Source organism: Myotis nattereri, assembly GCF_964212035.1.
Source record: "Myotis nattereri genome assembly, chromosome: X".
NCBI classification, from domain to species: Eukaryota; Metazoa; Chordata; class Mammalia; order Chiroptera; family Vespertilionidae; genus Myotis; species Myotis nattereri.
The window spans coordinates 109277485-109349573 of NC_138078.1; the positions used below are offsets into that span (position 1 = coordinate 109277485).

General features: G+C 43.4%; 2 protein-coding genes, 1 long non-coding RNA gene and 2 pseudogenes across 5 annotated transcripts; 4 read left to right on the forward strand and 1 right to left on the reverse strand.

Annotated features, from left to right (window-relative positions):
- Positions 1-1619: 1619 nt before the first annotated feature.
- Positions 1620-2710, forward strand: LOC308511332 (hsc70-interacting protein-like; annotated as a pseudogene). Its single transcript has one exon. The product of its transcript is annotated as a hsc70-interacting protein-like (transcript).
- Positions 2711-6515: 3805 nt separating this feature from the next.
- On the reverse strand, positions 6516-12239 carry LOC308510978 (60 kDa heat shock protein, mitochondrial-like; annotated as a pseudogene). The gene is made up of 2 exons: positions 12222-12239; positions 6516-8199 (listed from the first exon to the last, which is right to left on the reverse strand). The product of its transcript is annotated as a 60 kDa heat shock protein, mitochondrial-like (transcript).
- A 134-nt stretch (positions 12240-12373) lies between these two features.
- On the forward strand, positions 12374-17678 carry CT47C1 (cancer/testis antigen family 47 member C1; the record flags this gene model as incomplete). Its single annotated transcript, XM_081081010.1, has 3 exons — positions 12374-13172; positions 14182-14302; positions 16065-17678. The coding sequence occupies 3 exons, from the start codon at positions 12374-12376 to the stop codon at positions 16075-16077; spliced, it is 933 nt and encodes a 310-aa protein (XP_080937136.1). The 3' UTR covers positions 16078-17678.
- Positions 17679-45149: 27471 nt separating this feature from the next.
- On the forward strand, positions 45150-45976 carry LOC308535977. The gene is made up of 3 exons (XR_013997322.1): positions 45150-45244; positions 45578-45635; positions 45828-45976. It is a non-coding gene; the product is annotated as an uncharacterized lncRNA (long non-coding RNA).
- Positions 45977-46383: 407 nt separating this feature from the next.
- ZCCHC12 (zinc finger CCHC-type containing 12) lies at positions 46384-48207 on the forward strand. Its single transcript, XM_081114989.1, has one exon. It carries the CDS (start codon positions 46478-46480, stop codon positions 47681-47683), a length of 1206 nt encoding a protein of 401 aa, XP_080971115.1. The 5' UTR covers positions 46384-46477; the 3' UTR covers positions 47684-48207.
- Positions 48208-72089: the final 23882 nt, after the last annotated feature.

Genomic DNA, 72089 nt, shown 5'->3' on the forward strand with positions numbered 1-72089 from the left:
GGCACCTGGCTAAGACAAGTGCAAGCACGGCCCCATTTGCCCCTCCAATAGTGACCAGTGGTGGCAGTGGGGAGGTGGGGCTGCAGCCCAGCACCAACTGATCACCCCACAGATGGCGACCAGCAGCAGCAGCAGGGGTCAGGGCCACCACCCAGCTCCCAGGTGCTGAGGGAGCTGGGCCGGGGGGGCCCGGCCCTGACCAATCATCCCGTAGACGGAGACCAGTGGCCGGCAGGCCCTGATCGCCCGATTGAGACTGGACCCTGGGCTGGGACAGGGAACTGGGGGTGGGTGGCTGGTGACCAACCTCCCACAGCTCCTGGGCAGGGGGCTGACACCTCTCGCCGGCTACCTGGGGGCAGGAATAACTGGGACAGATGTGCGGTGAGAATGTGAGATGTCCACTGAGATCACTCTCAATCTCCCTGCTACCCTCTCCCGGGAGGCCAGGGCTTGCATCAGAGAAGCCCCTGTGCTCAGGTGCTGGGTGCCTGCGAGGAGCCCACCCCACACCTGTGTGGCCTCTTCTGGGTGAGCCAGGCCACAGCTGCTGGGACCACAGGGGTTGGTCGGACTCCTGGTGGGTTTGCACAGGAGCCAGTCTGCGAGGCTGGCCAAGAGAGAGTGAGCTGCCCGCCTGGCTTCTGTGCAGAGCCGCTGGGCGGCCCAGAGGCCCACGCTGCGCCCCAGCCCACAGCGTCCAGCTGTGTTCACTGCATCTCCATGTGGGGACTTGGGTGCCAGGACTCAGGCAAAGGGGGGCACGTGGGGGCCCAGGGGCCCAGGTGCTGCCCAGGGCCTAGAGGTCAGCTGAGACCTGCCCTTCCATACCAGACGCTCACGCTTCGATCACTGGCCAGGCCTAGGGACCACACCCATGCATGAATTTCGTGCACTAGGCCTCTAGTCTATAATATAATGACATGCTAAAAGGCAAATATTGAGAGAAAAATCTAACAGAATTCTATAAATTTTTTCCAAGATATAAATATGCTCAATTAAAATCACATGCTTGTGTTAAGTGAGATAAGTCAGTCAGCGAAAGATAAATATATGATTTCATTTACATGTTGAATCTAAAGTACAAAACAAACAAACAAACAAACAGAACAGAAATAAACTCATAAATACAGAGAACAGACTCATAGTTGCCAGAAGGGGACTGGGTGAAATAGGAAAAGGGATTAAGAAGTGGAGATTGATAGTTACAAAATAGTCATGAGAATATAAAACACAGCATAGGGAATAGAGTCAAAATATTGTAATAACTATGTATGGTGTCAGGTGGGTAGTGGAAATATCAGGAGGAACACTTTGTAAAATATATTTTACATGATCTAACCACTATGCTGTGCACTTTAAACTAATAACAAATAATATTGAATGTAAACTGTAATTGAGAAATAAAATTTAAAAAAACATATGCTTGGAAATACCTAGCTCCTGGATTGATATCAATATTTGCCAACATCTGTGTGAAAAAGATATTTGCAAGATAAAGTATGTAAACCCCTTCTACATGGTCACATTGAGCTAGTGCTGCAGCCTGGAAATAGGCTGAAGCCTCAGCCTCACCTGTGGCCTTCCTCAGCTTCATGACCATAGGCCTGTGCAAAGTGACGGAGCTTTGGGCCTGGGTGTAAATGTGTAAGCAGGATCCAAGCATTCTGCATACTGAGGAAATGCCTTCTTGGGGGAGTGGATGCGCAGCATGGGGAGGTGTAAAGTACTACCTGTTACTCATAAAACTAAATCAGAGGAAAATATTAAGAAGGAAAAAACAGATAGTAAGAAGGTAGCAGAAAATGTAAAATCAGAGGAAACATTAAGTGAGAAAAATGATCTCGGAAATGACCATGAAGGTGTGATTGAACCCAATTCTGATGCCTCTCAAGAAATGAGAGATGGAAGTGTAGAGATAACTGAAGGCCATGATGGATCAGGCAAATGATAAAAGTGTGGCTGCCATTGATGCCCTAAGTAATGGTGAACTACAGAAAGCCATTGACTTGTTCACAGATGCCATCAAGCTGAATCCTCACTTGGCCATTCTGTATGCCAAGACAGCCAGTGTCTTCATCAAATTACAGAAGCCAGCTGCTGCCGTTGGAGACTGACAGAGTTATTGAAATAAATCGTTATTTAGCTCAGCCTTGCAAATGGCGAGGCAGAGCACACAGACTTCTGGACCACTGGGAAGAAGCAGTCCATTATATTGACCTTGTGTGTAAATTGGATTATGAAGATGCTAGTGCAATGATGAAAGAAGTTCAACCAAGGGTCCAGAAAATTGCAGAACATTGGAGGAAATATGAGTGGAAACCTGAAGAGTGAGAGGTCAAAGAAAGAATGGAAAGGGTTAAGAAGACTCCTAACAAAATGAGAGAGCCAAGAGGGAGGAAGAAGCCAGAGGACAATCAGGAGCTCTGTATGGCTCATTTCCAGCTAGCTTTCCTTGAAGAATGCCTGGTAATTTTTTTTCTGGAGGAATGCCTGGATTGGGAAGAGGCATGCCTGAATAGTAGGAATGCCTGGGCTCAATGAAATTATTTGTGATCCAGAGGTTATTGAATCCATGCAGGATCCAGAAGTTATAGTGGCCTTTCAGGATGTGGCCCAGAACCTGGCGAATATGTCAAAATATCAGAGCAACCCAGAGGTTGTTAATCTCATCAGTAACTTGTCAGCCAAATTCGGCGGTCAAGTGTAATGCCCTTCTTACAAATAAGATCCTTGCTGGAGGAAAAGCAACCTAAATCTCCCAAATGGATGTTGCAAAATACAAACCAGTGTACCTCTGAACTTCTCATGAAGAAAGCTTTGAAGAGAATCCTTACCTCTCTGCCCAACATAAAGCTGTAATATTTTATAGTGATTTTCCATTAGAATGTTCATTCAGATAATGTTCTCCTACTAGGAATTACAAACTTTAAACACTTTTAAACTTTAATATTTCAAAACAAATAAAAAGGGTGTGTTAGCCCGGTTGGTGTGGCTCAGTGGTTGAGCGTCAACCTATGAATCAAGAGGTCTCGATTCAATTCCCAAACAGGGCACATGCCCAGGTTGTGGGCTTGATCCCCAGTAGGGGGTGTGCAGGTGGCAGCTGATCAATGATACTCTCTCATCATTGATGTTTCTCTCTCTCTCCCTTTCTCTCTGAAAATCAGTAAAAAATATATTTTTAAAAACCCTACATTTTTGTTTACTAATTATTTTGGTGTTTTCCTTTGAATTAATTGGGCAAAGAAGATACTTCAGAATGGAAAATTTATTGCTCAGTTTGAGTAAAATAAAGGCTTATTAGTGGGAAGAAAAATGTAACATTTAAATAGATAAAATTTGATTTGAATACAAAGTTACTGAGGCATTTTGATTTGTCTTTTTAAATGCTTTATATTTAAAAATGATTTATTTTCATAAAACTACTGGAACCACCAGTATTGTAGTAGGAACTAGGTAGGGACGGAAATTACTTGGCAGGGCAGCAGCAATCTTACTACATTTTAAATCACGTATCCTTTGTACAGAAGCATGTAAATCTTACACTGTGGTGAAGAGCTGGTTTATATTTTATTTGTTTTTTAACTTTAAACAAATTTTATTACACAAAGTTTCACATAATTGGATATTTCTCTATTTTTTACACAAGTATTCTTACTCTCCACAGAAAGACTGCTTCTTAACTTCTCATCAGGTGATGGCAAGCACTAAAATCCTGATTTTAACAGAATAGTAGTAAAAATGACTCACTGATTTAAACTGAAAACAGTTCATTGGTATATGACTCTTGCATTTATTGGGAATGTACAAATGTATTTTTATTCAAAAATACAAACTAAGATTTCCAGTCAAGATGGTGGAATAGGTAGAAAATGCTTCCTCTCACAACCACATCAAAATTAAAACTAAACTACAGAATAATCATAATTCAGAACCACTTGAAATAGAGCTGAACGGAAGGCCTGCAACTAGGGAATTAAAGGAGAAGCCACATCAAGACTGGTAGGAAGGGTGGAGGCATGGAACAGGTTGGTTCTACACTGACATGTGTTGGATAAGAATCAGGAAGGATATCTTGACTGTGGAGGTCCCCTCTGAGGAGTGAGGTGTTCCAGTCCCACACCAGGCCGCCCAGCCCAGGGTTCCAGTCCCAGGAAGAGAAGTCCCCATAACTTCTGACTGTAAAAACCAGTGGGAGTTGAGGCTGAGGGAGGCTGAGGCTACTGGAGTCCCAGACACTTCCTCTTAAAGGGCCCCTGTACAGATTTACTTGAACTCGCTTGCTCTTAGCTCCAGTGTGGGGATAGCAGCTTGAAAGGCACCAGAGACATATGGGGAGAAACTGAATTGTTTGGCATCAGGGCGAGAGCTGGAGGGACAGCTTTCTCCCAGACAGAAGTTTAGGCAGAAGCCACTGTTCTTTGATGAGCCCTTCCCCTACAGAACCAGCAGGCGGGGGCCATATGAGACTCCATCAACCTGATCACACTGTCTGCCCCCACGTGATTATTCCCTGAGATCCTGCCTCACCCACCTTTGGAGCCCACCCAAGCTGTTTCCAGTGGCTTTACCATAGGAATGGCCTGTCTTGGCTCATGTTTCAGATTTTCCAAAAATCTCTCAAATAAGCATCATCTGGCCTCAGCAAGCCCCATACCTCTTGCTAAGTGGCTCCAGGCCCAGCACTGGGAGCAGCCAACCATGGTTCACAGGTTGGCCTCACCTGGCTACTTCCAAGCCCAACACAAGAAGCGTCCATCTGCAGATCACTTTGTAGCTTATGCCTGGTGGTGCTGGGCAGAACACAGGCAGTGACTGACCTTGGCCTGGGTAAATCCTTCCCATTGACATCAAGTTGCTATAAGAGTGTATACAGACCACACAGGTATGCACCTTGAGTGTCCAGCTCTGGTGATTGGGGAGGCTGTGCTACTGGATCCTACAGGATGTCTACTATATTAGGCCACACTACCAAGCCTGGAAGATGCAGCAGCTCTACCTAGTACATAGAAACAAACAACAGGGAGGTGGCCAAAATGAGGGGACAAAGAAACATGGCCCAAATGAAAGAACAGACCAAAACTTCAGGAAAAAAATGAAACAAAATTGAGACAATCAATCTAATAGATGCAGAGTTCAAACATTGGTTATAAGGATGCTCAAGGAACTTAGTGAGAACAACAGTATAAAAAAGAACCAGTCATAAATGGAGGGTACGCTTACTGAAATAAAGAATAATTTACTATGAATCAACAGAATAGGTGGTGCTAAGAATCAAATCAGCAATTTGAAATATGAGGAAGCAAACAAACAAACAAAACACCTAATCAGACCAGCAAAAGAAAGAGGAATTTTTAAAAATGAAGATAGTGTAAGGAAACTCTGGTACAACTTCAAGCATACCAATATTTGCATCATGGGGGTGCCAGAAGGAGAAGAGAGAAAGCAAAAAATTGAAAACGTGTTTGAAAAAATAATGACAGAAAATTTCCCTAACTTAGTAAAGGAAACAGACATACACATCCAGGAAGCCCAGAGTCCCAAACAAGATGAACCCAAGGGGCCCACACCAAAACACTTCATAATTAAAATGCAAAAGGGAAAAAACAAACAGAGAATCTTAAAAGCAGCAAGAGAAAAGCAGTAAGTTACCTACAAGGGAACTACCATAAGACTGTTAGCTTATTTTTCAAAAGAAACTTTGCTGCCCAGAAGGGAATGGCAAGAGATATTCACAGTGATGAAAATCAAGGACCTACAATGAATATTACCCTACAAAGTATCATTTAGAATTGAAGGACAGATAAAGAGCTTTACATGCATGAAAAATCTAAAGTTCATCACCACCAAACCAGTATTATATGAAATGTTAAAGAGTCTTATTTAAGAAGATAAAAAGATGAACAATAAGATGGCAATAAATACCTATCTGTCAACAGTTGAATCTACAAAAAAAATGAACAAGCAGAACAGAAAGACTCATATATACAGAGGACTTTTTGTTGGTTGCTACATGGGAGGGGGATTGGGAGGATGGGTGAAAAAGGTGAAGAGATTACGAAGTACAAATTGGTTGTTACAGAATGGTCATGGGTATATATAGTACAGCATAGAAAATGTAGTCAATAATAGTCTAATAACTAGGTGTGGTGCTGGATGGTTTCAGGATTTATTGGGATGATTAAGTATTAAATTATATAATTTCTGGTCACTGGGGTGCATACCTAAAACTAATGTAATGATGTATATCAACTGTAATTGAAAATGAAAAATTAAATAAATAAAACAAAAATACAAAAATTATCGGGAGGCATGGACAATGACAGCAGTAGACCATTGTACATTGTCAACTGAAAGCAGTAGCTGATGGTTATAATAATTTTCTTAAGCATCAGCCAGCCTTGTCTTCAGTCATTTCCTTCAACCTACTTCTCTGAAGTTATAGGTGAGGAGCACTGCCTTGAGCTTCCTTTCACAGTTCTCATTAATGATGGTAAAGCACTATTCTAGGATTAGAACATGCCATTTCTCATACCACCTCCCATTCTCATGCATTCCAGGGTCTTTCTCTTCTTTAGGAATTTCTGTGACTAAAGCTTCTGCTGTTGTTAACAGAGAGGCCACTCCAGCAGTGTCCAATAAAGCAGTTCTTATAGCCTTTGTTGGATCAATTATTCCTTTCCCACCAAATTCACAATCTCCAAGCATAGTATCATAACTAACTTCTGAGGAACCGTGCATAATTTTCTCAACTATCAGTGATCCCTTGACACCTGCATTCTTAGCAATAGTCATTGCAGAATTTTTGAATGCTTTATTAATAACTTCTATACCAATTTTTAAAACCTTCATTAGCTGGAATTAATGAGTCCAAGGCCAGATGCACCAAAGCAGGGCACAAGCCCTTCCAGGAACAATGCCTTCTGCAACAGCAGCTTATGTAGCATTGAGGGCACACATCTGTTATTCTTTCTTTTCATTCACTTCAACATCACTTGTCCCACCAACCTTCAGCCCAGCTACTCCATCTGAGAGTTTTACCAGACATTCAAATAGGTTTTCCCTTTTCATATTCATTAGTTGTGATATTTAACTGGTCAATGATTTCTTGAGTATGTTTTCCCCTATTTGAGCCTTGTTACCTTTTCCTTTCAAGAGCATGGCATCACCTTTGATCACAATGACCTCTCCAACTTTTCCCAAGTCATGAAACTGAACATCTTTAAGATTTCGAGTCAATCCTTCTTCTCCAAACACTGCTCCACCAATATCAATAGACATGACTTTAAGCTGGTTCTTTCTATTGTCACCCAAACCTGGAGCTTTGACTGCTACAACGTGAAGGCCAACTCTTAGTCTATTCAAAATGAGTGTACGTTGAGCTTCTCCATCAACATCTTCAGCAATTATGACTAAGGGCTCATGGTGAGCATTGGCAGTTTCAAGAGCAGGTACAAATTGTCTGAATACTAGACATTTTCTTTTCCCTAGATATAACATAGGCATCTTAGAATTCACTTTTTTGACTTTTTGGTGTATTAATAAAGTATGGAGAAATATAACCCACATCAAACTTCATGTCGTCAATAATTTCTAATTCATCATTCAGCGTTTTACCATCCTTTACTGTGATGACACCCTTTCTTCCAACCTTTTTCATCACATCAGAAATGATGTTGCCAATTTCTTTGTCTCTGTTTGCAGAAAGTGTAGCAATCTGAGCTATTTCTTCAGGGATTGTCACAGGTTTAGACTGCTTTTTAAGTTTAGAAATTATAGCACCAACAGCTAACATCACATCTCTCCTGATCTCCACTGGATTAGCACAGTCACTGATATTCTCAGAGCCTTCCTTGGCAAGATAGTGTGCCAGTACAGTAGTAGTGGTAGTGCCATTCCCAGCATCTTCATTTGTATTATTGGCAACAGCTTGAACAAGTTTAGCACCAATATTTTTACATTGATCTCTTAAGGCAATGGACTTTGCAAATATCACACTTTCTTTTGTTACTTTGGGACTGCCCAAACTCTGTTTAATAATAACTGTTCTTCTCTTTGGCCCTATAGCAATGGTACAGCATCAGCTAAAAGGTCTATACCTTGAAACACTGAGGCTTGGGCACCTGTGCCAAAATTTACATCTTTGACATAAGCCTGAGTGAGATGAGAAGCCAGTGCCCTGGAAACTGGCCTAATCTGACAAAGGACTTTGTGTAATCAAGGCATTTATGTGGGGTAGCTGCAGTGCAGGTGAGCTGTGAGGCAGGCCATCAGTGGTGAGTGAGGGAACAGGATATTTATGATGCTGCAGTAGAGTTGAATTACTTAATTCTGCTCTCGTCTGATATATAAAATGTTTCATATTATTAACATACTAGTGGCCTGGTGCACAAAAATTTGTGCACTTGGGGGAAGGGGGAGTGTCCCTCAGCCCAGCCTGCACTCTCACCAATCAGGGACCCCTGGAAGGATGTCCTACTGCCAGTTTACAGCAATCGGGCCTAAACTGACAGTCGGACATCCTTCTCACAATCTGGGACTGCTGGCTCCTAACCACTCACCTGCCTGTCTGCTTGCCCCTAACTTGCCACCTCCCCCCCGCCAGCCTGATCACCCCCAACTGTCCCCTGTACCAGTGCGCTCACCCCAACTACCCCCCCCCCCACCCGCCGGCCTGCTTGCCCCTAACTGCCCCCCCTGCTGGCCTGCTTGCCCCCAACTGCCCCCATGCTAGCCTGCTCACTCCAAATGGCTCCATCTTCTATTTCATTTGTGTCCTTTCCACCCCTAAGATAATGTCGTGTCCTTAATATGTGGTTATGAGATGTCTCTGTGACTGAGCCGGGAAACCTTTCACGTTTCTCTTTCGTTTCCTTTCATCTCAGGATAACTGAGCTCTGCGGTTTGCGTGGGACCAAAGGCTCTGGGAATACAATGCTGAGCCCTCTGAACTCATTTTATTCTTTATTGTATTATTTATTGAATTAAACATGAAAACAGAAGAAAATATACCCTTAGATATAGAATCTGAGTCATTACCCGGAGATTTCTGCGGGAGTTGACACTGAGGCATGAGACACATGTGTTTATTGGTCAGTTTCCTCAACTATGGAACAAAGGTTGATCCTGCCCCTCGGATCCTTTGGAGGCTGGATATGATGCATCCAGAGGGATTAACTGGCAGCTCTGAGAGTAAGATCAGAAGTCAACAGACACTTGTTTCCTTTACCCAGACAGTTAGAAAAACACAACTCCTTTTATCATCATAGCAGCAAGGGCCATGCCTGTGGGAGGAGGAGCAGGGAACCAGGGCTTCCCCCTTGCTCCTTCCCCGCCCTCCCTCCCTCCATCCCTGCACTGGTCCAGCTGCTATCACTATCGTGGAACCGCTCAACTCAGGCTCTGGCCCCGCCCATGTCACAGGGAGGAGCATGCGCAGTTTCTTGCAGACACAGAAGCAGCTGTGGAGTAGGGAGGTGGTGGTTATTCCCCTGAGCAGGCGCTGAAGTCCTTGTTGAAGTCTCCACTCCGAAGCCTGCGAGTCCGAGTCCTGGGAGGCTGCGCAGTGGAGGCGCCACATTCCTTTCAGTAGAAACTGAAGATTGATAGGAGCCTGCCGGCTGAGGGGAAGGACCAGGAGGTCTGCCTTGCGCCCATTCACCAATCCCCAGTCCTGCTTTGCTGATTGCACCTCCTGAGTCCCGCGCCAGCCGGGGCTGCACACGGGACTGGGCTCCCACGATTGCCGTGCCCCGCCTGAGCCCTGCCTGGATGGCGGTTCCCACTGTCCTGCCCTGCCTACAGTATGCAAATTAGATGCCATCTTTGTTGGCGGTTAATTTGCATATTGCTCTGATTGGCTGGTGGGCGTAGCAAAGGTACAGTCAATTTGCATCTTTGTCTTTTATTAGATAGGCTAGAAGGATTAAGGTAATATTTCCCCTTTTATATTTCTATATTTAAAATTACCTTTCCTCATCGGAAAATGACCAACTCTTTGTTGGCTTCCTACTTGTTTTCACATTCTCCCCCTTATTCTTCTTGGGTTAATGATAGTCCTTTTTCACTAGCATCATCACTACTATATAATTCACAGCATAATTGTGCAAGCATATTTAATGCTAGGTTTGATTTAATATGTAATACAGTGGGGTAATACCACTGACTACTGAAGTTTCTTACTTGGCCAAGATATTTCATTTTTAAGTGTTAGATTTCGACTTTGGTGAAATCATATCAATAGATGTCAGAAGGAGGAATTCCCTTTGATGTTTGTTCTTCTACTTAGGGAATACCAATTAAATTGTCTTTGTATTTTGGAGGGTGTGGGGTTTGAATTAATTGAGATACATAGAGGGGAACCTAACTTCTGATAGAGCATGAATTATAAAATTGATGAGATACAAGGTTGTTCTTCATTGTGCAGTTGTTGTTGGCATTATGAAAGATTTATTGTTCTCTTATTCAGCTCTTAAATACTGCAACCATATTTCCAGCTCTCCTTTCTCTCCTTCCCTCTGCTCCAAGGATAAAGAAAATGATAATTTTTTCATTGTACATCCAATTCCTATATTAAATAAGACTAAGTGCAGGCACTGTACCAGGAATTTCTGATTTATACCTGTATTTCAATTAAAATGCTAGTGTTTAAAAACAAATTCAAGGAATGATATCATCTGCTTTGCTTATTTAAAGGATCAGTGGTAGAAGCAGTTAAGTAAATTCTACGGAGTACACTTTTGAAATAGCACATCTCTGAAGTCATAAATTGATTCAGATTCTAACCCTTTGCTGTACTCAAGCAGATGAAAATTCATCTATTATATAAATGAGAAATAGCTGTATGCAATTGAGCATGCTTTTTAAACCCTTTAAAAAACACTCACCATATTTTTCAAAAGATAAATTATGTAAAACCTCATTACAGTTCAACAGATGAACATATGCAATCAATTTTGATAGATATCACTAACTTTGAACCCCAATTAAGCAAAATGTTATTCTCCCAAAAGACTTACACTCTTCTTATTAATAGACCTTTATTATAAATATTGTATTCAATTAGCATTATATTTTTAGTTTCAAGAATACAATAGTTGTGGACATTTGTTTTCTCTGTTGTTAAATGAGTATCTACATAGTGGTTTCAAATGTACCTCTGAGTTACCAAACCCAAAATTTTTACTCTCTGCCCTTTACAGCAGTGATTTTCAACCTTTTTCATCTCATGACACATATAAACTAATTATTTAAATTCTGTGGCACACCAAAAAACATATTTATTACTGATTTAAGAAAACTAGGTACAATATTGATTCATTCACAATAACAGCTAGTGTGTTGGCCAGGGCTCCTCAAACTACGGCCCGTGGGCCACATGCAAATACAAATATTGTATTTGTTCCCGTTTTGTTTTTTTACTTCAAAATAAGATATGAGCAGTGTGCATAGGAATTTGTTCATAGTTTTTTTTTAAACTATAGTTTGGCCCTACAACGGACTGAGGGACAGTGAACTGGCCCCCTGTTTAAAAAGTTTGGGGGCCCCTGGTGTTGGCTGTCATCAATTTTTTAAATATATTTTTATTGTTGATAGTATTACAGATATCTCCCATTGTCAATATTTTTATTATTTTTTTAAAATGTATTTTATTGATTTTTTACAGAGAGGAAGGGAGAGAGATAGAGAGTTAGAAACATCGATGAGAGAGAAGCATCGATCAGCTGCCTCCTGCACACACCCCACTGGGGATGTGCCCGCAACCAAGGTACATGCCCTTGACCGGAACATGGGACCTTTCAGTCCGCAGGCCGACGCTCTATCCACTGAGCCAAACCGGTTACGGCTGTCAATTTTTTTTTAAATGGGAAAAGAGATCAGTGCCCCTAACTAGTCAGGTATTGCATGTTTTTAAAGTTCTTATGGCACTGTTGAAAATTGCTGCACTATAGATTTCAGACAATTGCAACATTGAAAGAACAGGACTTGTGTGGACTTGAAGGTAGCTCAGAACCCTCAGGCCTCGTAGAAAAGAGAGCTGATTGTGAGCCATCCTAGAAGCTAAGGGCCTTTGCCATTGGACACAGGGCATGTCAATCCTCGCTTCCCAGCCAATGAGCTTGGAGCTTGTAAGGCGCAGGCTTGGCCCTTTGTTGACGCTCGTGGCCCCACCCCCCGTGGTGTGGCGAAGCCTTGGTGGGTGGGTTGGCCGTCCGCACCTGCCCATCAAAGGCCATTAGCCAGTGGACAGCCAGTTCCTCCTCCGCCCCGCCCCTTCCTGCGGGCCCTGTCAACGGCCTCCGCTCCCGGCCGCCATCTTGGCAGTCGACACCAGAGCCGTTCGCTGCCGGAGGAGGTACTGTTCGCTGTTATGTCCGATAGTGACGATGGGAGCCCGGCCCCAGGGGGCCGGGAGAGTCCCGTGGGCATGGCGGGGGCCTGGATAGGGGCAGATGGAGATCAAGATGCCCTGATCTTCAACTCCATGCCCCAGGGGGGCGGGGGGGACGCAGCCGCCGCCATGGTGGCAGCAGAAATCTCAGCGGCCATAGAGAGCCTGAGGGAGGAGGCCGGGGCAGTGGGAGACCCCGAGGGAGGTGCCCGTGAAGAGGATCCTGACATTGGCCCCGCTGAGGAGGAGGAGGAGGAGGAAGATAAAGAGGATGACGCGAAGGAGGAGGAGGAGGAGGAGGAGAAGGAGGAGGAGGAGGAGGAAGAGGACGAGGAGGACGAGGAGGACGAGGAGGACGAGGAGGAAGAGGAGGAGGAGGAGATCGTGGTGCGACCCCACAACCTACTGCTGGACCCCACCAACCTGTTACCCTTGGCGGGCTTCCACATGATGTTCCTGGACCTGGTGCGCGGAATGCTGCGCGATCTGTCCAACAACGACCACGTCCTCCTGCGCCCCAACGCCGTTCGCAGTGTCGTTCTGCCCAGACATCACCTGCCAGGTCAGGCGGCCCAGGTCCGCGTGCTCTCGGAGCCAGATGCCTCTGGGGAGGGGGCTGCAGCTGTGCTGCCCCAGGGCCTTGGCGACAGAGCCCTAGGCTCTGGAGAGGGCTTCCTGGCCCCAGAGCCCGAGGCCAAGATGGAGGAGGAGTCTGCGGCTGGGGAGATGGCGGAGGAAGGGAAGGAGGAGCCCACACAGGAGGCCGAAGCCCCCCAGGGTGAGAATCTGGGGAGGGGATAGGGGAGCAGGTCCGGTCCGGTCGCGAGGTGGGGGGGACGGAGGGGCGGGGCACGGCGGGGGCGGGGCACGGCGGGGGCGGGGCACGGCGGGGGCGGGGCACGGCGGGGGCGGGGCACGGCGGGGGCGGGGCACGGCGGGGGCGGGGCACGGCGGGGGCGGGGCACGGCGGGGGCGGGCCGCCTGTGAGCAGGTGGTGGGCACAGCTGGCGCAGCGGAGGTCATGCTCACTCGGGTGGGCCGGGCCCTCAACACACCGCAGGCCCAGGAGAAGCCCAACCCCATTATGGCCTCCCCCGCCCCCCCCACCCCGAAAAGTCCTTTGCTCTCTCCCGCCCTCCCTCCCTCCGCTGCGCCCTCTCCCGCCCGCCCTCCACTAAGACAGCGGAGCTCATCAGTGCAGTTCAGGCCCACAGACCCAGGTCCGACTTCCCAGGGGCAGGGGCTCAGGAGGGAGCCGGGAGGAAGCGGGGGGAGGGGAACGGAAGGAAGGGCACCAGCAAACCGCATGCCTGGTGCGGGCTCTTGGCTGCTGAAGGTGTCAACATTCTTACAGGCTTGGTCCCCACACTTTGAGAACTGATCCCTGGACTTTGTAAAAATGAAAGATTCGGGGGGGTGAGTGGCTAATGAGCTTCACACAGAATTTGTCGCGGAGGCAAAACTATTTCCCCAAGACAGTTCTGACTAGAACATACAGAATACCCTGGCTGTTCAGATCCCTTTTTCTCCGCAAGGCCAGAAGCCACCAGCAGCACAGGTTTACTACAAAAAGGGAAGTAACGTCACCGTGCAAACAATTGAGCAGCAGAAAGGTGCGGGCCACGGGGGTGTTGCCGCAACGAGCAGGAAGGTGCCCAGCCCGTCTTCTCCTAGTTACTTCCATCCTCCTGCTTCTCCTGAGGGTTTATGTGTGACCCGTTCATTATGAACTGGGATTTTCTTCTGGGAATGTCTGATCCCAAAGTCTGTCTTATTCTTCACTAAAGAAACAACCAAAGAAGGGGCCGAGGGTGCTGAAAGTAAGGAAGACAGCGAGGAGTTGAACCAAAAACAGGAAGGATCTGAAATGGTTGTGGATCCTGCAGAGAGCAGAGCCAGCAAATCCAGGTATCTGTGTGTCGCTTTGAATATCACCCAACCATTCCTGGCATTTACCTGTTACTGACAGCTTTATTTTTTTTTAATTCTCCCAGTAAATTAATTTTAAAAATGTTGTTTAAGATTAGTTTTGAAATTCAATTTTAACTACTTAGAATGTTAATACACTACTCATACACCTAGTAATATAAAACACATTATGTACTGAACTATACTTCATGGCTACTCATTTGTTCTCATGAGGTCTTCTGTCCTCTATGTGTAAAGACTAAGGAAATCGGTACATAAGCCCAATATTTGTTTAGAAAGCAGTTACTAGATGCAGCAGCTAAAGTAGCTGGGCTGTGTGGTTGGGCCTTCATTGCTTGGCCATAGAAATGCAGTCTGATTATTATACTAAGTGAAATAAGCCAGTTAGAGAAAGACAAATACCATATGATCTCACTTACATGTGGAATCTAATAAACAAAATAAACTGACAAAATAGAAGCAGAGGCATGGATACATGGAACAGACTGACAGCTGTCAGACAGGAGGGGGGTGGAAAGGACTAGATGAAAGAAGGTGAAATGATTAGCCAAAGAACATATATGCCTAACCCACAGACACAGCAAACAGGTGGGGATGGCCAGAGGGAAGTGGGGGCAGGGACTGGGTGGAGGTGGGCAAAGGGGGGTGGTAAACGGTGGCATCTGTAATCATGTCAACAACAAAAATAAAGTTTAAAAAAAGAAATTCGTCTCCTATAAGAACTAGGAGACAAGGACGACTTACAAATAGCAAAATGATAACAATTTCAAGTAGGACCACATTTAATGATTAATACCTAAACTTTTGGTTGTAGATTTTTGTATTTCATGTGACAGTCAAAAGAAAAGAAGCTTAGTCATAGTATGATTATTGTTAATCACTGAATTGGTAATTAAGTCTCAAGGTTTATCTTATCTTTGACTATATTTAAATGAATAACTTTCTCTCTTTTACGGCACTTTCATAGCTGCATGTTTTATAATAGCCTCTTACATGGGTGATATGGAAACTGAGGGTCTGGGAGTGTCACTTATAGAATGAGCACAGGCTTTTAAGGTGGAGAGATTTATTTAAATACCAGTGTGGGCTCTCAAGGGAAAGAAAAGGCATTTGGGGTGCTAGGCAAGAGGGAGACAAGTTGGCATGATCACAATTGAAGCCATGGGTTATAGAAGCATCCTATACCCAAAGGTGCAGGTAACAATTAGCAGATATGTGGTCCTGCCCAAAAGTCCACAGAGACATTTGGTCTATGCCAGAAGGTCCTTGATATTTAAATTACGCTTTTCTGCAAGATTGGAGCCCTGAGCTGTCTACCTAACCCCATGTGCCATTGCAAGCGAGGCTACTGAGGCAAGAAAGGTTACTATTGGCAATGAGGCCAGAATACAATTATTGGACCAATACAACTTTATATTTTTATGTACTAATCCTATAAATCAGAAGTGTATATAAACTTTATGGGCTTTTTGAACCCAGGATGTTTCCTAAGCATGGGCGTTCTGGACAGAACCAAATATCAAGGCATTTTAGTGTGGACCAAATGTCACAATAGCTCTCTTGGACAGAATCAAATGATCTGCAAGGCAGGTTACAAGAGGGAAGCGTGGTGTTCTCTCCTCGTTGGGATATAGCGCACAAATGCAGCAGGTACACACAGGGCTATTTTCTTAGATTTAGAACGTCATTGGAGCTGGTTAATGCCTTGTAAGTGTTACTTTTCTCTCATTTCATCTTGCAGTTTGGAGAAATAGAAGATAAAGAAGAAAGAATTTCTTGTTCACTCTTCTTAGGCTTTTCATTTTCATAAATCCATGTTAATTGTATTAAACACTCATATCATTTCAAACTTCATCACCCAAAAAGTGCTATCCAATGACATCTTTTATTTCTTATAGCTATATTTGACAGCATTTGTTTTAATTAAAATAAGTTTGTTTCAATTAATAAACTGAAATGCAGGCAGAGTTCAGTTAAATAAATAATCCCAACTCATATCTCTTACCTCTTTGTTTTGAAAGGTATTACTTTCCACCATTTTGTACGCCTGCTTTAAATTATTTTATGGCAGTCCAAAATAAATTAAAAGGTCGAGTTGGAAACAATTTTTGATGTCAAGCCTTTAGAGCTGCTCTGTCTGATTTGAGATGTGCTTCACTATAAAAGGTGTCACCGCTCTCACTAATAAACTGTATACTGATTACCTGTTTAAATGATAACATATTGAATTAAAATATACTATTAAAATGAATTTTGCCAGTTTCTTTTTTGACGCAGCTACTAGAAAAGTTAAAATTACACGTGACTTGCATTATATGTCTGCTAGACAGAGGGGCTCTAGAACAGTTTCGAAGGAAACCTCATAGGTGGCCCAGCATGCCTGGAGGCCAGATGGTGCTGCTGAGCCTGGGCCCAGACATTGATTTGGAAGAGTGGTTCTCATAGTTCGATCCCCAAAACAGCATCATGAGCATCACCCAGGAATTCTGGGGCTCCACCCAAGACCTACTCAATCAGAAACTCTAAGGGTAGCCCAGCAGCCTGTGTTTAGCAGGCTCTGCAGGGGATTCTGATGCAGTGCAGGCTTGAGAAGCACTAGTTCAGGGGGCCAGTTCACTGTCCCTCAGACCGTTGGAGGGCCGGACTATAGTTAAAAAAAAAAAAACTATGAACAAATTCCTATGCACACCGCACATATCTTATTTTGAAGTAAAAAAACAAAACGGGAACAAATACAATATTTGTATTTGCATGTGGCCCACGGGCTGTAGTTTGAGGACCCCTGTACTAGTTTAAAGGTATGAGAAGCACTATTAAAGCCACAGGGGAAGAGGCTGAGACTCACCCAAGGTAGGACCTGCCTTAACTCACTGGCTTGGAACTGTTGCAGGTAAACTGAACAGGATGGCAAGGGCTGGACTGCGGAGACCAGAACTCACGGGGGCTGAGAGGTAGGGGGGCTGAGAGTGGGTGATGGCAGCAGAAAAATGCATAAGGGGGGAAAGCTGGTTCCAGAAGGATACAAACATAATACCATGTACATGAAATCTAAAACCATGCAAACTGATCACCATACATTGATTGTGGATACAAGTATCAGGAGTAAAAAGCATGCTCATGGGAGCTGTGTACCAATGTGGCAAGTGCAACAGCATGTGTGGGAAAGATAAAACACTTCATTTAGGATGATGGTTATGTCTTGGAGAAAGAAAGGGAAGGGGATCTTGCTGAAGAGGCTTCAACAGTGGGCTTCAACTTAAGAAATGTAATGTTACATATCTAAAGCTTGGCGGTACATACATAGGTGTTGATAGTATTATTCCCTATATCTTTGTGTAAGTCTGAGGTATTTCCTAATAAAAATGAGAAAAATAAAAAGAGGAAAGGAAGAGAATGTGTTTAATCTGTGGACTCTGTCTAAAGGGGGAAAAGGTGGAGTCCTATTTGACCAAAGCATCAGAGAAGGGGCAGGGCAGGGCTCTTGCAGTTGAAACTAGACAGCCTCATTTTTGCATTTAGTTAAGGTTTCCTAAGCGCTTTCTTGATTGCACTGATACCTTCTCTTATATTCTATGGTAGCACATCTCATATTCTAACTTATATTGTCATTCTTTAATTGAGGTGAAATTTACATAAAACTAACCATTTAAAAGTGAGCAATTCAGTGACAATCACAATTTTGTGCATCCATCAACTCTTTAGTTCCAAAATATTTTCATCACTCCAAAACCCTGTTCCCACTAGTCATTCTCCATCTCCCCATCTCCCCATCCCCCCAGCCTCTGACAACCATCAATCTGTTTTCCACCTCCATGAATTTACCTATTATTGGACATATTATATAAATAAAATCATATAGCCGACCTTTTGTGTCTGGTTTCTTTCACTTAGCATAATGTTTTCAAGAGTCATCCACATTGTAGCATATATTTGTACTTCATTCCTTTTTACAGCTTAATAATATTCTATTGTATGCATGTACCTCAATTTGTTTATCCATTCTTCTGTTAAAGCAAAGCAAACTTCACATGCCCACAATTACTTTTTGTGTGTGTCGATGTTTTAAAATGTATTATGTATTCCTTATGGCTGGAACCACATGGTGAAACAGTGAGGCACAGGCCCCTTGTCATCATTACCTAAAATGAAAGGGCAGGCCAGTAGACATTTTTTCCATATAGTGTGCTTTGAGCACCTTCAAATTGTTTTTGATTTGTCAGTGCTTACATTGTATACTAGTGAGCTGATAGTATAGTCTTGCTCTTAGACCCAGGCAAGAGGCATTTCTGTCCTGAGCTCCGTGCTTTAGAGTCCCCACTTTTGTCCTCTTCCAACCATGCCCCTCCCTACAGAGCCAGGAGCCCAGCCCCTGGAACAAGGGGTGTGCCCCTGCTAGCCCATGTTTCAGGTACCTGGCACCCCTTTACCTCCCAAGTCTGCTGCCAGGGCCTGTGTACTTCTCCTGGAGCTGTCCTTGGAAGGGCTGACTACATTGCTGGGATTTGTGCTCCCAGGCCTAGGGGGTGGTAGTATATGCCCAGACCTGGGGATGGGTCTGGTCTAGGTGATTGGGAAGGGGGGCAGCTCTACCTACACCATTGGATAAGGTTCATATTATAAGGAGCCTCCCCCAAACCATGCTACCAATTTCATGATGGATTTTGGAAAATCTTTATTATGGAAAAGTTCAAACATAAAAGTAGAGAGACTGTTACGGTGAATGACTGACCACATACCCATCATCCAGCTTCAACAATTATCAGTATGTTCAATCTTGTTTCATTTATATCTCCACCCATTCTTTATCTCCCAATGAACGATTTTGAAGCAAATCCCAGATATCATTTTATCTGTAAATACTTCAATAAACATTTGTAAAAACTAAGGACCCCCTTTTATTAAAAAAACTAGAGGCCCGGTGCATGAAAATTCATGCACTGGAGGGGGGCCCAGCCTGCCCCCTCTCAGAGTTCGGGAGCCCTCAGGGGCAGGAGGTGACCTGGTGATCAGGGGAATGCAACACCTCATCGCACCTCTGCTGCTGCCACTGCCGGCAGGGCAAGCCTCAGCAGACCCTGGTTACCTGAGCCTCGGGCGGCCAGGCAGCCACCATCCGAGGTTTGTCTGTGCCTCAGGCTGGCCCTGGGTGGCTGGGGGGCTGAGGGAACTGGGAGGCTCTAGAGGCAGATGTGCAGAGTGGCCAGGCCTTGCTTTGCCGCACGCCTGACGCCCTGGCGGGACTGAGGGGACTGGGCACCACCATCTTGTGGCTGTGGGCGCCGCCATCTTTGAGGGCATGACATCAATTAGCATATTCCCACCTTATTGGCTGTGGGCACTGCCATCTTTGCAGGCAGGGCAGTCAATTAGCATATTCTCTCCTTATTGGCTCTTGCCATCTTTGCGACAGCATGAGGGTCAATTAGCATATTACCACTTTATTAGATAGGATACTAGATGTCCGGTGCATGAAGTTCGTGCACGGGTAGGGTCTCTAGGCCTGGCTGGCGATCAGGGCTGATCAGGACCTTCTGACTACTGGTCGGGGCCTTCCTTTGTTCTGCACCACCCCCTGGTGGTCAGCGCATGTCATAGCAAGCAATTGAACTCCCTGTCTCCCAGTTGAACTCCCAGGGGCACAATTTGCATATTAAGCTTTTATATATATAGACTAGTGGCCTGGTGCACCAAATTCGTTCACGGGGGAGGGTGTGTTCCTCAGCCTGGCCTGCACCCTCTCCAATTTGGGACCCCTCGAAGGATGTCCTACTGCCAGTTTACAGGGATCGGGCCTAAACCGGCAGTTGGACATCCCTCTTGCAATCCAGGACTGCTGGCTCCTAACCACTCACCTGCCTGCCTGCCTGCCTGCCTGATTGCCTCTAACCACTCTGCCTGCCGGTCTGCTCGCTCCCAACTGCCCCCCACCCGCTCCTGGCCTGCTTGACCCCAAATGCCCCCCCACCAGCCTGATCACCCCAAACTGCCTCCCCCCCTGCTGGCCTGCTTGCCCCTACCTTCCCTCCCCATTGGTCTGCTCATCCCCAACTGTCCCCCTGCTGGCCTGCTCACTCCAAACTGCCCCCCACCCGCTGTCCTGTTCAGCTCCAACTGACCCCCACTGATGGCCTGCTTGTCCCCAACCGGCCCCCCTGCTGGTCTGCTTACCCCCAATGGCCCTGCACCCCAACAGCCTGATCACCCACAGCTACCCTCCCCTCTTGGCCTCTAATCCCCTCTACCTTGGCCCCGCCACCATGGCTTTGTCCAGAAGAACATCTGGAAGGCCTCCCAGTCTCATTAGCATATTACCCTTTTATTAGTATAGATGAATTATTTTATAGAATGGGCATTTTATTACAGATGGTTTCCCATGGCACTTTTTCTAAAGAAGTAAAAATTACTTTAAAAAATGTCTCAGGAAGACTTTGGGAAATTTACAGTATCTGCTTTTCTTCCAATAAAGTTGTCACTTTTATGCCAGAGTGAGAAGTATTTGTATGCTTTGTATGTCAGCATTGGGCCACTGTGACTGGGGGGCACTTAGCTTGACTTGAGAGTAATTATCTTGCTCACTGGCTGGGAGGGAGGGTGTGTGGCAGAGGAGATAAATACTCGGTTCTGGATTATCCATAGATTGCTGACTTTCTGGATTGATTGTGCAAGCCCCTCCTTTTATTGATGTCCACCTTCTATTGACAGACATCTACCCTGGGAGAGAAATGAGATGAAACTCTCTTTCTTGTCATTGTAAAAAGCATTTGAATTCCTAAGGTGTGATAAGGCCACCCAGCCATCCACAGTCAAGGCACACATTTTCATGGAGGATGTTCCCACTCCTGAATAAATAAAAACAATTTTTTCTTTTAATTTAAACTTTCTTCTATAACCGTTTTCTTGTTACTTAAAAGCTAGTTTTTTTGAAACTATTTCCAAAGCTTTTCAAGTTGTATATGTCCTTGGAATGAATTTATAAATTAGAATTGAGCCCGGTGGGTGTGACTCAGTGGTTTAGCATCGACCTATGAACCAGGAAGTCACAGTTTGATTCCAGGTCAGGCCACATGCCCGGGTTGTGGGCTTGATCCCCAGTACGGGGCGTGTAGGAGGCAGCCGATCAGTGATTCTCTCTCATCATTGATGTTTCTTTCTTTTTTAAAAAAAATACATTTTATTGTTTTTTTTTTTCAGAGAGGAAGGGAGAGGGACAGAGAGTTAGAAACATTGATGAGAGAGAAACATCGATCAGCTGCCTCCTGCACTCCTCCTACTGGGGATGTGCCCGCAACCCAGGTACATGCCCTTGACCGGAATCGAACCTGGGACCCTTCAGTCCGCAGGCCGATGCTCCATCCACTGAGCCAAATCAGCCAGGGATCATCCCTGATGCTTCTATCTCTCTCCCTCTCCCTTCCTCTCTGAATCAATAAGAATATATTTGAGAGAGAGAGAGAGGAGTATATATGTTTGTAAATAACAAAACATGTATTTGATGCCCTTAGAAAGTCTTATTTTCTTTCATTAATACTTGTGCAGTATAGGGAACTCCATAGATTCTCTTAATTTGAAGAAAGTTAGAGGGAAAGGTACTAATTCAGAGCTCCTTGGGAAAATGTGTCACTTATATATTTTTTATGTTTATTTTTTTAAATCAAAAACTGAAATATTTTCTACTCAGAAAATATATTTGGATCTAAATATCTTCTATAATTTTAACCCTAACATATCAATTTAAATATTTTAAAAATTGTTGGGATATTTGTTTTTTTTTTTAAGTAAGTTAGATTACTGAAGTTCTACATGTTACTGGATCACCTGGGGTAATTTTCTGATTGGAAAATTAAGAATTATAGTCAGAGGGGAGGACATGAGAATTTTTAAAGAACATATTCAATTTACTTTAGAAGCCGAACCTCTCTTATCATGTGACTTGTTTTGTATGTTTGTTAAACTATATTCTCACATAAGCATTGCTGCTATTGGGACAAACAGTGACAGCTGATTTGGGTCATTTGAAAGTCCGTCCACTGTCTGTTTTAATTTGTATGTTTGTTTTGACTCTGTCATATGCTCAATCTTCAGTGGAAGTCATGAGAACCTATTATTTTTTCATGCTCCCTCCTTTACATTGGAAATACTCTTTTTTACTCAGAGGGACCTTAACTTTAATGTAAGGGATTGTTTCCGTTGCCAACGGTTTTCTTCCTTGCCAAGTAAGACAGTTGTTGTGAACTCTTTAGTGATGCCTTGCCCAGGATATTTGCAGATGTGGTTGGGAAAAGTCATTTCATCCCTGACCTTTGCATGTCAGGTGCTGGGGTGCCTGGGGTGCTGCCATGCCTGCGCCCCCAGCCCTCCCTTAGCGATTGCAGATCAGGGGGCTGCTGGCATGGCTGCACCCTGCCGCTGCACCAGGTGCCCATGGTGCTGCCATGCCTGTGGCCCTGTTCTCCCTTCGCATCGCAGATCAGAGGGCTGCAGGCACGTCTGCACCCTGGGGCTGCACCAGGTGCCCATGGTGCAGCCATGCCTATGTATGCAAATTAGCCGCCATCTTTGTTGTCAGTTAATTTACATATCACCCTGATTAGCCAATGGGAAGGGTAGCGAAGTTACGGTTAATTACCATGTTTGTCTATTATTAGATAGGATAATTGCAATACCTTATCAAACTTAAAAAAAAATCTTGCCCTACCCAGTTTGGCTCAGTGGATAGCCACTGGGTCCCAGGTTCGATTCCCGGTCAAGGGCACATATCTCATACCTTGGTTGTAGACTCAATCCTCACACTTGGTTGGGACATGTGTGAGAGGCAACCAATTGATGTATCTCTCTCATATCAATGTTTCTCTCTCTGTCCCCTTCCGTTCCATTTTCTCTAAAAATCAATGGAAAAATATCCTTGTCTGAGGATTAGAAAAATGTTTATTGTCTTTTATTTATTTTATTTTTAATATTTATTGTTGAAAGTATTACATATGTCCCCTCCCCCCCCCCATTGTCCTCTTCTAGCCCGCCACTCTCCTCCACACACCCCCCCCCCCCGCCCCAGGCCTTCACCACCCTATTTTCTGTGTCCATGGGTTATACATATATGCATACAAGTTCTTTGGTTGATCTCCCCACCCATCCACCCTCCCCTGCCTTCCCTCTGAAATTTGACAGTCTTCCATGCTTCTATGTCTCTGGGTCTATTTTGTTCATCAGTTTATGTTGTTCAATAAATTCCACATATGAGTGAGATCATGTGATGCTTGCCTTTCTCTGACTGGCTTGTTTCTCTTAGCATAATACTCTTTAAAAAATTCACAGTAATCCTATCTAATAAAAGAGAAACATGGTAATTAGCATACGACCGCTACCCTTCCCATTGGCTAATCAGGGCAATATGCAAATTAACTGCCAGCCAAGATGGGGACGGCAGCCAGGCAGCTTGAAACTAACATGAAGCTTGCTTGCTTCAGTGATGGAGGAAACCAACATTCCCCGCCTGCCTTGCCAGCCTCTGAGCTTGCAGTTTGAAACATAGTTACAAATATAGAAGCTAAAAATAAACCCAGAAACCTGCTTTCAGCGAGCTGGGATCTCAGAGCTGGAGTTATACATTGTTTCGATTATAGAACCCAAATAAGCGAGATACCTGCTTTCAGCAGCAGAGGCCTCAGAGCTGGAGCCAGAGCTAAAGCTGGCCCAGAATAAAAAAAAAAGAAAAAAAGTAGCGGTTGGGAGCTTCTGTCACCCGCCAGCCTGAAAACAGCCCTCAGCCCCTCACCTAGACTGGCCAGGCACCCCAGTGGGGACCCCCACCCTGAAGGGTGTGTGACCAGCTGCAAACAGCCATCATCCCCTCACCCAGGCTGGCCAGGCACCCCAGTGGGGACCCCACCCTGATCCAGGACACCCTTCAGGGCAAACCAGCCGGCCCCCACCCATGCACCAGGCCTCTATCCTATATAGTAAAAGGGTAATATGCCTCCAAGCACCAGGATCAGTGGAGCCGCGAGGCCTCCCAGCACCGGGATCAGCAGAACCGAGAGGCCTCCCGGCACCGGGGGGGGGGGGGGTTGGGGCGCCGCCCTCTATCACCCACAGAGCAGGGCCGATCAGGGGGTTGGAGTGCCCCAGTGTGACAGGGGGCAGCGCCCAAACCACCTGATCGGCCTGCGGCTCTGTGTGTGACAGGGGGCGGTGCCCCAACCCCCTGATCGGCCCTGCTCTGTGTGTGACAGGGTGCGGCACCCCAACCCCCTGATCGGCCCTGCTCTGTGGGTGATAGAGGGCGGCGCCCCAATCCCCCCCCCCCCACGGGCCCTGCTCCGTGTGTGATGGGGTAGAGCCATAACCTCCCCATCGGCCCTGCTCTGAGTGTGACAGTGGCATTGCCCCAACCCCCTGATTGGTCCTGCTCTGTGGGTGATACAGGGCGGTGCCCCAACCCCCTGATCCTCCCTGCTCTGTGTGTGACAGGGAGCGGTGCCCCAACTCCCCTATAGGCCCTACTCTGTGAGTGACAAGGGTGAGCTCCTCAACTCCCTGATGGGCCCTTCTCTGTGCTTGACAGGGGGGAGCTCCCCAAACCCCCTGATTGACCCTGCTCTGTGCGTGAGAGGTTAAGGAGCCCCAACCCCCCTGATGGGCCCTGCTCTGTGAGTGACAGGGGGCAGTGCCCCAACCCCCTGATTGGCCCTGCTCTGTGAGTGACAGGGGGCAGTGCCCCAACCCCCTGATTGACCCTGCTCTGTGAGTGACAGGGGGCAGCGCCCCAACCCCCCAATTGGCCCTGCTCTGTGTGTGACAAGGGGTCGCGCCGCAACCTCCCCATCGACCCTGCCTTGAGTGTGACAGGGGGCGGTGCCCCAACCCCCCAATCGTCCCTACCCTGAGTGTGACTGAGGGTGGCATCGCAACCTCCTGATCCGCCCTGCTCTGTGCATGACAGGGGGCGGTGCCCCAACTCCCCAATTGGCCCTGCTCTGAGCAGGACCAGGGGCTGCACCTAAGGATTGGGCCTGCCCTCTTCCACCCGGGGAGCAGGCCTAAGCCAGCAGGTCGTTATCTCCCGAGGGGTCCCAGACTGCGAGAGGGCACAGGCCAGGCTGCGGGGACTCCCGCTTCCCCCCGGAGTGCACAAATTTTTGTGTACTGGGCCTCTAGTTGCTTAATATTATAAAATATCCAGTGTTCATATTTCCAAAATTGTCTCATAAATGTTTTTGTTGTATAACTTTTTTGAATCAGGCCCTAATGAGGCTCATGATAGGTTTTTTGATACTGATACTTTGTGATATAAAAGGGTAAGGATTTGGGAGCATACAATTGTTTGGCCCTCAAAACCATGCTACGTTGGCCTCTAGTAATGAATATGGCCCTGTCACCACAAAGTAGCTTTTTTTCCTTTTCTAGATTGCTGTGTCTAAACATTAGTTTAGTATTTCACTGGACTCTGGAAATTCTTTATAAGAACAGTAAGACAGTTGTGAAAGAAGAAAAAAGTCAAGTTTAGCCTTGAAACTTGAAAATTGTTACACAACCAGCACATAGTTTGCCTAAGGGAAAAAAAAACTGCATGCACACATGCACATACACATACACAATCAAATGACAACTTTTGATATACCTAGGAATGTTTTTGCAAATGGCAGTACAAAGCATATTTGTGTTATATCATTTCACCTTAGGATAAGGACCAACATTAGTACATTGGAAATGTGATATTGAAAGAGCACTTCAGCATAGGTTAATTAAGACCAAAATGGTGCAACTCCTTTATGATATTTTTAATGCACTGAAAATTGGAAAGCAGGATGGAAAAGCAGGCTTATGATTGAATGTTAGGTTGAGAAAAATGGTGGGTGGTTAGACATGTGCTCTTTAAACCTGCTGAGCGTATACTTAGTCATGCAGCTTTCGGTAAGTTGCTGTCTTCAATATCATTGGGAAATATTGATATACGCCATGTGAGTATCACCAACCAGATGTAGTGGATATACTGGAGCCAGTAGCAGCATTCCTGCTGGAGGGTCTGATTTATTCTTCTTTACTTTTTAATTTATTCATTCAAGAAGCCTTTAAACGAGTATAGATTATGTGCAAGATGCTGTGATGGATTCAAAGAAGACTAGGACATGTTTTCTATCTTATTGTTTCTTATAGTGAAAGGCAGGGATGAAAAATTTGTTTCATCTTGTGGATTAGGTCTGCCTAGAGTACTGTTTCGAGAATGATCTTGAGATTGAGTTTTGTGTTCAGTAGGAAGACAGCTAAGATTTATTAGTCATGTCTTTTATTGGTTGCTTGTTGGGGGATGACTTGAAGCATTTGTTCCACATATTGCCATCCTGGGCTAAGGAATGGAGGGAGATATTCATGCATACAAATAATAATCTGCAAGGCAGAATGTTAAAAATTAGAGCTGTGCTCTAGCTGGTTTGGCTCAGTGGATAGAGCGTCAGCCTGCGGACTGAAGGGTCCTGGGTTTGATTCTGGTCAAGGGCACACGCCTGGGTTGCGGGTTCGATCCCCAGTAGGGGGCATGCAGGAGGCAGCCGATCAATGATTCTCCCTCATTGATGTTTTGATCACTCTCTCTCTTCCTCTCTGAAATCAATAAAAATATATTTTAAAAAATATATTTGTAAAAGGAGGTTCAAATAAAGTGCTGTAGACAGGCAGTAGAAAGAATGATGGGGGTGTCAAGGTGGGGAGGAGACCCATAAAAATTTCTTGAAGGTGCTAGTTAATCTGCACCTTGAAGTGTTAAATACAATCTCACTAGATTAACAAAAGGGGACATTCTTATCGTTGGAGGAGTTTGAGTAAAAGCATAGATTGTGGTGGCAGGGTGGATTGTGGGAGAAAGATGATGGAGATAAGCAGATGAGTTAGGAGCTTTGTCAGGAACTGGTGAGGATCTGCTGTAACAGACAAATTGGAGAGAAGGGTGTAGGTCTGGAATATTTTAGAGATGCCTTCAAGATGATGTTGAGAAGCAAAGGATTGAGGGAGGGGGTGAAGATGAGGTATATGAGAAATATGAATTCTGTTTTGGACATGTTGACTATGGATTGTTGGAGGGGACTGTTGGGTCATGGTTTCCAACAGGGTTGGGAGGTACTCCCAATGAGAGGAGAGCAACTACAAGAGTCAGGGTCATGGGAACCAGCTACCAAGAAAGACATATGGGATCACTCCCAGAAGAAGACACATTACAAAGCCTTCTCAGAACAGAGTGAAGAAAACCCAAATCCAAGCCTGCTATGGGGTAGTCATGGGAGGGCAAGCAAGACATTGTCAATGCAAAGCACTTATTAGGAACTTGCAGTTCAAGAGTAACACACTGCTGCCACCTAGGGGTTGCATGTAAAAATGAAATGGCAGCATTGTGAAATCCACTTGCAGTGGTTCTCAACCTTCCTAACGCCGCGACCCTTTAATACAGTTCCTCATGTTGTGGTGACCCCCAACCATAAAATTATTTTCGTTGCTACTTCATAACTGTAATTTTGCTACTGTTATGAATCATAATGTAAATATCTGATATGCAGGATGTATTTTCATTGTTCGCGATCCACAGGTTGAGAACCGCTGAGAGAGGACATCATTCTGGAGCCAGCAAAACCCCTTCTCTGAAAAGCCTTTTTATAATTTTCCCTTGAACTCTTTTTAGCCTAGCTCTATTTTTCTGTCCCCAGTGAAGAAAACCGTGGAGGCATGTGTTCTGTAGTACCCTTTCTTTCTAGAAGGATTTAAACCTTAACGCCAGACTAATTCCCGTCAGCTATGCATGGTAACACTGAATTGAGATCTTTCATGCTGCTCCTACTGCCCTTCAGCTACAGAGCAGGGGTCTGACCTGGAGCACAACTCCCTGCTGGATGCACCAAACCCCTGGTTTTGACTTCACTGGCTGGCTCTGACTTTTGAAACCAGAATATCTTATATTTTGCCTCTGGAGGCACCGCTTACTCATTGTTTTCTTGGTCAACCCCCTTTTCTGGAGTGGTACTGAATCTTCATACTTTTGCTCAGTCACTCAACAAACATTTCTTGAGTGTGCTAAGTACTGAGGATACATTGGGGAACAAAAACAGGTGGGATCCCTCAAAAATTGTGTTACAGTCCAACTGTAAAGACAAAAACAATCATATGGACTGTGATAATTGCTATGAAGTAAAGGTTATGTATGACACAGTGAGAATAGGTTAACAGGGGAATCTGACCTAGTCTTGAAGGGTAGCAAAAACTTTTCTGAGAATGTGCCATTTAAGTTGAAATTTGAAGGGTTCGTAGGAATTTGCTAGGAATGAACTGCTCTGAAAAAAAGCATGTAATCCACAGGAAAAGAAGGAGCCACCCTTCAGGTTTCTCTGTCTTTTAGGATGATAGTGCAGTAGAGAAATTCAACAGTTTACACAGACAGTCTGTAGGAGAATCCTTGTTTTTAAAAAACCTTTAAAAAATGTATTGATTTTTTTTAGAAGGAGGGAGAGAGAGAAGCATCGATTTGTTGTTCACTTATTTATGCTTTCAATCTTGGCGTATTAGCACAATGCTCTAACCAACTGAGCTATCTGGCCAGAGCCAGGTGAATCCTTAATCCTGAGTTGGCATGTCCATTAAAGTGAAAAGTGTGTGTGTTAAATAAAAATAATAATTATAATAACAACAACAAAAAGTCAGGACACGTAGAAATGAAAAACCAAAAAAGAAATAACCCCAAATTAGACTGCCCCTTTTGGAAAGGAATAGATATCAATCAATAGATAAGGAAATACTTGTTTTCTTGAAGTCTTGAAATACTGTGTTTTGGTTTCTTTTTCATTTTTCTTTTTCTTTCTGAGAATTGAACCAATTTTATAAATCTCCATATACATTCATTTCAACTGGAACATAATGTCTTAAATATCTTAACAACTTGAACCTGAACCAAACCAACATATCAAAATCTACCTGAACTTCAGATTCTTCATTGATAAAATAGAGTTAATAACAGCTATATCCTGAGGTTTTTGGAGACATAATGAGTTAACACTTGCAAAGCACTTAAACCAGTTCCTGATCCATAATAAGCACATAATATATGTTAGTATTTTTTTTTTTAAAAAATATATTTTATTTATTTCAGAGAGGAATGGAGAGGGATAGAGAGATAGAAACATCAATGATGAGAAAGAATCATTGATCGGCTGCCTCCCGCACGGCCCCCACTGGGGATCAAACCTGCAACCCAGGCATGTGCCCTTGACCAGAATCGAACCCGGGACCTTTCAGTCCACAGGCCGATGCTCTATCCACTGAGCCAAACCGGCTAGGGCAATATATGTTAGTATTATTATTTCAGGGCTGACCTGATTATAAAACATGTCAGGGTAAATACAGGCTAATGGAGCATCTTCAGTGCCATGGGAAAGGCTGGTTACTCCAACTACACAAAAGGCCAACCCTTATACTAGAAATGGTAAGTGATAAAAAGAATCAAGCCCAGTACACTGCATGTGAGTTACCTGGTTTGCAGAAGTACACAAAGAGAGAAGCTTATTATATAGTTCATGTTCACAAGGGACCTCCTCTTCCTTCATTCCTAACAGGTAATCTAGTCTCTACCCAAATGCCTCCAGAAACAGGGAGTTTCCTATTTTTGAAGAAAGGTAATTTCATTTATTGGTAGATAATTCTAATTTTCAGGTCAATCTTTAGATTGCATAGTCCAAAATCATATTCCTCATATGTTCACCTGTTAATCTTCCTTCTGCCCTGAGGAACCAAACAGAACCAAAATATTTCCCTCACAATTGGCAAAATTGGAATAAGGACTATAGGCTGCACTAGTGTATCACTGTCAGACTTACTGAATTTTACAACTGTACTGTGGTTATCCATGAGAATGTCCTTGTCCTGGGAAATTATGCTGTGAATATTAAGGAGAAAAGTGCCATGATGTATGCAACATACTTTCAAATAATTCAGGGAAAAGAGAACATTAATATATAAGTAGTGACAGAAAGAGTGATAAGACAAATGCCAAAATATTTAAAATTGGTGGGATCTGGATAGATGGTATATGAAAATTCTTTGTAGTATTCTCTTTTTTTCTTTCTTTGTAGTATTTTTGCAACTATTCTGTAACTGAAATTATTTCAAAATAAAAAGTTAAATTTAAAAATCCTCCCTCTTTCATAAGACAGTTCCCCAAAGGCTTGAGAACAATTACCACATTTTTATTCTATTTTTCTCTTTCCTTCCTTCCTCCCTCCCTTCCTTCCTTCCTTCCTTCTTTCTTCCCTCCCTCCCTCCTCCTTCCTTCCCTCCCTCCTTCCCTCCCTTCCTACTTTCCTTCCTTCCTTCTTTCCTTCCTTCCTTCCTTCCTTCCTTCCTTCCTTCCTTCCTTCCTTCCTTCCTTCCTTCCTTCCTCAATAAATATTGATTGAGCATCTGCTTTGTGCCATCTGTTTTTGTGGAAATTGGGGGCACTTAGGGAAGACCAAATGTCATCAAATTACACACAAATAATTCTATTCTTCCTTTGATAGAATTACAATGGAAGAATGGGGTGGGTGGTATGAGAAAGCCTACCATAAGGTTCTAAACCTAGCAATTGGCTGCAGCCTAAGGTTGTAAGGATGCAAAGGGCAGTAAGCCAGAGAGATTAGCACTCCTTTATGAAAAATCTGTTGGCTGAGGGGAAGGATTTGTGGGCCCAGGTGAGCAGCTTCGGACAAGCAGTTGACAAGTTGTTCCATCTGCTTCCTTAAATGTCACAGAGTGTTGGAAAGAGATTACCCAGATTTGAATGACAGCTGCTGTGTCCCAGCGATGTAATTGTGAAACAAATAGAAGAGCCTTAGTGCCTTGGTGCAGTTTGGAATCAATCAACGGTAGGAGTCATTAGCTGACCTCTCAGAATGTTTTGGACTTCCTTAGGAACCAGACCCCAAGTTCTCCTCTGCCAGTGCTCCTGCCCCCATCAATCACAACCATGCCTAATGGCACAGCTATGGAAGTTGGGCCCTTTGCCACAAATGTCAAGCTTGGGTTTGTGTCAGGCTACAAGAGTCCTGGGGACAGAAATTCTAACAGGAGCCATGCCAGTTTCTGCAGCAGGATTTGCCTTACAGCCTAGGTGAGAAAACTTAAGCTTCAGAGCCATCAATGTGTACTTTGTTCTGAGAAAAAAAAAGCCATTAAATATTAGAAGATCAAGGTGAGGGTGTACATGTAAAGCCAAGTGCTGAGAATATAAGCCCTTAATGAACGGCAGCCATCCTTCTTGTCATGATTGGTGCCAAATGGGCCAGGTAAGGGAAAATGGTAGCATGAAGATGTTGGATATTTAAACCTACAGGGCACCTCTCTGTCAAGGGACAAGGGACAGGGCTCCAGGTGGAAAGGTACAAGTTACTTTTGCCTGTCTCATAGTTTTGCTTAACACACACACCTAGTATTCTAAAAGTCAATACTCAAAATCTAGTACACATTTTATTCATTCATTCATTCATTCATTCATTCAATGAATGAATTGAGTACTTGCTATGTACCAGACACTATCCTAGATGCCAGGGATATTCACATAAAGGAAATAAGTAAATACAAACCTCATATTTCTATATACCATGAGAGATTTCACAGTGCTTTCATATACATGATTTAATTTGATCTTCATGACAATCAAATGAGATTGATACTATTGTGATTTATCTCCATTTTATAGATGAGGAAACTAACATACTCAGAGAATAATGAATTGTTCCAAGAATGGCAGAGCTGACATTTAAGCCCAGGCCTCCAGGCTGCATGTTAGTGCTTCCTTCATTGCACAGATAGCCGCCAGCCTTATCTACTCTCCAGCCTCCCTTTTCCAGTTGGGCACCCAGGGTTTTCCTGCCTGCCTTCCACCTCTGCACTCCAGCATCCTCCCTTTCATACTCTAGATCTGGTTTATGCCGCAGCAATCCAGTCCATCAGTCAGTCAGCAGGGATTTTTCCAAGTACTCAGCACTGTTACTTCACAGTAAATAGATACCAAAGGACCACTTGGGCCTCAATTACAGTGGGGCCTTGACTTACCAGTGTCCCGACTAACGAGTTTTTTGAGATACCAGCTGTCTCCAGGCCGATTTTTTGCATTGAGTTGAAAGAGTAATTTGAGTTAACGAGCTCCTTAACGAGCTCCGTCTCGGAAGGAATTAAACTCGTAAGTCAAGGCCCCGCTGTACCTCAGTGGATACAGACTAGCAGGGAGGGGCTAGTCTATATTTCCTGAGGTGTTGCAGTTGTGCAAATGTGGTTGAATATTTAGCTGGGCCCCTCTATGTTGGGAGTCTGGGGGAGCACTCTCCTATGTTCAGAGACCTGGGGCAGAGCGAGAAGAACTTGTCAAATAACAGTTTCAGATGCCAGGGCCCTCATCAGAAGTTTGGCACTGGGCTCCCTCAGATTTGGTGGCCTGTGCTCTCCTGTGGTTAAAACACTCCCCTTGGAAATCCTCCCACTGTAATCCGGGTTTTAGACAGACTGCTAGATTGTTGCAATTAAAGCAACTTCTAGGGACGACTATTTGAGGAGCACAAGATTTAGGTCTGCTCTGAAATGATACACTTGCACTGTATGAACTTTTCCAGAATGCGAAGCACTCAGGCTTTTGGACAGGCTTTCTCCATATTAAGGCATATAAATAACTCAACAAAGCAGCATTTCTTTTCAAAATTATTTGAATTCCTTGTAGATTAATGGTTCTGGTCAACTCCATGCCAACACAGTGCTGTGGGAAGTGTAAGGGTTTGAAGTAGATGGACCTTTTTCCAAAAAATGACCTCACCTCTTCCAAGCTGTGCAACTTGAGGCTTCTTACTTAACCTCTCTGAGTCTCAATTTCTATTAAATGTAGCAATCCATAGGATAGCTTTGAGAATTAAGGGAACTGGCATATGTAAAGCACCTGACACAATGCCTAGCACATTGGAACATTCAATAAATATTTATTCCTTCAACCTCTTTTTGGGCTAATTGAAGAGGCAGAACCAGTCTGAAAGAGTGAGAAGTAAAAAAATGTAGTTGTTTAAAAATGCAATTTTAATATTTTCATGTATCTACACAAATAGAAAATAGAACAATAGCAGACATACTACAGGAGGGACTCAGAATTATTTTTTAATTTAATTTTATTTTTTATTTTGTTTTTTTTTATTTTGTTTTATTGCTCAAAGTATTACAAAGAGTATTACATGTCTCCTTTTTTTCCCCTTGCAGAATTAATTTAATGTACCTTATAAAAATATGTAGAAAGAGGTAATAACAGATGATAGTTATTAAGTAATTATGTGTCAAAAACCATTCTCAAGACTTTACAAGGACTAACCCCTTTCATCTTCACAATAACATTGGAGCTAGATGTGGTTATAAACCTCATTCACAGCTGTGAAAACTGAGGCACAGGAGGATTAAGAACCTAACAACTAAGTGGCAGATGCAGAATTCAAACTGAGTTGGTTGGGCTGCTGAGCTTGTGTACTTCACCACTATTACCCCATCTTTTTAAAAAATATATTTTTATTGATTTCAGAGAGGAAGGGAGAGGGAGAGAGAAGTAGAAACATCAATGATGACAATCATTGATCGGCTGCCTCCAGCACACCCCCCATCAGGGATCGAGCCTGCAACCTGGGCATGTGCCCTGACCAGGAACCAAACCCTGGCCTCCAGGTTCACAGGTCAACGCTCAACCACTGAGCAACACTGGCCAGTCTGCCCCATCTATTTTTAAAGTATAAAACAAAACATAGCCTTTAATTATAGTATGCATCATTTTCCCTTAGGCCTAATGAATGTAATACTGAGTCAGAAAAAGAGTGTCAACTGTAATTTTGTCCAGGGATCCAGCATTTATTCTTTATCTCTCCCAGAGAGTCAAAGTGTGAATACCTATTATTAAATAGTCAAATACTGATGAAACATATGGAAGTGGTTACTCTTAATATTGATTGACAGGGCCAGATACTGAACATACTTTATGAAATGTATAACCAGTGAAAAAGGTCATATAAAAATTTTTAAAGAAATTAATTAAGGCTAACAACATTCAGTGAACAACTACGTACAATCTTACACACTACTCCAAAATTAACATTTTACAAAGAGATTTTTAATGAAATACACAAATTGGATAAATTATTTTAATTATAATTATGAAAAAACAATTTTTGTTAAGTGGTACTATTTTGGAACTCAATGGTAAGGTCTTACTGAATAATCACAATGTTTAAAATAATATAACTACACATTAAATGCTTTCAACCACAACCTTGTATTTTAATACAAAGAATACTACACTGATACAAAGAGTATTTAAATTTCTCCTTTTTAGTTCTCATAATATACCATTGTTGAAAAGCCAATTTTTCTTACTCAAAAAAAGAATGCAAAGAAAAGTATTATAACCTGATATTGGGTTTACTATTACCCCATCTTCAGTGCTTAGCTAAATCAACCCAAATAAACACTTCTTTTCGACAGTCAAATCTTCCTCCCCCTTACTATACTCCTTCTCCACCCCTATTTCCTCTTTTAATCTCATGGATACTTATTTTAGCAACTCTTTCCTCTAAATATCTGAAATAAATAGTCTGGCTCAGTCCAATATTTTAACAATTCCATGTAGTCCACCTAAACTTATGTGACTGAGTTTAATTTAATTTTATTGTTTTATTGGAAATAGAACATATGTGCATAAAGCATGTGTGTACATTTTAACAAAAGTTGAAAACACACCCATGTAACCATTAATCAAGATCAGAAATAAAACATTGGGACACCACAAAAGCCCTGTGTAGGTCTCTTTTCAATCAAAACTCCTCCCTCACCAGCAGGGTAACCACTCTCCTGACTTTATGGTAATATTTCCTTGCTTTATTTTAGCTTTATCATCTCTGTATGCATGTCTGAACAATGTACTTTAGTCTCACCTGTGTTTGAGCTTTATATAAATGGATCCATATCAGAAGTATTCTTTTTTATAAAACAGCTTTATTGTGATATAGTGCACTTCCATAAAATCCATCCTTTTTTTTTTTTTTTTTACATATAAACATTTTATTTTGGAAAAGATTTTTTGTTTTTTAATTTTATTTTCCAATTACAGTTTACATTCAATATTATTTTACATTAGTTGCAGGTATATAACATAGTGATTAGACAATTATATAATTTACAAAGAGATCCCCCTGATAATTCAGATATGCACCTAGCACCAAACATAGTTATTACTTTACATCCCGTGACTATTTTGTAACTACGCAGTTGTACTTTTTCCTTAAATTTTTATTTTTTGTTGAAGTTATTGGGGTGACATTGGTTAATAAAACCGTACATGTTTCAAATGCACAATCATCTGCTTACTGCATTTTGTGCTCATTATCCAAAGTCAAGTCTCTTTCTGCCACTATTCATCCCTGCTTTGCCCTCTTCCATCTCCCTCCACACCCCTTTCCCTCTGGCAATCTGTGTCTTTTTCTTCCTCTTAATCTCTTTACCTGGACCCATAGATATTGAGAACAGACTGACAGTTGTGGCGGCGGGGGGGTGGGGGGGGGATTAGGGTCTGGGTAAAACAGGTGAAGGAAATTTGGAATAGTTTTAGGTTTACAGGAACATTGTAAGAGAAGTACAGAAAAGTTTCTGATGTAGGAGTCTTACACTTAAAAATTTTACTCATAAATATTTTGGTTTTGATACTCTTATAAAGTAGAATTGTTTTTTAAATTTCATTTTTGAATTGTTCATTGCTAGTGTGTAGAAATACAACTGGATTTTTATATATTAACTAGAGGCCCGGTGCACAAATATTTGTGCACCCCGGGGGGGAAGCGGGGGTCCCTCAGCCCGGCCTGTGCCCTCTCACAGTCTGGGACCCCTCGGGAGATAATGACCTGCTGGCTTAGACCCGCTCCCAGGTGGCAGAGGGCAGGCCCAATCCCTAGGTCGGGCTCAGAGCAGGGCCAATTGGGGAGTTGGGGCGCTGCCCCCTGTCATGCACAGAGCAGGGCCCATCAGGGGGTTGGGGAGCTCCCCCTTGTCACTCACAGAGTAGGGCTGATAGGGGAGTTGGGGCATCGCCCCCTGTTACACACAGAGCAGGGCGGATCAGGGGGTTGGGGCGCCACCCTCTATCACCCACAGAGCAGGGCTGATCAGGGGGTTGGGGCGCTGCCACTGTCACACTCAGGGCAGGGCCGATGGGGAGGTTATGGCTCTACCCTGTCACACACAGAGCAGGGCCCATATGGGGGGGGGCGCACCCTGTCACACACAGAGCAGGGCCGATCAGGGGGTTGGGGAGCTCCCCCGTATCAGGCACAGAGCAGGGCTGATCAGGAGGTTGGGGCGCCTTCCCCTGTCATGAACAGAGCAGGGCGGATAGGGAGGTTGTGGCCCCGCCCCCTGTCACACACAGAACCGCAGGGCAATCAGGGGGTTTGGGCACTGCCCCCTGTCACACTGATCCTGGTGCTGGGAGGCCTCTCGGCTCCGCTGATCCCGGTGCTGGGAGGCCTCGCGGCTCCACTGATCCTGGTGCTTGGAGGCATATTACCCTTTTACTATATAGGATAGAGGCCTGGTGCATGGGTGGGGCTGGCTGGTTTGCCCTGAAGGGTGTCCTGGATCAGGGTGGGGGTCCCCACTGGGGTGCCTGGCCAGCCTGGGTGAGGGGATGATGACTGTTTGCAGCTAGTCACACACCCTTCAGGGTGGGGGTCCCCACTGGGGTGCTTGGCCAGCCTGGGTGAGGGGATGATGGCTGTTTGCAGCTGGTCACACACCCTTCAGGGTGGGGGTCCCCACTGGGGTGCCTGGCCAGTCTGGGTGAGGGGCTGAGGGCTGTTTTCAGGCTGGCGGGTGACTGAAGCTCCCAACTGCTCCTTTTTTTCTTTTTTTAAATTCTGGGCCAGCTTTAGCTCTGGCTCCAGCTCTGAGGCCTCTGCTGCTGAAAGCAGGTATCTGGTTTGTTTGGTTTCTATAATCGAAACAATGTATAACTCCAGCTCTGAGATCCCAGCTCGCTGAAAGCAGGTTTCCGGGGTTTTGTTTAGCTTCTATATTTGTTACAGTGTTTCAAACTGCAGGCTCAGAGGCTGGCAAGGCAGGCGGGGAATGTTGGAGTCCTCCATCACTGAAGCAAGCAAGCCTCATGTTCGCTTCCAGCTGCCTGGCTCCCGGCCGCCATCTTGGCTGGCAGTTAATTTGCATATCTCCCTGATTAGCCAATGGGAAGAGTAGCAGTCATACACTAATTACCATGTTTCTCTTTTATTAGATAGGATCTTGTATCTTATAATCATGCTGAACTAATTTTTTCATTCCAGCAGTTTTTTAGTGATTTCCTTAGGAATTTGTACATATAAAATCATGTCATCTACATGGAAAATTTTACTTCCTTTTTTCCAATCTGGATGCCATTTATTTATTTTTCGTGTCTAATTTCTGTCAAATGTTGAATAGAAATGTCAAGAGGGGAAATTTTCAACTTATTTTTTATTGCTTTCTATGTCTTTTCTGTTCCTACCTTTATGATTTGTTTTCCTAAATTTTTTGTACTTATCTTGTTGTTTGTTTTCTTATATCTTGAGGTGAATGCTTAATTCACAAAACTTTGGCCTTTCATCATTGATAAGAGGTACTTTTTCCTTCTAAGCCTTGCTTTAGCTGCATTCCCAAGTGTTGAAATGAGCATTTTCATTATTATTCTGCCACAAATATTTTCAGTTCCACTACCATTTTTCTTGGACACATCAGTTCCTTCAGAGTGTCTTAATTTTGCTATATACAGATATTATCTACTTATCTTTTAGTTATTGATTTATAAATTATTTGTATTTTTAGATTTCAATTTATTTATTTATTTTAAATATATTTTTATTGATTTCAGAGAGGAAGGGAGATGGAGAGAGAGATACCTTCAATGATGAGAATCATTGATCAGCTGCCTCCTGCATGCTCCACAATGGGGATTGAGCCTGCAACCTTGGCATATGCCCTGACTGGGAATTAAATTGTGACCTCCTGGTTCATAGGTGGACACTCAACTACTGAACCACGCTAGCCGGGCCAGATTTCATTTTTTAAAAAATGTGTTGAAACTTGCTGTTTGGCCTAGTACATGGTCAAATTTTATAAGCATTCTGTATGTGTATTCCATAGTTGTTGGTTAGTTCAAGTTATTAATCATATTATACAAAAGTTCTATATCCTTAGAGACATTTTTTTTGCCTCCTTGATCAGCTACTGGGAGAAGTATGGTAAGACCTCTCTATACATAATAAAATATATACTCTGATTACATATTTATTTCTCCTTTTAGTAAGTTAATTTTTACTTTATATATTTTAAGTACAAGGTCATTCCTGGTGAATTGAACCATTTATCATTGTGAAATAACCTATGTCTCTAATAATGCTTTGCATTTAAATGTATTTTGTCGGATATGAATACAGTTATACAAGTTTTCTGTCATATATATTATTTGTGTGATTTATCAACCTATCTGCATTCTTATATTTTGGATTTGCCTCTCTTAAATAGGGGTGCACTTATTAATCCCACTTGATAATATTTGTTTTTTTAATCTGATCATTTACCTCATAAACATCTAATAAAATTATTGATATATTTGAGACTCAAGCTATAATTTTATTTCGTGCTTGTATTGGTCCAACCTGTGTTTCTTTCACCTCTTCTTGAATTTTTTTTTGAGAATTTACTTTTTTTTTTTCAATTATTTTCCCTCTCTACTAGTTTGGAAATTTACAACCTGTTACTATCATTTTATTTTATTTATTTTTAAATAAATCTTTATTGTTCAGATTATTACAGATGTTTCTCTTTTTCCCCCCATAGCTCCCCTCCACCCGGTTCCCACCCCACCCCATGCCCTTACCTCCAGCCACTGTCCTCATCCATAGGTGTAAGATTTTTGTCCAATCTCTTCCCGCACCCCTCACACCCCCTTCCCCCCGAGAATTGTCAGTCCACTCCTTTTCTATGCCCCTGCTTCTATTATATTCACCAGTTTATTCTGTTCATCAGATTTTTTTATTGACTTAATTTTTAGATTCACTTGTTGATAGGTATGTATTTGTTGTCACTTTGTTGTTCATAATTTTTATCTTTACCTTTTTCTTCTTCTTCCTCTTCTTAAAGAACACCCTTCAGCATTTCATATAATACTGGTTTGGTGGTGATGAACTCCTTTAGCTTTTTCTTGTCTGTGAAGCTCTTTATCTGACCTTCAATTCTAAATGATAGCTTTGCTGGGTAGAGTAATCTTGGTTGTAGGTTTTTGCTATTCATCACTTTGAATATTTCTTGCCACTCCCTTCTGGCCTGCATAGTTTCTGTTGCGAAATCAGCTGACAGTCATATGGGTACTCCCTTGTAGGTAACTAACTGTTTTTCTCTTGCTGCTTTTAAGATTCTCTCTTTGTCTTTTGCATTTGGCATTTTAATTATGATGTGTCTTGGTGTGGTCCTCTTTGGATTCCTCTTATTTGTGGTTCTCTTCTCTTCCTGGATTTGTAAGTCTATTTCTTTCACCACGTAGGGGAAGTTTTCTGTCATTATTTCTTCTAATAGGTTTTCAATATCTTGCTCTCTCTCTTCTTCTGGCACCCCCGTAATTTGGATGTTGGTACGTTTGAAGTTGTCCCAGAGGCTCCTTACACTATCTTCATCTTTTGGATTCTTTTTTCTTTTTGCTTTTCCTGTTGGGTGTTTTTTGCTTCCTCATATTTCAAATCTTTGATTTTATTCTTGGGATCCTCTAGTCTACTGTTGAATTTCTGCATATTATTCTTTATTTCAGACAGTGTACGCTTAATTTCTGACTGGTCCTTTTCCATTTTTTGGCATTCTCATTAAGATCCTTGAAGGTGTCACTAAGTTTCTCAGAGGTTTCTGGAAGATTCTTGAGTAACCTTATAACTGTGGTTTTGAACTCTATAGCCAGTAGTTTGCTTTCATCCATTTCTTTCATTTGTGACATGTTTCTTTGTCTCTCATTTTGGCTGCTTCCCTGTGTTGATAGAGTGGCTTTGTGTGGTAGGTGTTCTATAGGGCCCAGTGGCTCAGCCTCCCCAATCACCTGAGGTGGACACTCTTGGCACACCCCTTTGTGGGCTTTGTGCACAGTCTTGTTGTAGTTAAGCTTTGATTGCTGTTGGTATCCCTGGGAGGAGTTGACCTCCAGGCTTATTGACTGTAAGGATCAGCTGTGTCTATAGTGGAAGAACTGCTGTGCTGGAGACACCCTTATGGGGCAGGACTTGCTTTGGTGCTCACTGAGTCTGCCTATTGAGTGTGTCACTTATGGTTGTGAGGAGTTGAAATCTGGTATCTGACCACTGGGTACACTGGCTCCTGTATCTCCAAGGAAGTGCAAAGTCAGCCACTGCCTGAGTCCACCCAGCAGGAGCTACAGTGAGATCTGCAGATTTCTCCTCTTTGTTTGGGGTTTGGAAGTTTTGGAGCTCTCTGACCCAGCTGCAGTTTGTTAGGTTAGGCTTCGAAGGAAAGGCAATTCATATGCAAAGGCCGATGTGCACAGCTTGGATGGGATTGTAAATTGGGTGGGGCGGGGTCTCAGGGGGTCACCAGGGCAGAGCAAATAGCGATTGCTGTCAGTCAGCTGTCTCCATGTCTCTGGGTCTCCGCGTCTCTGCCTCCCCGAGTCCCTTGCCACCACAGTAACAATGATCCCTGTGGGCAGCTCTGTGAGAAAGCCACCCTCACTTTCCAACCTGATGCCAGACAGTCCAGTTTCTCCCCGTAGGAGTCTGGGTCCCCAGAGTCTCGCCAGAAACTGGAGTTCAGAGCAGTTGGGAACTTATATCTCCCTTCCAATTGAAAAAACAGCACACCCAGTTGCCAGCCCATTTTGCGCGCCTCCATACCTCTGCTCTTGGCGCCTCCGCACCTCCTACCCAGTCTCAGTGTGCTTTTTTCTTTCCTTCTAGTTGTAGAACTTCCACTCAGCCAGCTTTCCCGTGGTTCTGGATGATAGCCGTTTTGTCTTTTAGTTGTAGTTTTGGTGTGGTTGTGCGTGGTAGCACATATAAGTGTATACCTTATGCCACCATCTTGGTTCTCCCTGTTACTATTATTTTAATAGTTACATCCTATTAATTCCTATATACAGAATTACCTTATAAAAGTGTAATCACTTCTGATATGATACAAGGCCCTTAGAAAAGTTCAACTCCATTTACGTCCTTCCTAACATCTTTTCTTATTGTACAGTATTTTATTTTTTAAACACAGAATAGGCTCTGGCTGGTTTGGCTCAATGGATAGAGCATCAGCCTGGGGACCAAAAAGTCTCAGGTTCAATTCCAGTCAAGGGTACATACCTTGGTTGTAGGATACTCCCTATCCAGGGCCCTGGTTGGAGTTCCTGTGGGAGGCAACCAATCGTTGTGTTTTTCTCACATCAATATTTCTCTGTCTTTCCCTCTCTCTCTAAAAATCAATGGAAAAATATCCTCTGGTGAGGATTAAATAATAATAATAATAATAATAATAATAATAATAAATAAAAAGTTACTAAAAACAAAGCAAAACAAAAAAACAGAATAGATGTTTTTATGAATCCTTCTTCAGTCAACATTCAGTTACATTGCCCGTGCATTATTACTTTCCTTGTTCTTTATTCCTTCTAGGTTTTCATTCTTCTAAGACCATTTTCCTCTTGAAGTACATCCTTTAGAATTTCCATTAGTTCAGTCTATTGGTGACAAACCCTCTTAGATTTGTATGTCTAAAATTATATTTATAATGAACAACATAAACGGATGAACAAAAACAGATCCAGAGATAGAGAAGCATCGGATTGATGCTTCTGTCAAACCTCAGAGAGAAGGCAGGGGAGGATGGGGGGAGGGGGAGAGATCAACCAAAGGACTTGCATGCATGAATATAAGCATAACCAATGGACACAGACATTAGGGGGTGAAGGCACAAGCAGGAGGAGGGGGGGACAATGGGGGGATAAGGACACATGTGTGATACCTTAATCAATAAAGAAAAAAAAGTGTGGCTATTACGGGGGTAGAGGGGGATGGGTGGAGGTGGTAGAGGGCATAGAGGGGATAAAAGGTGATGGAAAAAAATAAATTTAATTTAAAAATTGAAAAAAATTTATATTTATTTCACTCTCTTATTGAATATTTTCAAGAAAGATACTGTTCTTGGGTTATGAGGTTAGTGTGGGCAGGATCTCCCATAAGTATCACCATCTGGACTCTGACTTCCAATGAGCCTAAGCCCTAGTGTAAAGAGCCTGCATGGCCTCAGCTCCTTCAGCGGGAGAACAATGTCTATCTCATCAGGGTTGCCAGAGATGCCTAAAATAAATAATGGATGGAAAATTCCTGGCACAGAGGAGGAGGGCAACTAAAGGTAGCTATTTGTGTTTCAACTGAAAGCTTTACCTCCTAAATTTCAGATTTTTAAGGTGAGTAAGTGAAAATGAGGAGGTTAGGGTGGGTTCTATTCCAGTCTGACTGGGGTGCTTATAAGAAGAGGAAATTTAAATATCAGGAGTGGGCACACAGAGGAAAGACCTTGTGAAGAGGCAGCAAGAGGGTGGCCATCTGCAAGCCAAGTAGAGAGGCCCCAGGAGAAACCAATCCTGTAGGCAACTTTAACTGGATTCTAGTCTCCAGAACTGTGAGAAAAGTAATTCCTATTGTTTAAGCCCCACAGTCTATGGTACTTTGTCATGGCAGCCCGAGCTAAGACATGGAGCCACTGGCTTCATAGCCCATTCACTCCAGACAGCTCTGCATACTGTTTTCATGGAGTTGTTCCTTCTCTGGGTCCAAGTCCAGCAGAGGCAAAGTCTTTTCCAGAGCTCAAAGAATAACCACCTTGCAACTTATCCTTGAACCAGGAAATGGAAGAGCTACATTATGGCAGAAAACTGTGGTTCAGAGCTCTAGTAAAACTGTGTTTAATTTCTCACACTCTTTCCTCAAGTACAAATTCAAGGAGGAAGATATTAATGAAGAAATATCTCAGGGGAGTGGTTTTTAACAATTACTGAGCCACCGACCCATTTTAAAATTGACAAAGCTATGGATTCAGAAAAATACAATTTGCATTAGTTTCCCTTTGCTGCCATGACAAATTACCACAAACTTGGTGACTGGAAAGAAGAGACTTTTATTTTTTCATAGTTCTGGAGACCAGAAGTTCAATATAAGTTCCTCTGGACTGAATTCAAGGTGTGGGCAGAGTTGTACTTTGCTCCTTGCCTCTTCTGGTTTCTGGTGGTTGCCAACTCTTGGGGACAGGGTGTAAGCTGACAAGGTCCTTGCACCTGAAGGGACTAGCTAAGCTGGGACCTTTAACCACACAGTTTTCCCAGACTTGTTTGGATGGTAATTATCAGTAGAATGAGAGCAACCTTTGTAGAATGAGAACAGCCTTTCATGGCTTACCAAGAAGTTTGTAACTATTTACTGAGATTTGCTGTACCGAGAATTTGTCCTTCTGCTCTGTCTCTCCCTTAGAGATTAAGAGGAACAAAGAATACATTCCTCTTGACAGACCTCTTATTCAGTGTCTTGTGTATAAATAGCATTGTGTAGTTAATAAACTTGCTTTAGTTCCTTGAGAGCTGTAGTCCTCCCGATCCCGCTTTCCTGTCTTTCTTTCTTTTCTCAATTCCCACCTCCCTACCTCAGCCCTGCTCAACCTGTCAGGCTGGCCCTGACAGCCAGCATTCCTTTGCTTGTGGCCACATCACTCCATTCTCTGCCTCTGTCTTCACATCCTTCTCTCCTTTTCTGTGTGTCATCTCTCTTGTCCTCCTTCTTATAATGACACCTGTGATTGGATTTAGGGCCCATGTCAAAATCCTCAATCACATCTGTCAAGGCTCTTTTACTTTATAAGGTTACATTTACAGGTTCCAGGGATTAAGACTTAATATATATGGGTGGCCATTATTCAGCCTCCTACAGATTCCAAACTCTTCCCATACAATTTCAGGAAGATATGGACACAGGTAAGAACATGTGTTCTGGAGATGCATGTCACCACAGATATACTGTGAACAGCTACATTGGAGACAGGTGCATTTACTCACCATCTTCTCTACACTTCAGAATCAACTACAGTGCTGGTTAAAAACCTAAAATCATACCCCAGCCCTATTCCTAAATCAAAATCCCCCAGAGGCCAGATCCAGTAATCTACATTTCTAACAAGCTCCCCAAAATGATTCTGTTGCAGTCAGCCTTGTACCCATAGTTTAGTGAGTAATTGGTTTAACAGCCTGGGTGCCTAAGTCCTCTCGCTGTTAACTGGACATATTGCCACCTCCTTCACACTGAAAGATGTCTGTGCAAGCCTGTTCGCAGTAAGAAAACTCTAGTGTTCTTACCCCTATCCCCCTTCCCACCACACAAAGCTGAAGTCCTTCTATTATTTATTTGTTTTTTATTCCACCTCATGTTTAATGCACTTGCCCTCAAGGCACGGGATTTAGTCAAGGGAGAAAGAGGGAGAAGGGAAGAGTAGCCAATTTTCAGTCCATGCAACCAAACCGCACTTGAAGCCCAGCAGACCTGCGGCCCAGTCCCCTGTCCCCTCCCCCACCTCCCACTCCCTGTTCCGTTCAAACTTGCCTAGTATGAAGGCTGTGCTGGGAGTCGCACGCCCCCCCCCCTCCCCCCCCCGCCCAGCCACAGGCCTCTTTGATTGGCCGCTCCGGCCAGCACGTCACGCTCTTTTGTCTCAGAGGACTGAGGATAAAAGCAGCTGCCCCGAGTAGCTCAGCGGCCAAGAAGGCGTCCATCCTTTCCCACTGCGGGGCCGCAGAGGCCGAAACCTACATCCTGAGCTGTCTCGCCGTTGCCCACCCACGGAGCACAGGTAAATAAAGGGGGCGCGATTGCCGGGCGGGGCGAGAGGAGGGAAAGCCCCACCAGGACTGGGCGGCTCCCCGCTCGGAAAATCCAGAACTAGGAGGCTGGGCAAGGAGCACTCGTATGGCCTGGCTGCGCTGAGGGAGGAGATGGGGTGCCATTGGATGCTGCCTAGTGGGTAGGGTTTGCCTGGATTGAGAGAGGGGAGTTTTCAGGGAGGTTGGGGAGGCAAGGGAAGAGAATCGCAAGCTGTTTGTCTTGACCTCCCTTTGCATCCCCTCATCTCATCCTGGTGAGGGATATGTGGGTGTGCGTGTCCAACTCCTATTCTCTTTCTCAGGGGCAGGCCATCTAAGACGAATCCGGACTTGAATTCTGTGCGGCTGATTGCAGAGCTGGTAAGCCGAGGATTTCCAAGGGGAAATGTAACGGGGCGGGGGTCGCTTTGGCTTGTATTCAAAAGGCCGCTAAGGGGATGTTCAGCTTGGCTACAGCGGAGGGAGCAAGGGGGTGTGGGATGAAGAGGAAGGGAGCGGGATGAGGGATGGGGCTGTTTCTGACCCTTCCTTTCCCTGCCCTTCCTGGCGAAGGCTCAGTCTTGACACCCAGAGGTCCGGGATCAGGGACTCCCCCGGTGGACAAAGATCGACTGGACCCTGGAGACAAACTTTCTCATGGAGGCCACCAGTTGCAGAGGCTGATAGTGAAATAAAGGCGCACGCTTGTTCCCTGAGCTCCTGTAAGAATCTGGGAGATAAGGGGTGGGGGGAGAGACACTTTGAGAGGGGATGTGGTTGAGACCTGAGACCACGAGGTTAATGAGATCTGACCACTGTGCTCTATTTTGAGAGCCCAACATCAGCTCCATACACTATTACACTTAGAATTAGAAGCAACAGTTGCCGTCGCTCTTGAAAGACTGGAGGAATGGATGTGGCTGTCCAAAGCTCCCGGCTAACAGGGAGACACCGGCTGGCTCCCTGAGGTTGTAACTGCCAGTCTTCTGGAGGATATTTTTAGGACAGCAGGCAGATATAAAATATACTGCAAGATATTCAGGAAGGGAGAGAAAACAGCTGCAGCCTTATTAATCTCTTCTTACACACACCTCCCGTTCTTTTTTCTTTTTTTTTTTTTTTTAACAGGAGGAAGGCAGAGGCTCCCTGCACGCCTGCAGATTAGTCTTTTCCAAAAAGCCCAAACATCTTGATAATATTCAGATACCCAATCAGCATCCATCATGGCTAGTATCATTGCACACATGGGTAACAGCCGGCGGCAGAACTCCCGCTTGCCGCCATGGGCCCATTCTATGCTGAGGTCCCTGGGGAGGAGTCTTGGTCCTTTAATGGCCAACATGGCGGAAAGAAACATGAAGTTGTTCTCAGGGAGGGGGGTGCCAGCCCAGGGGGAAGAAACCTTTGAAAACTGGCTAATCCAAGTCAATGGGGTCCTGCCAGATTGGAATATGTCTGAGGAAGAAAAGCTGAAGCGCTTGCTGAAAACCCTTAGGGGCCCTGCCCGGGAGGTCATGCACTTGCTCCAGGCAGCCAACCCCAACCTAAGTGTGGCAGATTTCTTGCACGCAATGAAATTGGTGTTTGGGGAGACTGAAAACAATGTGACTGCCCACGGTAAATTTTTTAACACCCTGCAGGCACAAGGGGAGAAAGCCTCCCTTTATGTGATCCGTTTAGAGGTGCAGCTCCAGAACGCTATTCAGGCAGGGATCATAGCCGAGAAAGATGCAAACCAGACTCGCCTGCACCAGCTCCTTTTAGGGGCTGAGCTGAATGGGGACCTGCGCTACAGGCTGAAGCATCTTCTCAGGATGTATGCAAATGAGCAGGAGCGTCTTCCCAATTTCCTGGAGTTAATCAAGATGATAAGGGAGGAGGAGGATTGGGATGACACTTTCATTAATCGGAAGCGGGCCAGGAGATCTGAGTCAATGGTGGAGAGGGCAACCAGCCCAGTGGCATTTCAGGGTTCCCTACGGATAGTGATCGGCAGTGCTGACTGCAATGTGATAGAGATAGATGACACCCTGGATGACTCAGATGAAGATGTGATCCTGGTGGAGTCTCAGGACCCTCCACTTTCATCCTCTGGGTCTCCTCCCCCCAGAAGCAGAGCCAGACCTCAGGATCAAGTGGTAGTCATTGATTCCCCCCATAGTTCCCAGGCGCAATCTCCTTCCACCAGTGGGGGTTCTGGAGATAAAAATGATGGCCCTGGGGATATTTGTAGAGCCAGGAAGCGAAAATACACAACCCACTCTTCATATTGTGGCAAGGAGGACCACTCGAAGGAAACCTGTGAAAAGAGCAACAAGGCTGAGATGTTTGAAAATCTGGTCATGACCCTGCAGGAGCTGACACATAGGGAGGAGGAGGGGTCAAGAGAGGCTCCTGACCAATCCGATGACCCTTCTGAGCTACAGTGAGGTGCTAGCCTTCAGCCTTAAATGAACCCTTAAGCTATATTCAGAGCTTAGTGATGGGAAAACTGAGGGAGGGGGCTTCTAATTGCATGAATTAATCCACAAAGCAGCTTTTTTTAGGGTGCAGGAGAAAGGGTCTTGGATACAAGCACAGTGGAGAAAGATGGCCTGTCCTCTGTCCTTGCTCCCCACCCCCACCTCTGCTGCCTAAGGATCTATTTTCTGTGCGTGCTCATTTCCTTGATGGCTTTATTCTCTTTGTGAAAGTGGTATAATTCACTGCTAAATCTTCGAACAACAAAAAAGTACAAAAAGTCAAGTACAAGTTAGTCCAAATCTTCCACCCTTATATAACCATTGTCAACCCTCTGATGACTATCCTTCTAGATACTTCCCTATACCTATGTACCCAGATAGATACATGTACAGATAAAAGTGTCAAATATAAGTGCTGTTCTATAGTCTGTATTTTTTCACCAATTTGTTGTGGGCTTCTTTCTATGTCAATAAATATATATCAGCATCTATTTTAATGCCTCTGTGGTATAATTTTAAGAAGTAAAGGAAAAGGAAAGAAATATGGTCAAAAACTATAAAGGGGTGGGGTTTTTAGCAATCTCATTTTGCAGGTGAGGCAAAGGGAAGAAGAAATAAGCTGAAATATTCCCCAAAGGTAAATAGAGACTCTACAATTGACTTGTCCCTTATATCACAGAACCAAACTATGGCACCCACTAGTTGACAATGCTTCAGTGCTTTCTTCTGTAATGTATCCAGAGGTGTCTTATGGCTGGGGAGTCTGGTGCTGCGAGTACAACCCCAAATGGGAAGTCTAGAGGCTTCATTCCTTGTCCCTTTGGGGAGGGGCAGCTCTTCTTCCTTTGGGTGGATTTCTTAGATCACTGTTGCTGCTCTTAGCTGACATCGTGGGCACAACCAGCAATCTCTCCTGTGGGCTGAAACCGGCCTCGTCCCAAATCCCAGTTAAGGAAAGGAGAGAGCAGTTACTCACAGGAGCCCAGCACCAGAGGCTCAGATGATAGCACTGGACGGAGCCTCACCCCCTAAGCCAGCGGTTCTCAACCTGTGGGTTGCGACCATCGGAAAACACATATAGCATATCAGATATTTACATTACGATTCATAACAGTAGCAACATTACAGTTATGAAGTAGAAACGAAAATAATTTTATGGTTGGGGGTCACCACAACATGAGGAACTCTATTAAAGGGTCTCGGCATTAGGAAGGTTGAGAACCACTGTCCTAAGCCCTGAAGCTACATGCTAGAGGACACAGGCAGCCCAGGACTCCAAGCCAACCCTACACCAATCTGAGAATTGAGAATAGCTGGGGAGGGATGAAAAGCAATCTAGTAGCTAGGACACATGAGGGAACATGGGGATCAGAAAGCCACGCCATTTTATCAGAGTGAAGGGCATTCATGGGGCAGGGAGGAAGTGAGGGACCTTCCAAGGAACCTGCCTTGTCCCCTCTCCTGATCTCATATTGGAGTATGATTTAAAAAAAATAAGGACAGGACATGTGTGACCTCAGGCCCCAAGGGTCCCTATGTCTCTTGTAGGTGCATATGTCCCTGCTCTGTGAGCAGGACAAGACTGGGTGTATGGGAATGATTGCATTTAAGGCAGGGGGTGGGGAGTGAATTGGATGCACAAACTCGAGGACTTGAAGGAGTTTGTCATGCGCAAATTGGTGCTCCACAGAGCTGAGAGGACAGAGTGTGCAGCAGTGGGAGATGATGCCTCAGGGGAGAAGCACAGAGCTTCTGTGTGGGTCAGGGGAGAGAGTTTGAGGTCACGTGGAGATTGACAGTGACAGGAAGCCTGGTAGGAACCAGATTCCAGGGTTCCATACAGAACTCTGGGCTATGTTGTATTGGGAATGGCACAGGTTGAGGAGCCCAGGAGGAGTTATTGGGGCTCTAATTATACTAGCAGTTGATTGGCCACTCAGAGAGATAAAGGGACCCTGAAGGGGTTAGGGGCTGAAGCCAGGCACTGTAGAAAGCCTGTCTGGGCTGCCATGACAAGAACCTGCCTTGAAGTATTTCTCTTTCCAGAAACAGTTCCTTAGGTCCTCCCTGGGTTCTTGCTCCTGCTCCATCAATGACCCCACAATCTGACATTAGGACTCCCCACACCCAGCCATACTCATCTCTTGGTAGAGGGTGGTGGGGGCTCTCTCTCTCTCTGAGCTCTGCCATTACCCTTCCCCACCCGACACTCCCTGTTTTCCTTAAGATTCAGCATTCTCATCCTGGCTGGCTTGGCTCAGTGGATAGAGCACTAGCCTGCAGACTGAATGTTCCCAGGTTTGATTCTAGTCAAGGGCACATGCCTGGGTTGCAGGCTCAATCCCCAGTGTGGGGTGTGCAGGAGGCAGCCGATCAATGATTCTCTCTCATCATTGATGTTTCTCTCTCTCCCTCTCCCTTCCTCTCTGAAATCAATAAAAATGTATTTTAAAAAAATTCAGCATTCTTAACCCTCAAGGCCCGAAGGAAACTGGGAGGGGCCCTTAAGCTGAGAACGGGCCAGGAGCCAGCCACTCATTGCATCTACTGGGGCACCTCTGGGACCCTGGCAGCCACCACCATCTCTCAGGAGCCAAAGGGGATCCCTCCATCACCCCCAGGCAAGAGGCATTTCCACTCAGGCTTCCACAGAGGCCCCAACACTTCCCAGTTCACATAGGATATAACCCTTAAGTCTTCTCTTTCCCTCGATAAGTCTACCCTTAGGAGATATCTAACTCCCCCATCTAGTCCAGATTTGAATATCATTCCACTTCCTGTTCATCTTTTCTGCTTTACTCTATACTGTAAACACTTGTGGAATATTTGTCCACACAAGACACAGTTTATACGGCCATAATTTCTTTCTGGCACCAGGTAGAATAGAAAGATAAAATAAAAAATAAAGATGCCTTGGATGGTTTGCTCAGTGGTTGGAGCCTTGGCCTTGGACCAAAGGGTCTCGGGTTTGATTCCTGGTCCAGGGTACATACCTCAGTTGCAGGTTCCCCAGCCCCCATAGGGGCACGTGTGGGAGGCAACCATTCAGTGTGCCTCTGTCACACAGATGGTTCTCTCTCCCTCCCTCCTCCCTCCCTTCCACTCTCTCTAGAAATCAATGGAGGAAATATAGTCGGGTGATGATTTAAAAAAAAGAATGATCTATACCATTACCCTCCTTTTCACTGGCATTAGCCTGGGCCTCCAGTATAGACCACTCCTCTGAAAACCTGTTCTGTGATTCATCCTGTTTCTTCCTGTTTATCCTCCTCTGTTTTGTGAATTTAAGATTGTCTAAATTTTATTTCACCAACCTAATGTAATCTGACATTTCTTTTTTACTTAATTTGTGTGGCATTGGCTTTTCCTTTACTCAATAAATATGTGTTCTCCCTAATTAGGAGACATGGAGGTGACACCTGGGCTAATCAGACTAATGGAGTTAGCTTGTAAAAGGCTTCATTTCAAACTATGGGCTTATTTTCTTCCTTTCTGCTTTCATTCTCATTGGTCACTAAGATGAAAATCACTCGACAAAAGAAACTGGCCTCTGAGTGTCCTTTTGTATTCTATCTCCTTCCTTCCTGGAATTCTTTATCCTTGGTTTCCATGACATGCTTCTCTCATGTTCCCCACTCCCTGACCTTTATGGTGTCTACTTCTCAGTCTCCTTTGCTGAATCTTCTTTCTCTTCCTGATTCTTCCTGATTCTTTTTTTTTAATTAGTTTATTAATTAACTAATTTATTTATTTATTTTTATTGTCTAAAGTTTTACATATGTCTCTTTTTTCCCCAACTGACACCCCACCCCCAGCCAGTCCCACCCCGGGCAAGCCCCCACAACCCCAGTGTCTGTGTCCATTGGTTATGCTAATATGCACACATACAAGTCCTTTGTTGCTCTCTAACCCTTCCTGATTCTTCCTGATAAAAATAAAAAATCATTATAACTGTTTTAATAAGAGGTTACTGCGTGCCCGGCACCCGTACCAAGTCCTTTCAATGCATTAGCTCCTTTAATCATATCAACCCTATAAGATAGGTATTATTATTAGCACATATTTCAGATGAAGTGACAGGCTGGAAAGTTAAGAAACTTGCCTATGGTCATGCTGCTAGTTAGTGGTAGAGCCAAAGGTCAGACTCCAAGGTGAGAAGCTGAGGCTTCTTTTTTTTTTAAATAGATTTTTATTGTTGAAAATATTACCTCTGTCCCCTTTTTCCCCCATTGACCTCTTCTAGCCCGCCCCCACCCCAGGCCTTCACCACCTATTGTCTGTGTCCATGGGTTATGCATAAATGCATACAAGTTCTTTGGTTAATCTCTTCCCAGTCCCTCTCCCCCATCTTCACTCTGAGATTTGACAGTCTGTTCCATGCTTCTATGTCTCTGGATCTATTGTGTTCACCATTTTTTGTTGTTGTTTATTAGATTCCACATATGAGTGAGTGTGGAGAGCGGCAACAGCGTTTGGACAGGTTCAAGCCTTGGACTAATGAGAGGGCACACGAGAATGTTGTAAACATCTTGACCAAGCCCTTACTTTGCCTCGTGGAATCTGGCTATAAAATAAAGACATGGCTTGTAGTCCATGGCGCTGTCGCTAGCTCTCCATCAGAGAGGCTCTCCATCAGAGAGGACAGCGTCCCACCCAGACCCAGATTTTATTCTCTTGTCTGTCTTTTCTCAATCCTTTACTGCCCCCTCTCAGGCTTACTGAACCTGGCTGAGCTGGTGCAGCACATAAGGTGCCCTGGGGCTGAGTATACTCGCCACAAGTGAGACCATGTGATACTTGTCTTTTGCTGACTGGCTTATTTCGCTTAGCATAATACTCTCCAGATCCCTCCATGCTGTCTCAAAGGGTAAGATATTCTTTTTCACTGCTGCATAATATTCCATGGTGTAAATGTACCACAGCTTTTTATCCATTCATCTACTGACAGGCACTTGGGCTGTTTCCAGATCTTAGCTAATGTAAATTGCACTTCTATGAACATGGGGTGCATACATTATTTCTGATTGGTGTTTCTGATTTCTTAGGATACATTTCTAGAAGTGGGAACACTAGGTCAAATGGCAGTTCCATATTTAATTTTTTGAGGTAACTCCATACTGTCTTCCACAGTGGCTGCACCAGTCTGCATTGCCACCAGCATTATACTGTGGTTCCCTTTGCTCCACATCCTCTCCCACACTTGTCATTTGTTGATTTGTCAATGATAGCCATTCTGACAGGTGTGAGGTGATAACTCATTGCCATTTTAATTTGTATCTCTCTGATGATCAGTGACTTTAAGCATTTTTTCATATGTCTCTTGGCCTTCTGTATGCCCTCTTTGGAGAAGTGTCTATTCAGGTCCTTTGCCCATTTTTAAATTGAATTGTTTCTCTTCCTTTTGTTAAGTTGTATGAGTTCCTTATATATTTTGGATACCATCCCCTTATCTGATGTATCATTGAGACTGAGGCTTCTTACAGGTCTTAGCTCTCATATGTTCACAGCACCCTATGATGTAGGTGTTATTATTCACATATGATATATGAGGAAACTGAGGTGTGTAAATTCATACCTGCCTTTCCCAGGTGTGACCTGTGTATGAGTAATTAAAACAGGACTGGTCCATTGTAGGCTCTCAAGAAATGGTAGCTAGTATATTACTCTGCTAGAATGCATTACTCTGCTATAGAAGGATGGGGGAAATTTAAATGTTGTCTATGTCATGAGAAAAGTGCTTACTTTGTGTTAATTTGATGTTGTGACAGTCTAGCTCTAGGAACTGTACCAAGGCTAGCCTTTGACAGGCATAGGAGTGGATTCAAAAATACCTGAGAGCTTAATGATGATGATGAAATGATAAGGGAACACATAGAATGCTGAGATGGATTTCTCCTGGTTTTGTCTGTCCCCAGGGACTGGCTCCTTCTCCCATTTGTCAAAGGCACCTCTATCCTTTCAGATCGCTCAGTACAAGCCAATTGTCCCCCTCCCAAACCACTTTGCTGAGCAACAGTTGACAGCTAAGAGCAAGGGGGACTTATCTCAGAGGGACACATAGGCTCCCCAATGTGTGGTGGGAAGGAGATATGACTGAGGTCTGAGGAGTCCTTTATAATCCAGGTAACTCTGAAATCCTGTCACTACCAGGGACCTCAGGGGCAGCATAAAAGGGATTAGAGAGAGTGGGGCTGGGTCGCCACCTCATCCTGAAGGGATGGATGGATCTCCAGCTGTGGCATTTCATTTCAGACTGGAACTTATTATGGCCTCTCACAACTGCTCCCACAGGTATGAGCCTTTTCACCATCTGCATTTTACAGACCAGGACACTGAGTCACACACAGCGATAGTAACTTGCCTAAGATCAGACAGAGAGTAAGGAAATCAAACATCAGATTTGCTCCTCCCTAGGGTCAGAAGTCTACTGTTGTTCTGTAAAGTCCTCTCTAAGGTAATGGGTATAACATATCTGATCCTTCTACTGGCTGCATGCTGGACACAGGTTTATCAATTGTCATAGTTATGACCTAAAGTCTTTACAGTAAGATAGACTTGGTCTCATTTCTTTAAAAAAACAAAACCAAAACCTGGGTGTTTTGTTTGTTAATATGTTTTTACTGATTCCAGAGAGAGAGAGGAAGGGAGAGAGAAACACCGATGAGAGAGAAACATAATTGATCGCTGCCTACTGCACGCCCCCTACTGGGGATTGAGTCCACAACCTGGGCGTGTGCCCTGACCAGGAATCAAATAGAGACCTTCAGGTGCATGGTTGATGCTTAACCATTGAGCAACACTGTTGGGGCATGGACTCATTTCTTTTATTGAACAAGATAGAAAAAAATTATCAGTTTAAGACACTTCCTTCTCAGAGCCTGAAACCATTTTCTCCTCATATTTATTCTTATATGCAATTTCTGAGATAAGATACTAAAATTAACAAGCTGTTGGTAAGGATATGGGCAAAGAGTCTCTCTCCCACAGTGCTAGTAGGACTGAGAATTGACACATTCTTTCTGGAAGGCCAACGAGGCAATGTATCAAAGGTTGAAATATGAAACCCCTGAATCTAGCAGTTTAAATTCCTGAAATCAATGTCAAGAAAATAACTGGACATATAAATGATGCATTATAGAATTGTACACCTGAAACCTATATAATTTTATTAACCAATGTCACTCAAATACATTAAATACAAACGTTTAAAAAAGGAAATAACTGAAAAAGTGTAACATTTTTATGAACAAAAGATTCTTACCCTAGCTTTTTTTTTTTTTTTTTTTTTTTTTTTTTTTTTTTTTTTTTTTTTAATAGTGGAAAACTGTAAACAACTTGACTTTGAGTAAAGTTTGGCCGAAAAGAGTAGGCTCCACATTAGGAATGGAATGCCACACATTTAAAATACTGGGGGTGCCTTCAGATCATTGGGCCTAACCAGACAAATGAAATGTGGCCCCTCTAGAAAAGAGCTTAAAAGACCACCAGCCCACCAGGTCATCTGTGTTATGTTTGATTCCCAACATGCTCTTCTATCAGCCCGGTCCTCCCCTTCATCAGGCAAAATCACTGTCAAACTTTTAGTATCATCTCCCTTGGTACTCCCTCAGGCCAGCATTCTCTGATTCTCACTAGTGGTCATCCCTTATATCTTAAGTCATTTTGTTGTAACTGTTTGTGTAATTATTTGTCTTCCCCACTAGACTTATATCTCCAGTGCCTACCATAGTGTTGTTTGGATGTCTTGGCACAGAATTCAGGCACATTCCCATCTCACATGTTTGCACAGGCTGTTGTTAATGTTCTCCCAGATGTCCTTGTGCCTTGATCTCTCAACATATTAATCAAGTATTTGCTCAAATATTGCCTTCTCAGTAAGACTGACCCTGCACAGCCCATTTAAAACTGCATACCTAGCCCTGGCTGGTTTGGCCCAGTGGATAGAGTGTCAGCCTGGGAACTGAAGGGTCCCAGGTTCGATTCCAGTCAAGGGCACATGCCTGGGTTGCCGGCTCGGTCCCTAGTAGGGGACATGCAGGAGGCAGCTGATCAATGATTCTCATCATTGATGTTTCAATCTCTCTCTCCCTCTTCCTTCCTCTCTGAAATCAATAAAAAATATTTAAAAATAAATAAAAATAAAACTGTATACCTAGCCACTAGCACTCCCATTCCTCCTTCCCTGCTCTATTTTTTCCATCATGTCTCTTATATTATACTACACTAGAGGCCCAGTGCATGAAATTCATGCACTCAGGGGGTCCCTCAGCCCAGCTTGCACCCTCTTGCAGTCCAGGGGGAGTGGGCCTAAGCCGGCAGTCAGACATCCCTAGCACTGTCGTGGAGGCAGGAGAGGCTTCCGCCGCCGCCACTGCGCTTGCCAGCTGTGAGCCCGGCTTCTGGCTGAGTGGCACTCCCCCTTTGGGATTGGGCCAAAACTGGCTCTCTGACATTCCCCAATGGGGTCCTGGATTATGAGAGGGCGCTGGCCAGGCTGAGGGACCCCATTGGTGCATGATTGGGGCTGGGGAGAGACATGGGAGGTTGTCCAGCCAGGGAGAGACTGCAGGAGGATTCCATGGAGTGTCCGGCCCATCTAGCTCAGTCCCTATTGGCCAGACCCTAGCATCAAGCAAACCTACTGGTTAAAGTATCTTCCCCCTGGTGGTCAGTGCATGTCATAGTGACTGGTCAACTGTCTGTGCCCTGGTGGACAGTGCATGTCATAGCCAGCAGTTGAGCAGCCTTAGCATATTAGGCTTTGATTGGTTGAACGGCTGACCGGTCAACCGGACACTTAGCATATTAGGCTTTTATTATATAGGACTAGGGGCCCAGTGCACAAATTCATGCACCTTGAAAGGAACTGTGGGCCGTGAGGTTGCAATAGGTACAGGGGCAGGTCTTGGCCCATCCTCCATGCCCCCACCCAGGCCCTCCCACTGTGGCCCCCGGTCCCCTGTCTGCCTGCAGCCCTGCTCTCGCCGCCATTGTTCCCATGCACTGATGGCACTGGTCCCACTCATACCCATTGATGGTGCGGAGTGATTGGGGCCAGTGCCAGCAGCGGGTGTGAGCAGCGGCTGCTGTCCTGATCACCCCTCAGGATCAGGGGGAGGTAGAGAAGCCCTCAGGGGCAATCGGGGCTGGCAGCCACCCACTTGCACCTGCTGACAATGCCAAGTGATCAGGACTGGCACTCAGTGCTGGCAGCAGGTGCAGGTGGTGGCTCTGGCACCAGCTGCAGGTGCAAGCGGGGCCAGCACCGGCAGTGGGTGCGAATGGCAGCTCCGGTGCTGGCAGCAGGTGCAGGTGGGGCTGTTGCCGGCAGTGGGTGTGAGTGGTGGCTGCTGGACCTGATCACCCCTCAGGAGCAGGGGGAGGTGGAGAAGCCCTGAGGGGCGATTGGGGCTGGCAGCCGCTGCTCACATCCATTGACGGTGTCAAGAGATTGGGGCCAGTGCCGGGTGCTGGCAGCGGGTGTGAGTGGAGCTGGCACTGGCAGCAGGTGCAAGTGCCCATTGGGACCGCAGTGTGTGGGAGCAAAGAATTTTCAGTAACCACCGGAGGCTCACCCAGATGACAGTGACCAGCGCCCCACCTTGGTCTGGAGCCCCCACTCACCTGCTCCACCATCCTGCCACAGCCGATGCTCGCCATGTTCTGTGCGCGCCCCTGGTGGTCAGCACATGTTATAGTGACCGGTTGTTTGGTTGTTGCACCATTTGGTCTATTTGCATATTAGGGTTTTATATATATATATATATATATATGTATATATATATATATATGTGTATACACACACACACACACACACACACACATATATATATATATATAATTTATTGATTTATTATATTGTTTGTATCTCTCCATACTAGAACACAATCTCAACAGGGCAGACATTTTAGTCTGTTCAGTTCCCCATTGGATCCCAAGTTTCTAGAGCACTGTTTAGAACATAAGCAGGCTCTGAATAAATGTTTGTGACTGGAATGAATGAAATGCCTGGTGCACAGTAGGCAAATGGCAGCCTTCACTATTGCTGCTCTCCTGGAACAGGTGCTGCTGGAGAGGAAATAGTTAATGAGAAAACAGTTCACGATGCTGAACCACTATCCACCTAGCTGATGAGATCAGAAACCTGGGAGATTAATTGCTTGCTTCTCATTCTCCTGGGCTGTCACATTATCTGGACCATTCACTCCTAGCATGGCAGAAAATGAGAGATTGGCTTCTCTGTAGCTTTAACCATATCATATCACCAAAACTTAGATTTAGGTGTTTCAAACTCCCAGTCACTCCACATGCATTTGTAAATATTAAAAAGAACTGCCCTGTAAAATATGAAGGTGTCAGTTACTGTTTGCTCTTTTCTGTCTACTAAAGAATAATTGAGAGTAATGATAATGAATATTTTCAATTGCTATATTATATTGAACATATAAAAATATAGTAAGAATTATTAACTTAATTTTAGAGGACATAAGTGAGTCTCAGTAAGAGATAGCAACAGGACTAAGGTTATATAGCCAGAAAATAGGTGTTAAGTCTAGCACCTGTGAACTTTCCATTATATATTTCAAGTAAAAGTATTGACATTACTGAGAAAAACTGTATTACAGTGGAAGATCAATTACTGGGGGAAGGGTAATTGGGGAAGGGATAATAGGCAGATATGAATATTTGATAGTTTCCTGTTTGTCAAACATATGTTAAGCTGTTTGAACTTTTGTAAGTAAAATAACTTTAATTTTAGTAGAAGGAACATGATGGAGGTTGATTTTAAATATTCTGGATGGACCAAGATCTAATTTAGCTCAGGAAAACATAACTGAAAATAGAAGTAGAGTATTTAGAATATCACAAATCTATGTAAAAGATTTGTATGGTTAATGTTTAAATAGCCATAAAAATATACAGAAAGAAAAAATAAACTGTAGGTAAACACTAAACACTTAAACATTTTGGCATATTCCTCTTAAATCTTTTTTTCTAATATATATATTTTTTCTAATATCTATATATTTACTTTATTGAGGTTAACTTTCTATAGTTTTATATTTTACATAGTTATGAAATTTTTGTTCTTTTTCTATTAATACATGTAATAATTTAAAGAGCAGAAAATAAAGGTTGTGTGAAAAAAGAAGATTCGGTGGGGGGGGGGGGTAAAGTCTGAGCAAATATAAAATCATACGCCCCCAAAGGACTACAAGAAATAAACACTGTGTTGTTACTGGCTGACAAATACTGACCATTAATTGTAGTAACTATGATTATTTTCATAAGCAAAAGAATTGGTAGAAACATATCTGAAAATAAAATAATGAGGGACATTAATATAAAATCTGAAAGACCTTGGAAAAAAAATGATAAAACTCTCTTTAGTGCATAATTACAATGAAGGGACCCTTTGCCACACTAGGCTTACAATTATATGCAGTAGCTCAATGGGAATAAAACAAGTGTGGTGACAGCCATGACAGGGTTGGGACAGGGGACATTTGGAACACAGAGGACCCTATAATCCAGGTGGTCAGGAATGGCTTCTCATAGGAGGTGATGTATGGGCCATAGGACTAGTATCCTTAGCAAATGGGAGCTCAAGTCAAGGGTTCAGAGCTTCAACCACTGTGAAACCTATGTACCTCACCATTGCTGTCAGGGAGCTGCAACCAAGGTACTGTACATAGTTTCAAGAGGCTTCAGAGGAGCACACTGTTTCCAAGTTGAAGGTCTTGAGCTGTGGTAGTGAGGTTTCAGCCTGCCCTGAATCTCTGTAAGACCTTCAAAACTGTCAAATGCTGGCTCCCCGAATATCACCCACACACCTACTGATATGACAAAACTGAATTTACTGCTTATCTCAGTAAAGGAGATCCCCACTTCTCAACGTTGTGGCAGTGTTTCACGGAGGAATGGAAAGGTCAGAATTTACTGATAAATGAAAGTTTGATTTAAGGCAGAGAGTCTGTCAAGGTGGGAACTTGATTAGAATTGGGTAAGGATCATGATATGAACAGCCTAGGTTTGTGGAAGCAGCAAGTGGAGGATTTGGAGGAGAGTGATTCAAGTAATTTTAGGTACAAGCTGTTAATGCTTTCCATTGAAGAGTGGATGGGTCATTTGGGGAAATTCCTGTAATGAAGAAACTATTTACCTGGACAAAGGAATCCTGGAAAATGCCAGTAATGACAGTGGACTAGTAAAGCAAAGTTTATGTAGATAGTAAGTGGTGGTTATGTCTCTATGTCCAGGCTGAGTGTGAGGAGACTGTTTTGATTCTCATATACATTGTAATGAATATTTAACCTTAGGTATGTGTTTTGTGGTGTCAAAATCCTTTCGTTTCCCTGAATCCCAAGGAAGATGACACCTACACTTAGGAGTGTGCTGAACTCTGCGAAACAAATTAAATCACTAGCTTTCTCCAGTCTGGTCAACCTTTAGGTAGATTATTTTATTTAATATTTACAAACACCTTGTGAAGTAGGCACTATTATTATTCCTATTTTATAGAGGAGGCAACTGAGGCTCAGGGAGGTAATACCTAGCTCACATTCACGAGGCTACAAAAAATTTTTTCCCCCCTGAACTCCAAGAAAAACCACCCTCAACAAAACTGCCTTATTCTGTTCCGGTTTTTGCAGAAAGGAGCTGGGATCCAGGTTCATGACAATTTGGCAATTTTATCCTCTTCGGGGCCCTTCTCCTTGGGGAGAAAGGGAGGAAAAGTTGAAAGCCTGAACCCTTTACCTACTCCGTTTGGGACTGGGTCGGCTTTCCCCTGCCTTGAGAGGCCACCTGGGTCCCACGAGTATGGCCATTACCCCCGCAGAACAGAAGCCTCTGGCCTCCAGCCAGAGCATGCTCAGACCAGCTGGTGTTCTCCGTGCGGGCTTTGCTTCCTTCCGTTACCAGGGGGAGCTGCGAGGCAATCGCCAGTGCGGAGTGGGGGGAGGTGGGGGTGGAGGAGGTGGGGAATGGGAGTGTGGGGGCGTGGGCACATGATTTAGGGGTCCTGCGCTGGGTCCTGGGGTTACCGCACGCTGGAGACCTGCGTGGCTAGGAGCTCGCTCGGACTGCTTTGCTAATTCCACCACCTTTTTTTCCCTTTCCCAAATGGTGGGGCTGCAGCGGCAAACAAGAAAAGCCTGGGGGACTCTGACAGCAGCAGCGTGAGTTTCGGACAGCAGGTGGCCCTGGGAGCCGACATCTCACCCCGACTTTGTAGCAGTTTTTGCCCTTCCCGCAACACAGAGAAGGAGGGACTGGCCCTGGCCTTTCGCCTAGCTTGAAGAGGTTCCGTTACAGCCTCCTGCACCTTCCCACCGCCCTTGGAAAGGTGTGCTTTCCCCTGGGGTACCTACCACCCGGAAGCTGGCCTAGGGGGTGGAGTTTGTACCGCTTATTCTGGTAAGACACCTTTGCCTAACAAGCACTGACCAAGTTTCCCTCCCACCCAACAGTTTCACGGATATACCATGATAGAAAAATTCACCTGGTTATGAATAGGGCTTGAGAGTTGCAAGAAGTGAATTTGTTACCTGACTACTTTATTATTTGGAGTAGGGGTCCTAGGAATGCTCACACCTAACTGACAGAGAGGCTACGGATTATCCAAATTATACACAGGTGTCACGCAACCTGAAACACATTGAGCACATCAAGACATCTTACAGCTTCACAGAGAGATGCTGACTTTGATTTCCATCAGCACAACCCCAAGCCCCAACTGGCAAAAATGCTTCAGAAACTTCACAATTCTTACCATGTCTTGTAAGGGGCTAGTCCAACGGGGGGGGGGGGGGGGCGGGGGATGGGGGGAGTTGAGAAAGTAAATAATGTAATTGATTGAGGGATTTTTTTAGAGCCTTATACTTTGCATACCATAAAATTAACTCATTTTAAATGTACAATTGATTTTAGTAAATTCACAATTGTGCAGCCAACACCACAATCCAGTTTTAGAACATTTTCATCACCCCCCCCCAATTTCCTAAACCTGCTTACAGTTAATCTCTCCTCCTATCTCTGTTCCTAACAACCACTTATCTGCCTTGTGACTCTATGTAGTTGCTTTTTCTGCTCAGTTAATATGAATGGAATCATATGATATGTGGTCTTCTTTCACTTAGCATGATGTTTTCCAGGTCCATCCAAGTTGTACCATGTATCAGTACTTCATTTCTTTTTATGGCCAAATAATATTTTATGGTATGGATATACCATGTTTATTTATCCATTTATTTAGTTGGACATTTGAGTTGTTGCCACTTTTTTGTTATTATGAGTAATCCTATTGTTAACATTTGTTTGGACATACGTTTTCAATTCTCTTGATTTTACTGACCTTCGTGGGTACTCCCCTAGCATCCTTAGCAGATCAGTACCATAACACTTAGCACACTGACTTGTGAGCTTGGATTCATTCTCTGTCTTTCCACTAGAGAGGGCAAGGAACACGTTCACTGATATAGGAGTGGGATTCCTGGGTCATATGGTAACTGTATGTTTAACTTTTTTTAGGAACCTCCAGGCCGTTTTCCAAAGTGGCTGCACCATTTAAAATTCCCATTGGTAAATGTATGAAGTTTCCAATTTCTCCACATCCTCACCAACACTTATTTTGTCTGCTATCTAATTGTGATGTTTAATTTGCCTAGACTGAGTGATATTTGGTTTAGATAGTTTCACTTCACTTTAATGAATACCTTTTTAAATATTTGAGTCTAGGATCTGAAATGAATAATAAATGGCACCTTCTTGCAAGGAGCTCATGGTTCCTTCAGAGAGACATATAGGGAAACAGATAATATAGTATAGTGTGTTAAGTGCTCTGATGGAGCAGAGTACAGACAATATGGGGAGCAGAGAAAAGGGACACCTAACCTAGGTTGAGGGAGGGATGGAGGAAAGTATTAAAGAATGCTTTTCTAGAAGGGGTTTTAATGTGCTTCTGTTTTTTTGTGTGTATTTTTTAATCAAAATTATACATCTACATAGTTTAAAAAGTCAAAGAATTCTACAAGGTGTGCTATTAAAAAAAATGAGTCCCTAGCCTTCCTCCCCATTCCCTGCTCTCCCTCCTAACCCTATCCCCCACACCCCCCGCCAAAGCAATCACTTTTTCATTCTTTAAACTCTTTGGATATTTACCTTTATATCTTTAAATAGCATAGCATATTTTTAATCGAGAAAGAAAAATAATGAGCCCTGACATAGGCAAAACAATCATCCTCACTTGCACTGATTTCTAAATTGATCAGCCCCATTAAATATTAACACATGGTTAATTATGAAAGCCGCAGTCACAATGCAACCTACCTTCTTGCAATTTTAGTGAAAGAAGACAGGAGTTACCAACAGTTAGGTACTAGAGCAGGGGTGGGCAAACTTTTTGACTCGAGGGCCACAATGGGTTCTTAAACTGGACCGGAGGGCCGGAACAAAAGCATGGATGGAGTGTTTGTGTGAACTAATATAAATTCAAAGTAAACATCATTACATAAAAGGGTACGGTCTTTTTTTTCAATAGTTTTATTCATTTCAAACGGGCCGGATCCGGCCCGCGGGCCGTAGTTTGCCCACGGCTGTACTAGAGTAACTGAAGTAAGAAAAGATACACGTTTGAAAGCAGTGGCTCAGGACTTGTTTTCCTCATTAGTACTTTAGTACCATATCTTTTCAATAAGCCAGAACTCAGTTGCAACTTGTCAATTAAGAAGAATGGCACTTTCACTCAGACTTTCAAAGAAAAGGCCAAATCACATACAAACAGCATAGTGTAGGATAGAAGTTGGCAAACTATGACCTGCACAAACTAAGATAAACATTTACATTCTGTTTAATGATAGGGAACACTAACTTCCAACCACAATTAAACCAAATATTATTCTTTCTTATTTTCATTAGTAGACCTGTATTACAAAACCTTGTGATCAATTATTATTATACTAGAGGCCCGGTGCATGAAATTCGTGCATGGGTAGGGTCCCTAGGCCTGGCCGGTGATCAGGGCTGATTAGGGTCTTCCGGCTGCCAGCCAGGGCCTCCCTTTCCTGGCTGCCAGCTGCTGGCCAAGGCCTTCCTTCATTCCGTGTCGCCCCCTGGTGGTCAGTGCACGTCATAGTGAACAATCTCCCGGTCAACTCCCGAGGGGACAATTTTCATATTAGGCTTTTATACATGTAGATTTGGATTTCATCAATTAAAAATTTATGGATTTCTGCCCTGGCTGGTATCTCAGTGGTTAGGGCATCAGCCCAAGCACCAAAGGATCTCAGGTTCCATTCCTAGTCAAGGGAAGGTACTTGGGTTGTGGGTTTGTTCCCCACTTCTGCTGGGGCTTGTGAGAGAGGCAACCAGTCAATGTGTCTCTCTTACATCAATGTTTCTCTCTCTCTCTCTCTTTCTTCTTCTTCGTCTTCTCTCTCCCCCTTTCCCTCCCTCCCACTCTCTCTGAAAAGCTATGCAGAAAATATCGTTGGGTGAGGATTAACAAAAATAGACCAAAAACATTTATGGATTCCATATATATATTAAAAGTACCTACATTGGCTCAGAAAGCCTAAATGTTTACTATCTGAACTTCACAGAAAACGTTTGCTAACTCCATTTTAATAGAATAAACAGAGGAATGGAACGCAATTCCATGTACTTTGCTGTGTGACTTTGGGAAGTCATTTCACTTCTATGGCCTTGATTTTCATTATTTATAAAATGGAGATAAAGGGTAGTGGGTGGATGAGATAAACTCTACAGTGAAATGGCCCCTAAGTTTTTGATTAATTATGCAAATATTTATTGAGCTGGTACTATGTGGCAAGAATTGGGAATCAGCAGGAAACAAAATTCCTGTCCTGAAAACAATTACTATTCTAAATAAAAAGATACTTAAGATGCAATGTATGGTCTGAGATTAGACCCTGATTTGAACAAATAAGCTTTATAGGACATTTTGGGGAAAAGCAGGGGAATATGAATATGGGTGGATATTAGATAAAAATCTTATTAACATGAAATGGTGGAGGTTATTAACTGAAAAAAGCATATGTACAGTATTACCTCATTTTGGTAGAAATGTGTATTTATTTATTTATTTATTTATATTCTTTTTCTAAATACTTAGAAAAAGATCTGGAAGGATATGTACTAAGCTGTTAACAGTGGTAATTTCTGGGTGGTGGGATTATAATGTTTCTAATTACTTATTTTTTTATAATTTTCTACAATGAATATATACTGCTTTTGTAAAAAATAATAACAGATTCTAATTTTTTTAAAAAATCTCTCTTCATGGAGCTTACATGCTAGTTACTTCTTATAAGTATTAATATCACCAAATTTGTTTCCTGGGGTAGTACATGTAAGAAGGGAGAGTGCTCTTTCCCCCCTGCAGTTAACAAAGGATCAAGGGATTCTCTGTGAAATAGCTGTAAACTGATGCTTCTGGCATTTTCCTTGGAGTTTTGCTGGTAAGTAGAGCTTTCTTCTACCCAAGGCTTTAGAATGCGGTGGGATTTTGTAGGGTGGTCAGCATTTGCCCTGCAATAATGCAGTTGAGTAGTTGTGACAGAGATTATGTATGACCTAGAAAGGCAAAAATATTCACTATCAGCCCTTAAAGAAAAAGTTTGTAGACCTCTGTTCTAGGTTTACTATAAAACTGTCTCAGTAGGCATGCCGTGGAGGAGAGAATGCCCACCTTACAGTTAAATTAACTAATTTATGTTCTGATTTATAAACTTCATTTCCTCCTGAGCTCTATTACCATCTGTCAGCATTCCCAGTTTCAAATGACTCTGGGTTACTTACAAAATTGGATTTCTTATCCTGCAAAGCTGAGGTGAGGCCAATCATGGAAAAACAGGAAAGTCATTAGGGTAAATTATAGCCTGTGAGCCCTATCAATAATAGTTAATTGGTGTTCCACTCATCTAGCTTTCTACTTATGCTTCAAATTTAGTTCAAGTGCTTCCTCTTCTCGGAAGCCTTCTCTCACTCCACCTGATTTCACCATCCTGTGCCTGTGCACCCATATCACCCTTCCTAGCCCTCTGTCATAACACTTAGCCCGCTGCTCTGTAAGTCTGGATTCATTCTCTGGCTCTCCACTAGATAGGGCAGTGGGTGCAACCATGTTAGATTTTTCTCTGGTATATCCCCTGAACTTATCATAATATCTAGCATATACTTCTCTGAACTTTCGTTTTCTTATTGGTAAAATGAAGATAATAATAATAGTAGCTATCTCATAGGGTTGTTGGGAGAATTAAATGCATGTGTATTAGCTATTCAGTGAGTACTTGTTGAATGACTGAGTGAATTATATATAGGAGATTGTTTGGATTATACTGGAAATTGTGAAAGTCTGCACCAGCAGTACCTAAAGTAATAGGGGGTTGTTTTGTTTACCCTGTTTATTACCAGCAGCACATTTATCTTACATTGCTCACCCAGACTGGGGCACCATTCATTTATTCTGCCAGCCTTATTAAGTGCCTAGAACAGGGGTCCTCAAACTTTTTAAACAGGGGGTCAGTTCACTGTCCCTCAGACCGTTGGAGGGCCGGACTATAGTTTTAAAAAAAAACTATGAACAAATTCCTATGCACACTGCACATATCTTATTTTGAAGTAAAAAAACAAAATGGGAACAAATACAATATTTGTATTTGCATGTGGCCCGCGGGCCATAGTTTGAGGACCCCTGGCCTAGAATATTCTGGTTCTATGCTAGATATTAGGGATATAGCAGAATATATACAGTCTCCGCCATCATGGAGATTGCATTCTAGTGAGAAAAAAAGGGTTAATAAACAAGTGAAGTGATACATAAAAATATATTACAGACTGATCAATGATAAAGAAAATAAATTAGTGCCTCCCCACCCCCACCCCCACCCGCCACTCCCCAGCCACTAGTGCCCTTTACCTGTAGAACTTGTTTCCTAAGCCCATTTCTTTTAGGAATTACTTTTTCTACCTCTATGATTTACCCAGTGAGTCTTGGCTTACAGTTTGGGTCTTGGCTCTAAATCCTTTCCTAGCCAGAACCCAAGTGCGGAGGTTGCTGACCCCAGGTTTGGTCTGACCCCACCCAGTCCATCAGAGGACTGGTGCCCTTCCCACCACCTACAACATAATGGTGCCACGACCCGGGTGTTTCATCACAGATGAAGATGCTCATGGCAGTATCCCCTATTCTGAGCAATTAGAGTGTTTCTAAGAATTCTCCAGCAGCAGATGAAGATTTCAGGGAACGCAGATCTGGATGGAGACACACAGTGGCAGAAGGCGGTTAAAGACAATCATCTGATGGAAGTGAACACAGCAGAAACGCGTGCACTGAGATTTCCTCAGCTAGAGTATCTTCCTTCACATGCCCTAACTTTTCCATGCATGTCTGTTACCTGGGGGAGCTTATGAGAATTGTTTCCGTTCCTAAGAGCTGAAATACGGCCCTGATCCAACGTGAGGGATATAGTAGCAAGGGCTCGAGGGGAGGCAGAATAATTGGAGCACCAGGAGGGCTGGGCTGGAGTAACAGGTCCACTGGTGGGATTTTGTCAGGGGTGTTCTGATGACTCCAGCAGATGTTCAGACAGTGTGAGTAGGTTCTGTGTTGTTGTGGACAAACCAAGGTTATTTAAAGAGGAGCAAAGTGATGGACGGTGGAAGGTGTGGCAGTAACCTCCAGTCACTGTGCCAGATGAAATATTTTTTTAAAGCAAAAAGATTTTTTTTTTAAAAAAGGACATCTGTTTTGAAGGTTCTTGTGTTCTGTTTATTTGTATCACTCTTCCATTTTATTTATTTATTTTTATTTCGGAGAGGAAGGGAGAGGGAGAGAGAGAAACATCAATGATGAGAGAGAATCATTGATCGGCTGCCTCCTGCACGCCCCCTACTGGGGATCGAGCCCACAACGCGGGCATGTGCCCTTGACTGGAATCAAACCTGGAACCCTTCAGTCCGCAGGTCAACACTCTATCCACTGAGCCAAACCGGCTCACTCTTCCAATTTAAATATTGCTTCTTAATACATTTCTTCTAAGTTATTCTATTTACGTTTTAAATAGCCAAAGTGTGCAATGATCTCTACTTTGCATCTCTAAAAATGTATGCTATACAATCAAAATGAGGCTCCTTGGAACCGAACTCAAGGTTCTCTTCTTCTGCTTGATATGTGTGTGTTTCCCAGGAGCCTCTATGATTTGGGTCAATTGATTATTGACATTTAATATCTCCCTTCTTTGGATGGAGATTTAACATAAGCAGAGCCCAGTTGAACAAAAGCAGTTTCATTACACTGGATAATTACACTTTTGGATATAATTGTCTCCATTGGGATCGCATGAAAACAAAGCAACAGAATTATTAAACGAGTAAGGATAGCCGTCTAGTAATTGAGAAGATGATTTTTAATAAAAAACAATTCTCTAATAAAATGTTTCCTTGAATTATACATCTATGAAACAATGGTTTTCCTTCTCCCTTTTATTTACCCCTCTTACATTTTTATGATGATTTAAAAAAATTCTTTATTGATTTCAGAGAGGAAGGGAGAGGGAGAGAGAGACAGAAATATCAATGATGAGAGAGAATCATCAATTGACTGCCTCCTGCACAACCCCCCACTGGGGATCAAGCCTGCAACCCGGGCATGTGCCCTTGGCTGGAATCAAACCTGGGACCCCTCAGTCTGCAGGCTGAGCCAAACTGGCTAGGGCCCCTCTTACATTTTTATTCAGTATTTAAGTGTATCCCAGGAGTAGTTTAAGAACATTAAAGTTATTAATATTGTTGGGCACTAAAAGTTCATGTAGATATATTTTCTTTTATATCCATGTCTCTCTATGATTATAACATGGCAGATTATTGACCTTCAACATCAGTAACAACATTTGTATAGTGTTGTTTTGGTTAACAATTTGCATTTGCTTCTAGTCACTCACCTGATTCTCTGCTATCATCTGTGTTAACTATCCATGTATTCATTTTATAGGTAAAGAAAATAAGGTTCGGAAGTTAAAAGAATTAGCCCAATGTTATGTGGTTAGCAAATGAGAGAGCAGGGATTTGAGTCTATGTCTGCAGGATCTCAAAGTCCACATTCTTTCCTCCCAAATCATAGGAAAATTAGGGTTATATGAGGCCAAATAATATTTGGCGTGAGAAAAACAGTGGTCAGTGAACCAATTCCTCTCCCTCCACTCTGGACAAAAGTAAATTGCTATTTTGCATTAAAATAGTTAATCCATTGTACTTGTAGGACTATGATTAGAATGTCCCATCAATAAATACTTATTCCAAATAGAAAAAAAAAGAAAATAAATTAGAGTAATTGAGACAGGCTGCTACTTATCTGGTGGTGATCAGGAATAACTTCTTTAAACAGGTGACTTTGAGATGAGACTGGAAGAATGAGTCAACCATGAGAGGAACTGGGGAAAGAATATTTGGGGCAGAGGAAAGGCCTTGAAGTCACAAAGGATTTGGCATGTTCAAAAATGGAAGGAGGCAAAGAGGCTGTGCTCATTCTAAGAGTACAGGTAAACCATTTAATGAGTTTAAGAAGAAGAATAACATAATCTCTCATTCTGTGTTTCTAAAAACTTAAAAAAGAATCTCTGTGTGGTAGACAGAATAATGCCCCCTCCCCCCCAAAAATGTCCATGTGCTAATCCCCAGGACCTGTGAAATGTTACCTTATATGACAAAAGGGACTTTGAAAATGGCATTAAGGATCATGACAGGATATTATCCTGGTGGATCCTTGTAAGAGGAAGACAGAAGGGCTAGAGTCAGAGGAAGCAAGTGTGATGGTGGAAGCAGAGAGAGATTTGAAGATGCTATGCCGCTGCCTAGAAGATAAAAGAAGGGGCCATAAGCCAAGGAATATAGACGGCCCTTAGAGGCTGAAAATGATAAGGGAACATATTTACCCCCAAAGCCCCAAGGATGCAGGCCTGTTGGCATCTTGACTTCAGCCTGTGAGACCCATTGTGAGGTTCTGACTTTCAGAATTGTAATATACATCTGTGGTGTATTAATCCACTAAGTTTGTGGTGATTTGTTACAGTAGCCAATACTCCCTGTGTGGAAAGATAAACCCAAAACTAATGAGATTAAGTAATTTACAGGGGTGGATAGGAACAGGGTAGAAAGGATAAGAGAATGGGAATGGGATAGAAGGAATGGGAAAGTGACATTTTTCTGAGTTCACTTTTTGTATCTAGTTCTTTTAGAATTATGTTAATATTTCACATACTAAAGTTTTTAAAATCAATATGGATGAAAGGAGGACCCAAAATGGAATACAACAGAAACAAAGGCGCTTCACTGTATTACAAATGAATAATAGCCACAATGAAGGGGTGGGTGAAAACCCCACTATCCTACGTGTTATGGACTAAATTGTATCCTCCCAATTCATAATTTGAAGCCCTAACCCCTGATGTGGCTATATTTGGCAATAGGGACTTTAAGGATATAACTAAAGTTAAATGCGGTCAAAGCATTGGGTCCTAATCCGGGATGACCAGTGTTCATATAAGAAAAGGAAGGGTTATGTGAGAGCACAGTGAGAAAGTGGCCATCTGCAAGACAAGAAGAGAGGCCTCAGGAGAAACCAAACCCATTGACACCTTGGTCTTGAACTTCTAGTTTCCAGAATTGTGAGAAATACATTTTTATTTTTCAAGCCATCCACCTGGTATTTAGTTATGTCAATCTGAGCAGACTAATGTACTAAGTAACCTTGGAAAAGAATATTTTGACTATATACTCCAAGGTGGTGGTTCTCAAACTTTAGCATGCATCAGAGTCACCTGGTTGCTGGACCCCACGTCCAGAATTTCTGATTGAATAGGTCTAAGGTGGAGCTTAAGAATTTGCTTTTTTAACAAGTTCCCAGGTGATGCTGATGCTGCTGGTCTAGGGACTACCCTTTGAGAACCATTGTTCTAAGGCTAAAGACAAAATAAAATTGTATACAAGTACAATTCTTAGTAGGTTTGTTTTCTACAGGGGTATAAATTAGCAATTCTGAATCTACTTTATGTATATTCTACTGTTCAGCAAATAAGTAAATATATTGTGAATAATGAATGCCAGATTTCACTCTGTCAGGAGTTACACATAAGGGAAGACAGAAGACTGATGGTAATCAGAGGTATACCACAACCCCATACATTCCCACAGAGAAAGTTATAGATATAGTTGTTTGTGTGTATACATATATTTCCTACCTCTGTCTGCTGAGAAAGCCTAGAAGCAATGACACCTAGTACTCAGATCTTAGTTTTTGAAATGCTATTCCCCAAATAAAAGGAACCAGGACTCTTGGAGAAATAGCTGATTCCATGGCTGGGGTAAGGAAAGTATAAGATGAGCTTGGAATGTTTTCTTCCAGAAAGTAAGAAAGTACTCCTAGAATAATGAGGACATGTCAAAAGGATGCAGTATACAATTTGAAGGAATTCCCAATGGCAAAATCTGGGATAATTTAAGCAACAAAATAATTAATTATAGTAATGGATCATAACTCATAGAATAAAATAAGAATTCATGAGTCCATACTAATATAAAGAAATAACTGAAAAATAAGTGAATAAGGGAGAAAGGAAATTACTTGTTTACAGTATAATTCTAATTCATAAATGTAGAAAGAATAATGGAAAAAGAACCCATTTGGAAAGCAACATAGTAAACTGTTTCAGGCAAGAATCATTAACCGATACTAAATTGAACAGATAAAAGTGTGAACAGACAAAAGTATATTTATATAATCTCCAAGTATCTAGCCACAAAATGTTTATTTATTACAAAGGGCAAAGTTGTAACTTGGGAGAAATCAAGTAGACACCACCTTAATCAAGTGATCAAAGTTAAAATCACTAGTAATGAAACAAACTGATATCATGTGCCTCTTGATAGGATACACTGAGGACACGACATGACATCTGTAGTATTTATGCCAAAACATATAACCTAAACTGAGTCATGGTGAACCATCAGACAAACCCCAAATTGAAACGGGTCATTGTTAGCCCTGGCTGGGGAGTTCAGTTGGTTAGAGCATCGTCCTGATATCCCAAGTTTGCAGGTTCAGGGCACATACAAGAATCAACCAACAAAAGCATAAATAAGTGGAAAAACAACTCAATGTTTTTCTCTCAAAATCAATAATTTTAAAAAAGAAATAAGCATGTTATTGTTTTTCAAAAGTGTCATGGTAATGAAAGACCAAAAAAATAAAAAAAAAAAAGATTGAGGAACTCTTCCAGATTGAAGGAGTCAAAGGTGACATGTGTGAACCTGGACCAGAAAAAGGACATTGGTGGGGCAATTGGAGAAAATCGAA

Coding starts and splice junctions, on each gene's coding strand:
- ZCCHC12 (XM_081114989.1), top strand. CDS start 46,478: ATGGCTAGTATCATTGCACACATGGGTAACAGCCGGCGGCAGAACTCC.